Raw genomic sequence first — 72,089 nt, forward strand, 5'->3', positions numbered from 1 at the left:
ATAGAACACATCTTAATTTTTTGACAACTACTTGATGAGACATCAGTATCTTCAGATGATGATAATTTATACCAGGAAGTAAATTTAAAAGGAGACATGTTATCTAATTCTATCGGGCGATCTAAAATAATCTTTTATATTTGAGCAAAAAATATCGTGGTAATAAAACTTTATAACGTTCATCACTAATACGTGTATTAACACAGTAAAATTGCATTGAGACAACAAAAAAAATGTTGTTCACGAAGACCAAAGTAACTGTAAATGACCAACTCTAGCCGCTGCCTCCTGTGCAGACAACCGTTTAGTTTTTAATACACAATTGCCAATGATGTGTATTTGTTTTTTAATTGTATATTGCTGCACATTATCATGTATATCTTTGTACACTTTATTCAGAGCATATTTCAAATCACTAGGTTCAGCTTTTGTCGTGTACCTACAAACATGATACGCTAACCCATGAACGCCACTTACCATTTGAATACATATGTTAGCATGCCACCTTTTTTAACAATTTATGATTGTACACATTTAGATAAACATCATCAACTGTTCTAGCCGTCTGATAAAAATGTCCTCTACTTGCCTGGTTTGTAATATTAACATTTGATAGTATCTTTTTTTAGTACAAGGTGTCTTAGGAAACCAAAGGCAGACATAACGTCTTTTGCACGAGCTTGTATGATGACGGATTTGTAAACGTTTCACTAAAAATACAAGTCTGTGTCTTCTTTTTTTCAGAAGGTAATGATGTGCAAATTACCTTTTCAATGTAACGCGCAATATATGATGATGTACTTGAAATCAAAGTAGGGACATTTGTTACCCACAAAAAAATATGTAAATGAGGACTTCCACTATTTTGATATTCAACACGTGAAAACAAATCCTCAATATTCCCTAAAGATTTGTTTTCCATTTAAAGCTTACTTAAAGAAAGCTTTCAGTCTCCTTTCAAAGTCAAGAGAAGTAAATAATGGATCTTTCCTCATATTTTCATGACAGGATTTAAAGTTTTTGGCTTCCTCGTATGATATTTCATTCAATATCATGTTTACTTCTGACCAATTATTATCATCTGCAGATAATGTAATATATAATGTTGGAGGTCCTAATTTTTTTACAGTCGCTAACAAATTTTGCAATATATCCGCCCAATTAGCTACGGTACCTCTATTTTTTCATGAACATAAATGAGTTCTGTTTTATTGTAGACAAATGAGAAGTATCTGAAAAAGACCCAGCTGTCAGTGTACCATCAGATGTGCACAGGCGCATTTGAATTTCATTGTTCCTTCCATATGCTTGACATAATACATTGAATATGTAATATTTTTTCTCCAAAGACCATCTTTATGATATAGGCGATATTGATAATATTCAAGTTGAGTTATTTTTTTAGATCTTTCATCATACAATCCTGCCTTGCCATATAGGAAAATCCCATGAAACGCCAATTCCTCTCCATAAGACATTTGAGACAACCATGTAGGATTATTAAATTGAACAGGATTTAAGTTTTCATTACGACTTAACAACAGATCAATATCAAAATTTGGAACAGAATAATAAACTGGAATCGTTGCAGATTTACTGCACCCTTGAATATTTTTTTACATCCTGATACACATTTTCGTAGCTACTTACATGTATGTCTGTATTAACAATGTCATCCTGATGTCTTCTACACACGTTCATATCAGGGAAATCAGAATAAAGTTTGTTATGCAATTTCAACCAAGATGTACATACCTCTTCAAATTGACTATTTTTTTAGCAGGGATGCTTTGCAGCTGTGGTTTACCTTTTGCATGTGAAGCAACAATTATACTTTCAATTTGAAGACTTTCAAAAGTTCTAAAATAAAGTTCCAATTCAAGATAATTGACCTCCAGGTAAAATTATAATTGTCATATAACTTTGTATTTGACTTACTAATCTGCGTTGAATTCTATCAAGATTTTGTAAACAATCAGGAATGCAACCAGCATCTAAATTGCTATCAAGGTATTTCAAAGGTGTTTTATTTTGTATTGGCTTGTTCGAACATGAGCTGCACAAAGGAGAATTGCAATTTATTTTAATTCCATTTGCATGACATAACTTTATCGATTGTGGCAGCCTTTTGACCTGATCTTCAACCATTTTTTTTTTCGCAACAGTACCAACAAAATGTGGCAACTAATCTTGTTTGTTGTTCATATTCTTTATCATTACCTTTCATATGTGTATCTGGGAGCATGGACCGGTGCACCTGGTCCATGCTCCCAGTTTTTAGTGGAGTGCGAGTTGCTCATTTGCTTTTGTTACTTTGCATGCATGATTTTGTGTTCTTTGTTGTTTATGTCTGTTTTCCATGTTTGGTCTTTGTCCCTGGATTATATTCTTTTGATTACCGCTATAACCTTGGTTCCCTTGATTATTCTTTCAGACCATCAATATTAATGTCCATGTTTTTGTTGTTCCCTGCTGGTTCATCTACTACATGATGTATGTTTTTGTGGTCATTTTCATACATATTTTCATGTTCAGTTTTGTTATCAATGCCTCTAATTCCCATGCAATCGTTAGAACATGCTGTTGAACTTAATAGTTTATTGTCAGATGTTTTATCTTCATCTGATGCATGTATGTCTGATGAAGGTCTACCATGTTTCTCAAAAATGACAGGGGATATTTCAGTCCACTGAGGTTTTATAAGTAAGAAGTTCAGACACTGCTCGTAATCTTCAAATTCTATCAACGTTGCTGTTCCAATTGATTTGTCATCCCCAAACTATCTTGTGAATTAGAATAAAAAATGTACCATTGATTACAATCCGGAAAACGAAATATTGCAATTGTGCTTGATCCAACAGTAGCAACAAAGTGATTGGAAATAGTGAAATGTGAAAGAACAGTATACATCAGCCCAAACAACTCCATGAAGTATATTCTCATACCTATGCGTATTGATATATTTATTGTCGTACTGCACAAGACTAGGCTATTCCCAATGCCCGAAAAACCTTGATGTTGGGTTATTTGAGTGATATAACTGTTCTTCGTACATTTGATGGCCATTTGATACGATTTGGTCTATATTTTCTTGGGTAAATATGTTCATCATAATCAAACAATTTAAGCTTTGTGAACGGGCACTTAACCTTTCCATCAATCCTAAACCGTACAAAATATATTTTTTCTTCTTTATTGACAAACACCAAAAGCGCGCGAAAATCCAGCGTGTGTAGAATATCCTGGTGCGCCTGGAAAGTGTAAAAATCATCCGAGATACATCAAGATTTTTTATATTCCCCGCATGCTTTCTTAACTCATCGAGCGCTATTTCTTCCACGAACGCCTCACGGAGGTTTTTAGCGTGCGTTTTAAACACGTTGTAATTAAATAGATTTTTTTCATTCTATATCATAATAATAATGATGGAATTTGACAAGATTTTGTTTGAAATGATAGTCAGGAATAAAAAGTAGTTTTATTTAAAAATTTACAGTACATTTTGATTCGAACTAACAAATGTAAAACGGAAATAGTACCGCGTCAGAATTTTCCGAACGCACGTTCAATGCTGGCTATTGACCAATCAAGGCAAAGTATTACAACCACATGGTTTATGTTGCCATGGGAGAGCTTACTTTCAGGTCAAAGAGTAAAAATCGAAACTATACCGATTGCGTCGGGAAAAGATTTGTTTTACTAGAATGGAAGCAAAATGTTTCATAGACGAATATGACCTCATGATCTACTTTACGACTCTGGTATCCGAGACAACGTTGCATACTTATTTTGGCAAACTGTCGTAATAAAGTAATCATGGGAACCACGATTCTAGAAGAAGTCAAAAAAATATAATCCAAGGACAAATATCAGACATTAAAAACAGATGGCCATATTTTCAATGCATGATCAGATGTTCTCTTATAATTTATATGATCTATCCATATAACTACAATGAGGGTTTATGCATTTGTGTTTCTCTCTATTGTTAGATTTTCATTTCAGTCCAAATGACTCATATAAAGCAGCAAGAGAGACAAATATGAAGTGAATGAAATATGACTGCAGCTAAAAACAAAAACTAAATGACACTACAAAAGTGGACTCTCTCAGAGTAGGAGAATATTTTTTTTCAGTTTTGACCCAAAGCTTAATCAATTAAAAGGATTTGGGATCAAAACGAAAATGCTTCATTAAGAGCAAATAGAATGTCTGATATCGGAAAGTATAAATTGAGAATACACATTGTGCAAGAAAATGCAAACAGTTGAATTTTAAGACACTTATAACTTAACTATTCTTAATATGATACATTGATGATCTTTAGTGTTTCTTAACTAAATGGTTTCTAATAAGGGGTACCATCAAATCTGCTTTACTAACAGTGTATCTACATACAGACATTATAGAAAAACTATGAGCAAAATTCACTTTTGGGGCTTATTTGTATGGTTTCTATCTACCCCTTCAAGGAAACGATGTAGAAAATCCCAGCAGTCTTTCTAGTGGACAAACAAAATAAAAGGTACAAAATGACATCATGTGATAAAGAATGTGTGGAAGTTTCATTGAATTACATTCAGCAGTTTTAGAGTACATGCGCATTAGAAGATATCCCCCTTTTTTGGTCGACCAATGACAAAGTCGATGTTTTGCACCGTGAAACAACAGAGGTCATTCAGACAGGAAACACAAAATAGAAGGTGTACAATTGAATAAAGTGATGAAGAATCTGTTGAAATTTCATCAAATTCCATTCATCAGTTTAAGAAGAGTTGCGGATCAGCACTGTGGACCGACGGTCGGACGGACGAACAGATGGACGTACGGAAACGCAAGATGATCACTATTACTAGTGAGATTATGGATTGTGCTTATTATCCCGTTGATATAAAGTAAACATTGTTGATTATTGAATATGAAAGTATCGGGTGGTTTACCTATTCCCTTTTGAATGAGTAATTAGAAAAAAAATATTTCAAAATCTTCAAATAAAATTTATTTCCTTAGGTAGCCATGAATAAGTCTACACAACCGCTGTATATTCTTCAGGCCTTACGACAAGCGGGAACTGCTGAGTTGATAATGTTCATGTATATGTCTCCCTTTTAGCTCTTTTATTTTATGGTGTGTGTTAGAAAATATATGTGTTTGTATTTTTTTAAAACCGAAGTAAAAAGTCAACTACGCAGATTCAAAAATTATATTATATTATTATGTCATTTTTGTTCTGTATGATTGGTACGTAGAATTAAATTGTTCAATACTTTTATCTGCGTTAATATTACCACAAACTAAAAATAGAACTTACCACTGTGAAATTTAAAAAAGGTGATATACTTCCTCATTGTCAGTTAAAAGAACATATTTGAATTTGTAGCAATGCTTCTATAAATGGCGGAAATCGCCGAAATTGAAGCTAAAGAAGTACGGACAGATGCGGCTGCTCAGTGTATCCAACCGTCAGAAGGTAAAATATAAACGAACTGACGAAGTATGAAACTCAATTATAATTATTCTCTCTCTCTCTCTCTCTCTCTCTCTCTCTCTCTCTCTCTCTCTCCCCACCCCCCTCTCTCTCTCTCTCTCTGCTTTAACATAAGCAAACCATATACGCTACATTTCTTTGCAATTGGCTATTATGTAACAAAGACTGAAAAGGTAACACGTTTTAATGTTTGGTTATTGTTATTAGCCAGCATAAAACGTGCATTAGCGGCTTGAAATAAAACACCAAAGTATCATGCAGTTCCGGGTAATATTTACCGAAGATGACAACAAAGCCGTCGTTGGTTTTAGGATCAAAAATCACTTTGCCTCCAAGGACAGTGAGGAAGAAAGTGAGAGTGATGCACAAAATGAAATTCCAATTCATCTTTATATAAAACATTTATAATTCAGACAAAAACATTCTGAGGTAGAAGCGAAATGAGCGCACATATAAAACTTTTAAAAAATGAGCCGCATACTCTACACAAAAACAAGACATAATTAGTATAAGGTAAGTGTCCTATAAAAAAAACATTAACAATGTTGGCTATGTCATATCGAGTATAACCACGGAACAATGAGGAATCAATTTGAACCATTTGATGACTTAAATTGAGGTAGCAATACCCGTTCTATATTTCCTATATCAAAAATCATTTATGGATTATTACGATGAAAACAAGTTTTACATTTATGACACAGTTGATTTACATAAAAATAGTTATCGTGATTTTGTCAATACTTACAAAAGAGAATACAACTTGATGATCTATAGAAGTATAAAAGAAATTAAATATTTTTTTTATCTTCGAATCACGTATCAGCTTCAACAAAGTTTAAATGTATGTCCATAGAAGACCAAGACAGCGGGTGGCACATGCCAAATTTTATTTTCCAAACAATTTCATCTAAAAAAAAGCACTGGTGTTTTCAAAAGAATGAAAAATGTTAAGTAACGTACTGAATTGATTAGAATTGAATTAATTCCATAGAAGGCATTAAAAACTTGAAGATAAATGATATCACTCTATGATAAATTCAAAATTTAACTGATTTGTTAAAAAAAATTAAAAATATATTTATATACAACAACTTTTGATACAGAAAAATCCCTGTTATCTCTAACACCATAATGAGTTTCTTTCTAAACTATAATAAATAAAATTTACTTTGTGCCACCACTGTCATAGGTTCTGCCTAGTTTTGACATGAACAGTATCTTAATCCGTTTTACCTTCATATAAATATGCCTATGTTTTTTTTTTTATATTACCATAGATCAGACAAAGTTGACTCTTCAGGAGAGACTTTTAAACAGTTTTAGAAAGTTGTGCTGTCCCAAACCAGAGATTAGTTCAGAGCTAAAGACTACAATCAGAGATGCAGATCAGATTCAACTACAATTGATAAAAGGTTGGAGACACGATTTCTTATTCTATAAAAGTTTTCATCGAGAATAAATTTGGACAGGGCAACTTCTTTGAAGCTATTGTTAAATATTGAAGAGTTATAAATATCAGAGAATTCTGTTTCGTGTCCCTTGTGATTTTACTGTCCGTTTTTACAGAACAGGAGTGTGTCATGGCTAGACTTCTAAAATGTGAATTGTTGCTTGAATATTATGTAAAAACAACCGCATTTGTTTGACAACTTACATGAGTTTTGGCTTTTTTTTTCAAATACAACAAAACAATATTTAATACATAATTGGTGTTCAATTCAAAATTGTAAGACGGCAGAATAACCCCGCAACATACCACAATATCGATTAAGGTTGTAAAATTCGAACTGTTATTTCGATGTTAGTAAAACGGATCAATTGAAACAAAATCAGTCTACGTATCAGATTCTATTTTTTTCCAATACCATTTTTCCTAACATTAAATTAACGCCAAACTTCAGGCATAATGAGCCTTAAAAGAACAAATACTGAATTATGTGATTTTCTCTGGATGAGAGGATGTGAGATCAAAACTTATAACTTCTAATAATGAGACAGTAAAAAAGTACTTGTAAGATTTAAGGAAACTAACATTAGACCTTACTTATGATTTTTTTCTGGTACTATATTTTTACTTTCTATTTTTTTCTATTAAATATTTGATCAACGTTATCATACTGGACAGTGCGAGGATCAATTTGCATCAATTGCGAAAACACCTTTGAATAAGCATTGATCTTTCTACGTCTTAACGACTTACTTTACTAATCATTCTTAAAGGTTTCTGTAATCAATAACGCTGAAAGTGAACAAGTCTTTATTGTATTTTGTTTAGAGACATGGTGTAAAAAATCCGTTAGAATACATATTACACATATATATATATTTGTTTCGCCTTTATACATGCCCGATGGTTCTTCATTATTAGGTATACATCAATTCTACATTCATATTATTATCTTAAGCAGTTGATCTGCAACAGCACAATTAAAGTTATGCATACTTATTGTAATCATTTAATGTTTATGTGATATATATCAGTTTCTAGTTTCCTATAAGCGAACTGAAACTAACTACCTTAATCACCTAAAACTCACTTGTTTTTACTTTCAAACTTTATAATTTGTCTAGATAAGAGAAACAACAAAGTTACACAAACAGTTGACATTCCTCGGTGTAATCAGTTCGAGCGAACAAGTAATAAAGATGAAGAATGTGTTTTAGATATTTACAATCGTGCTCATTCTCTAAGGACTCAATTTCCGTCAGGTAATTTGCTGTTATATCTGACCGACCTAATTCCTATTTCATAAACAGAACTTATCTCTTATATCTGACGACTATTTTTGTTTCAGCTTTTACAAGAACCATGTGTTTTTGTGAAGCTGCTTTTGGAATTTATTCCCCTTTTTTTAATATCAACAGATATTTGATAGCACGTGATTAATTATTATCAACACATTATTATTTAGTAACCAATATTTTTATGTTTTAATATTTTTTTCTACATTATGCACACAATTCAATTATTGATATCAATAAATGGAGGAATTAATAAAGTATGGGTAAATATTAATTAATTTTATGAACATGTTATAAACATGTCGATAGTTCAATTATTAATATCAATAATGAATAAATAAGATTTGGGTAAATATTAACAATGTATTAAAATGTTGATCAATCATTTATTAATATCAATAAATTGAATTAATCATTAACATGCTTATAAATTTTGATTAACACGTTATTAAAGCTTGTTCCGGAAGACTTGAATGCTGAGTAATGGTCTCAGTCTTGTGTTCTTTGTCGCATAGGCTTTTATAGTAGGCCTTAAATTTTCATGATTTAAAAAATAGACAAGGAATTTCAATCTAACTTTTGACCATGCTTTTCCATTAAAGAAATGTTAAAAATAATTTTTAGGTCTATTTTAGAAAAAGAAGGCACGAACTTTGGTACACCAGAACAGGAACTAAAAATAGTTTATGAAATAGACCACTTTTCTGAAGCATTATTCATAAAATACTGTTTTTTCCTCCGAAACAATTGTTTTGTCATAGCTTGATATTTACCCAGAACTGTTGAGGAAAAATGATAATCATTTCCGAAAAAAAAACAGAAAAAGACAAAAAGAAAGCGCACTATATTTTTTAGCCTCCATTTTTTGACGAAGACCCGCTCAGGAATATGTTATATAGTACTGATGTTTAATACACAAACGTAACAATTACATGATTAAACCGTCTACAGTGACGCCATCTTTAGCAACACGTTAACAATTCGCCGATTCATATTTTATCACACGTAAATACCCATTAATTACCATGTAATGAATTATATTTATTTATGATATGATTAAGGATATCAATGATATTTTTTTAATCAGTAATTAATGTATTGATATCAATAAAGTCGATCAATTGATCAATAATTCAATTATTATCCTGTAGTTGAATATAAAATTTGTTTCCTTAGGTCCCAGTCTTTCGTTTTTTGCGATAAACTTCTAAAGTAAATTGCATATTTTTCTTGGGGGGGATTTTTTGAAAAATATAAAAAAAAAATTGTTTCACTAAAACTTTCACTCGTGTAGCATTACTAAGGACATTAAAAAAAATTAGGCATTATCTTTACTTTCACTTTCGTTTTGCACACATCAAACCTACATGTTCAGAGCAATATTTGTATGTCATAATGTTGAATTTTCTTAGTAAAAAGTTTGTCATTTCATAATGTTATGTTTTCTCCTTTTAATAAGACATGGTTCATATTTTTGATAAAACATTAGTTTGTATAGACACAAATAACGCACTATTTGAATACCTTCCATGTTTTGACGTACACCTGCTCAGGGATATGAAATGCAATAATGGTACCTTAAGTCGACGAGTAAAGTATGTATTTTACCAAGTAAGAACAGCAAAGACTGAAGGCCACATATTACAACCTTAAAGCACTTATAATACAATACCCAGATTTTTAAAAGCTAAGAATTAAGTGTACAGTGTTTGTGACTCATACTACATTTATGAATAAAATACTATGTAATAATAGTCAAAAATAATATGCTAAATGGTGAATTAGATCAGAAAAAAAGTGCACAACATTAAAATTGCCCTGTATGGCAAACGGAATATCTATTCAGAACATTTGAAACAACTGCTTTGTTGTTATTGAATTTGGGCATGCTTTAGGAATATTCTTTAAAATCTTTTCAATCTTTGTTACTATATGATATTGAAATCAATGAAACCAGACCAGAAACGGTTACAAAGAGAACATGATCCAGAGATAACGACTAGACAAAGACACACACAACAAAAAAGAACATTGAATTACCAGATTAACACATACATATAAAATAAAGTTAATGAGCAATCGGACTCTACTAAAATCTGGGATTGCGGACCAGGTGCACCGATATGGTAAGAGTACTCTGTTATTTAGAAACTATTGTGTACGTTGTAAGCAAATGGGAAAATTTTTGCCGTTTAGTCATGAGTTTTTCCTTTCAATCGATTTCAAAGAGTAGGTCAAAAAATGAGGCTGATTTTGTTGAGCCCGTGGTATCTTTTATCTCACGCTCGCTTTTTGCGGTAAATTCCCTATATAAAATCCCGGAATCTGGGGTTGTTTTAAGACAACACGTCATCTATATATCGGAAATTGAGATCAAACAATCTGGCTAAACGATGTTCTTTCTTTTGGATAAAAATCAGCTAAAATAAGTCTCATAAAAGTGAAGGATAGAGTCAGCGAGTAGCGGAACATATTTAGTGTCCATTGGAATGTCGACCGTCATTTGAAAAGACGTGCACCACGCTAAACATGCTGTTGATAAAATGGACATTCTACAACATCTTCTTCGGCATATTTAGAAGATGATTTAGAATTGTGGAACATTTGATAATCAAAATTTAGATTGTACTGTAAATCTATGAGGAGTATTTCGTATAAAATAGAAATTGCACTTTAGTTTGAAGCAACGTTACCTAAATCCATCAATTTCTTAAATGTCACAGATACTGAAAATAGATACAGTTATAGAAAGGACAGACAGAATCGTGAGTACTTTTTTTTATATATAAATTTAACCGTTTTGATGTCAATACCCAGTCCATTGACCTTGTGATCTCGAAATTATTTTCTGCAAAAAGAATTGCAAAAAGGAATTTTAGGATTAAAATACATGCATATCTGAGTTGCATATTCGTTTATATCGACATCCACTTATCTTAAGCAATTATCAAAATATTGGTGTCTTTTTCGCGTAAACGACATTTGCGCAGATTTGAATTTGACCTTTGTTTCAATTGAGTGTACATAAAGTCCTACACTTGCGTGCATTAACCTGTATTTTACCGAAGAATTTTCCTAAGATGATTGACTTATCTCAGCAATATCATTTGTGCTACGCACAATTTGTCGTGTGGAATGCACACATGTACGATTCTAACATACTTTACTTAATTTAGGGGAAAGAGCAACTATCACAAGAAATCTTATGATGGATCCGTACATGCATTTAGATGATACCAGATCTACTGCAAGTAAGTATTTTTCAAAGAACGATTTGCAATTAATAATATCGAAATATCAAATTGCTACCCACGAGCTTTCTAGGAAATATTTATAAAGCTATACATTTTCTGTACATTCTGTGTCAAAACGAAGTGCATGCCCCAAAAAGAACTTATTTGTACTACAAGCATAAATATTTTTGTTACGTTTGTGAATATGATATATTATGGGGGTGAGCTTTGTAATACATGGAAAATATGATAATATCTACCTTATGAATAAGGATTTTATATTCGGATCATGGTCAAATTTAATGCATAGATAATTTTCCGTTTTCGTCGAACTTTTAAAAAAGGAAGATAACTCTTGCCTATATAACATTATTAAAACTCATTGTTTGTTATTTCGAAATTGTTGACAGTTCATTTCCGAAATGTTGTATTTGAGACAATATTTTTGGCATCAACTTATATCAAAAAGAATAGGAAAGTATGGAATTATAATAATTAATTTAGTGGTAAAATCTTGTCGCGTGCCTGACATGGAGGAATAGACCAGTAACTTTTAAAATTGGAATTCCAGGCAGTGTTCAGCAAATTTTTGTGTTATATATTTTTTGTCATCGACATTTTTGGAGAAAAACTTTTAAAGCGTGAAGACCAATTCTCTGTAAGGACCAAACTTTTTACACAGGGGGTCAGACATGCATAGTCTCAGAATTGGATAATTCTTGTAGACATTAACAATTATCACCATTTAACAACTTAGAAGACTTCATATATAAAAAAAATCATGACAGTTGCCATGACAACAAACCTTGGTGATTTTGGGCCAAAATACAGCAAAAAGACACTATTTTTTTGCCATTTTCTATCATTTGTCATGAATTATACATTAATGATATAATAGTCAGAATACATACATAATTAAAGCAATATTTTATCATTACAAATTGATATATAGAAATAAATTTTGACATTTCATATATTTGTATCATGACGGTAATGTAACCCCCTTATTTTACATTTTCAAATAGTCCTATTTTTAGTGTTTCTTAAAGGCTTAAAGCAAACAATGCACCGATAAATTCTCCATGTAAATTGTTTTATTTCAAAATTCGTAAGACAAAAGAAATGCAATTATATTTCAAGTATCCAAGTCATACACCTACGTTGACACCTGTGTCACGAGGCGCCAAACCATGTAAAAGAAGCCGCCCACGCTTTCCCCCTTGCCATAATTAAGTCTACCGGGCTTGTTACTTGATACAACACAGCGGCAACGAAAGGACGAGTGTCACTATTTTAGTTGCACCCTCCCGTTCAAGTCCCAAGAATTGTGTGCAAAGTAATTGAGTAGGGATGTATGCCTAACGAAAATGAAAAGCTGGCAGAAAACGAGAAGAACTTTAGTGCTCTTACTTTCGTGGATCGTTATGATGTATCCATCATCACCATGAAAACTGATTTATTCAACGAGTCATAGTTTGCCTTTCTTCGTTTGTCTACCCCGGACTTGAATTTTTATGAGCAACTCGGCGGGTGTTTCTAGAAAAGCAGAGGACGCTTACCCTACCGGTGCACCTGGTCCATGCTCCCAGTCTTTAGTGGAGTCCGAGTTGCTCATTTACTTTTGTTACTTTGTATGTATGATTTTACTTACTTTATGTTCTTTGTTGTGTGTGTATGTTTTCCATGTCTTGTCTTTGTCCCTGGATTACATTCTTTTGATTACGCTATAACCTTGGTTCCCTTGATTACTCTTTCTAAACACGAATAACGAACTTATACACAGGTCATTGGACCACTTTGCATCATATATGCAAGCTAATTTTGAAGATTTATTACCTTTTTCGGTTACGTGAATGCACCCAAATGGAGATTGATAACCAACGACGTAGCATTTCCATATATGGTAAGTGGATATTACTTCCGGCTTTCATTTATGCATATTAATTAGGTCGTCGCGATAAAACAAATACCTCATTCTAACTTTATTTAGCGCTAATCGGATGAGAAAAGTTTTGTTATACTCGTATCTAAACATACTATAATTTTCTTACATATAAACGTATAAAACCATGATATGTACATACACGATGTATGGTAGTACGGGACAGTTCATCTATGTGTTATTATGTAGGATAGAGGATCAAATTATTGATGCATGTCACAACAAATCAATATTATACAAACGTCTCAGAACGTGACGACTATTCGCTATACTGTTCCATCGGATCAAATTGATACAAGGAAGATAACGTAAGCTTATAGAAGGGTCTGAAAAATTCCAAACGATGTTAGAACTGTCAAATTTACGAAACAATGTTTTTGTCGTTCCCTCCGCGGGACTCGAACTCGTCCCGCTGTGACATCTATGGCAACACCGTCTGCACTAATCCAGCGCCCTAGAACTGTCCCGTACTACCATACATCGTGTACTACGTTACAGCCCAAGATTAATCCTACGAGGAGGAATGACCCGGCCAGCGAAAGCTATATTTTTATATAACCTAGCTGGCTGAGTGGTCTAAGGCGCTGGACCTAATGACAATCTTAGGAAAATTTTTCTACCCATTTTCGAGACATTCAAGAGATCGGGGAGCTTTCCCGAGCCTGTCAGGGGTAAGACTACTGCGGAAAATGTGTATATGTAGGCAGTAAAAGATATCCCCGCTGTATGTCTATCTTTGGGTAATTACATGGTATCTTTATGAAAATAACTCTTTATAATCATGTGCTATGGTTTTAAAGATAACAAACATATGCAGAATATTTCACTTTTAAAACATGTACGCGTAAAGTATTCCAAAGTGGCTTTATCCATGCAAATTCTTTGCTACATTTACGATATGATCATAAACGAAAACGCACATCTAAGTTATCTTAGGTCTTGGGTAGTGGTGGCCACCTTCCCTCTCTACCCAGAAAGAAGGTGGAAGCATGTTAGTTACGTGTACAAGTAAATTTATGCTGTTATTATTCTAAGGCAAAAACAAAACGTGTGTTTCCAGTATTACACCTTTAAAAAATAGGGTAGGTAGGTAGGGATTTATTTTTACATTGGGTCTATCGGAGATATATTCAGACTTGAATATTGCTTATTGAAATGTTAAGCTACATTATATTCAGCTGCAAAAAATTGGTGAGTAGGATTATTGAAAACACATATTTTTTTTTTATTTAGGCATAATAAACAATATATCGGAAGGTATAAGAATGAAGAAGTTGTAGTGACTCAGGGTCAAATTATGGGAGTGGGATGTCAGATCCAAAAGAAAAAAATGTAAAAGGGGGGTCCAGGCTACCATTTGCTCATTTCTGCCAAATAACAAGTAATATTAATTTATTAGAAATTTTTATAGCTGTAGCTGCAGTACATTGTTTAAAGTCATAAGCTCAATGTTTAATAATAATGAGCAATAAAATTAAGGTGGTGGATTCCTGTCCCAAAGTTCAGGATTCACTATACCTCACATTTCTCTAACATACACTGTACCAAAGCCCATGTAACCCTGTAAATTATGGTCTAATTTGAAATACAATTGGTGTTTTGAATTATATAATATCATATCATCTCGAAATTTAGAGATAAATACTTGATTAAGCTAGAACTGCCTTCTTTTAATTTATTGAATCTGACTTTACCAAGATGTGCATATCTTCGTACATTTTCTTCACTAATTAGTGACACTGAAACTAGTAGCAAGAGTCACTGTCTAACAATAAAATTCCTGACCCTTTCTACCTATGGAAATAAGAAATCACATATGTTTTAAGCCTCAGGAACCCACTTTTTTCACTCATTATAACAAAATAAGGACCATGCATTCTGGCATGTCCTGGTTCATTAAAAATATCTAAGAATGCCTGTGTCAACTTACCAGTGCAAATAGCTGAAATAACATCAGTCTGGAGTTTGAACACGACTTCACTTGATAGATGCATCTCTGCCTTTGACTTTGTTGTGTCTTCTTATTCCTTGACAATTATTTGTGGAATTGTTCCACATCATACAGATTTTCTTCTTGATCTATTTTGTGGTCAGGATATGTTCAGAGTAGATACGTAACATATTGTATATTTTTTTTGTCCTTTGATCCTGGCTGAATATCAGACCCACTTCTGACAGAGTACAGAACTTACAGAAACACTGCATGTCTCTGTTTACATTAGAAAGCCTTTGGAAAGAATCACCAACACACAGATTTGCTCACAAAATCAAAACTACAGCTCATTATTGCCAAATTTGAGTCTTTTCCAAAGTAACACATGAGAAACAAAATTGAGGAAGGTCGTCTGACAACATTGTTGTTTATATGTTATGAATGGAAGTGTTGAAAAGGGAGATAACTCTTATGCAATTTGGGGGCTTATAGGAAAGATTTTTATGCTCTTTTTAAGAAAAGTACTGAATATCCCACTAATGTTTTGTTCTTAAATGATAGATATTGATGTATATTTTTATAATATCTACTCTTCAAGAAATAAGTTTTGGTGCATTTGGTGCAATATGAGTGTGAAATACACCAAGAATGGCTCAAAACTTGACTTAGTTGACCCCAATTAATGACCTATTAAACAAACAAAATCCGTATGTTTGGTAAGAATATTTGTTGAAAATGTTATATAGGGTCATGTAGTACAAATGTATTTCTTTGCTATAACTTGTTCAGATGCCATTTTCAGTATCTCCCGCTATATTTTAGTCCGGGACTTTGTCCGTGCAACTGAAGTCGTTCATGAGTTTCTTGTTTTGCCCAAGGATTTTGCTTGTAGGCAATCTTTATTCCTATTATTTAAGGCTGTATATCATTCTTTGACAACCCCTAATTACGCCCTAATCTGTGCTTTTGGCAATATTCGTCTGAAACCATCATATTTGTTGTTGTTCGTATGCCGGAAACAGAACTATGTTAACGCGGAAAGATAACTCTTGTATTTACCGTAAATGTTGTAGTAATTCGAAATCTGAAGATCATCGAGCCAGCAGTAATTTTTCATAGTCCAGGTGTTTTCACATTTTACTTGTCCTAGTAATGTCATTGCATTGTAATTGAATTATGACATAACTATATATATTTTAATCATATTCAAAGCTGATAATAAAAGCTTTTTCATATTTTTAATAGTTTTCATATGGTTATTTTCGAGTCAAAGAATCACAGCCAGAAAACACCACAGGTCACTTTTATGAAATGAGTAAAGATTTGTGAACGTTAAGTCATTTTCTTATCAATTAATTACATTTTATTATCCAATATCTCTGAAAAGGCAGTCAAATGAAATTCCCTAAAATAAAACACTTTTTTCCATAGGAACCATAAGACTTACATTAGATTACTGCAAATAGCTGAAATAACATCAGTTATATTTAGTAGATTACTAAAGTTCAGATGACATATGTAGCATGTTCACCATATATCGTCAAAATCTGTTACTATGCATGTCCGACCCAGTTTCATCGTTACGGATAATCAGTGTTTAAAAATTGTAGTTGAAATTACAAAAAAATACATTCTTACGTTTTTTGGGTCAGCAAGACTGACGTAAAGGTCGAGGTTACTTTAGTTAGATATTTTATCATATATAAAACGAACATTTATTATTTGACACACTTTTTCTTGATGAATTTGAATGAAAGTTACATAGGTTGACGCTTGAGAGGCCATAGATAGCTTTATTTTATTTAATGTTATTAGTAAATGCATAGTGTAAATAACTTGTGTTAAAGGATACTACAGACACTATGAAGTCAGTCTCATTTCTTGACCTACACTCAGAGATAGATGTAAAGGAAAACTATTAACCAAACTATACGACAAACGTGATGATTGTTATTCAGTATTGTCAACTTTCCTTTCATCTGTAGCAACATACCTTCAGCACCTGAGTATGGAGTTTTCATATCACAGCTTATACGTTATGCCAGAGCTTGTCGTAACTGGTCAGACTTATTGCAGCGCGCTAGACTTCTTGAAATTGGGCTTTTGGATAGGGTTATGTTGCTACAAGATTGAAGTCATCACTACAGAAGTTTTATGGTCGTCATCATGAACTCATGGATCGTTCCGTTGTATCAATATGCACCATAAAAAATGATTTGTTCAACGTGTCATAGTTTTCCTTTCCTCTCTCGTCTACCCCGGACTTGACTTTTTATGAGCAACTCTGCGAATGTTTCTAGAAAGTCAGAGTCCGAGTTGCTCATTTACTTTTGTTACTTTTGTTGTGTTTTTCATATCTTGTCTTTGTCCCTGGATTACATTCTTTTGATTTACGCTAGAAGCATGGTTCCTTTTATTATTCATTTAAATGTTGATCAAGACACTTTACTTACAGGTATGATCCCACTAACAGACGACAGTCAGGTAAAATGAGTATCTAAGTATGAATTTAAACAAAACGCAGTTTAATTGTAATTATTCTATTGTTCATCTTTTGATAAACACGGTTTCTTCATAATTCACTGTTAAATAAGAAAGTAACTTATAAATTACAATATTAAATTCAACAAGAACGAATGCTGGTCGACGTCATGTGTATTCAATATATGATGTATGCTGGAAATGAGACTATAACGAGTTCCTTCGGAAACTGCACATTGTTGTCATTTGAATTATAACAAAAAAAAACTACTTATATATGCTTCTTTGTCATCAATGAATAGGATAACTTTACCTTAAGAAAGAACAAAAACGATGTTAGACGAGGACCGTTTCATGAGGTTCGATTCATTTTTCGGAATCAGCAGAATTTATTTTAATATTTTATTCAGATATATGATGACTCACTGTTTCTCGGGGATACGATCGACTTACATGGTACATCATTTATAAATGGAATGCCTTGTGAATATTATGTTTCAGTAAGGAGGAGATCGACACCAGCGGAACGAAATTTTGAAGAACAATTAATTCAAATTGATGACAAAATGTATTCTTTTAACGCTGCTAAACAAGTTTTAGGGAATAGAATAAAGACAAAATTACAGTATAACTTTGTAAAATTAACGCAAAATCGGTTCGAAGACCGAGTTGATGTCATAAAACCACATCCTCGATACGATGAAAATTACATTTTGGATACAATTGAATTATTACAGCAACGAGAAACATCCCATTCTAAATCTTCAAAATGTTCAATTCAAGAGGCATACAGCGATGATAAGAGTGTTCTGTTTCATTTTGATAAACTATACTCTAAAGTAGCACCCTCGGAAATTAATACCCAAGTGCATACGTCAGATACTGTAACTATTGGTGAAAAGAGTCATGTGTATCATTTTGATAAAAATATATCGTCAAAACATCAAAACCCACTGGTTAAAGAACATATTGATAGTTCTGGTGTATCAACCGAAAATGTCAATCAACCATCAACAGATAAAGGTAAAAAGCATTTAGATTGTGACTCCAAAGAGCATAAAAGGGTGCTTCGTGAAACGCTTACAGGTGTATTCGACGTCCTTGGTTGGAAGGATATTAAATTACAAATTGATGAAGAAAGCCGTTCTCCTACAAAACCTAAAAGAAAAAGTCTTGGCAATAACTCACTTTGTCGTATCCATATACCACTTGTTAGACAAAAAATGAAGGGATCTAAACAAAAAACTAGATCTTCATTTAATTCAAAGTTAGATGTATACACACTTTTACGAGAAACAGAAACGCGTGAGAATATTTCGGGATTTTTCAAGGATGAGTTAGTAGCACAATCAGTCCACGATTTTTTCCAAAACGAAGACAAAATGCATTTCCATCGGCCCGCAGTGTATTGGCCATCAATGCATCCTATTTTGCCTTATAAAGAACGAGTTTTAGATACTACAAGAACAGAGATGGTACAAATAGAAACAACATCATCGCCACCATCTTCAGCATCTTCTGATGAGAATGTAAACATATGAGTGTTTCCTCAACATAATCTCTAGAAGCACAGAATAAACGTGTCAATCATAATGCAAAAGTTACCTACTCCAAAAATAAAGAAACACTAACATCACTCGTCATCTTCACTCAGAAACTGTACCCATTCAAGCGAGAGAAATGTTCATATGAAGATTATAAACAAAAATCTGTTCATTTCTGACACTTGTAAAAATACAGAGGTGTTTTTCTTATCCAACTTTCCTACTTATCATGATTTCATGTTGAATTCTGACAAAATATGTACTTGTCCAAATTATGCAAATATACCCAATTTCAGTCTTTGGACTGTATCACTGCATAAAAAAGGTTTTCCTCGGTTGTGCTTTTTTATAGTTCTTAGTCTTCTTTGGTTTTTGTTGATGTATTTAATTCTTTTGTTTGATTTTTTAATTAAATAATTTAAGCATTTCTTTAAAATATATTAAACTTCGTACCAAGTTTTATCAAGTCAGAAAATACTAATGAATACTTTTTGTTATATTGTTTATTCTACAAAGCAGTTATATGACCATTTTTTTCTCTAAAACGACATTCACACGAATGGTACTGAAAATACATTTCAAGGGTTTTAGGCACAAGTGTACCTCCCAATAAACATGCAGAGGATAATAATTTTATGTATTTTACAATTCACGAAAGAATTATATTCTAGCAATTATGTCCATTATTTTATAGCTAATCAAAGTCGAAAAAAGATATTAAAAGAGAAAGTTAGTAATAAGATTGCCGTCATAAACTAATGAAAAACAAGCCTTTAAATCAAGAAAAAAATTACGTCCAATATGTCGCTTTGAAAAGTATCATTCTATACGTCAGTATTTAAATGAGAAATGTTTCCGTTCCCTGTAAAATAATTTAGAGGAATAGATACATTTAACAGCAATTGTTTTACTATTTTGGCTAATGATTTCAATAATTGGCATTTCAAGATAAAATCGTTCTCTAACGAGACTCCGACAAGATCGAGAACTTATGTATAATTGATGTTTTACAAAGAGGAATGAATGAAAAATTGTTTCGAATGTCCCCCAGTCTAAAAAGGTCCGAACCTGACAACAGACCGGACACACTGTTGTTTTGTAAGACTGTGGTGTGCCCAGATGGGAATTCTAGCACGCTGACTATTTCAAAGTATAAAATGTATTTTCATGTTCTATCACTTTCAATGATATATTTGACTACAACAACGAGGAGCCACATTGTACTATATTAAAATGTGGAATTAAAAATTGTATAACATGCATAACACACATAAAAACTGTCGTAGGGAAAGCGAGGAATACTGGATACGCAGACTGTGTACTGCAATACCTTACAGGTTCAATGAAAACAAACATGAAAAGTATAGGAATACCTTCCAAGCCAATATAACAATAACATAAATGTGATGAATTTACTACACTCCCTTTACAAAACAAGTTTTGACACTCTTGTTTCTGAACCTACCTCATCATTATACAGAATTGTTGCCATCATATTGGATACTGGTTTCCACAGACTATTTAAATCAGTTTGCGTTAAAGGTGAAGATGAAGAAAAACGATTATTTCTTCCGCTACTGCATGTCAATAAAGGTATAGATGCAATTAATTTGGCTAATATTCTCCATCACAAAACCGTAACCAACAAAATTACCCCATTTTTCAATACCTATTGCTTCATATTCCTATACTTCACCTACTGCATTAAAAATTTTCAATTATAACAGGCTATTGTAGGATCTAGAGATTGAGGACTTAAAGGCTTAACTACCTGACTGTTCTTCCAAAAACCATGCCTATAAACCTATACTGCTACCCCTTTCTCCAAAGAAGAGATAGTGGAAAATAAAAAAAAAATCTGTACTATTTGGTCTCTCTCCCAAAGACAATGATTGGGATCTACCGTTTATGTACTGGACTCCTGAACCCCACAAGAATCCATACAAACATTGCTTGATAGCTTGATTTGTGAATTGTACCACCAAACCGCTTCTATAATTTAAACGTCTATACTCTCAGCTGTAAAAGATTGTCTCCAGCCCTACCACGACATTTGTTACTCTCTTAGTGGTATTAATTCAACGTGGTCCCTGTAGTACAAGATTCTTTGTACTGTGTAAAAACACCATTCAAAATCATCTTCAAAATATACCGAAAAAAATGTTTTAAAAATGCAGGAATTTTTTTATCTACAATATATTTATCCAGTGTGGTGGACGCGTTTTTCAACAAACGGTCAGGATTCCAATGGGAACATTTTGTGCTCGTCTACTCGCTGACTATTTTTCAGTCTTTTTATAGCCGATCTAGTACCAAGGAATGAATATCGTTTAGCCAAATCCTTTGATATAAGTTTCCGCTATATAGATGACGTATTATCGTTAAACAATCCTAGTAATCCTAGTTTTCTGCTTTTTATATATCGATTCTATCCTAAATAACTTGAGATAAAGAATACTACAGATGCTGTGAATTCTGCCTCATATATTGACCAACGCTTAAAAACCGGCATTAAAGGCAAAATATTGACAAAAACTATTCGAAAAATGCGATGACTTCTTATTTCTCAACATCCCTTTCATCTATGGCAACATCCCTTCAGCACCTGCGTATGGAGTTTTCATAGACTTCCGGAAGAGGGTTATGTTGCTACAATATTGAAGTCATCACTACAGAAGTTTTATGGTCATCATCATGAACTCGAGAATCGTTACGGTGATTACATCTACACCATGAAAACTGATGTGTTCAAGGTGTCATAGTTTTCCTTTCATCTTTTATCTACCCCGAACTTGAATTTTTCTTAGCAACTAGGCTGGTGTTTCTAGAAAAGCAGAGGACGTTTCCCCTACCAGTGCACATGGTCCATGCACCCAGTTTTTCGTGAAGACAAATAATTGTTTTATTGCGTAATTATTATAGTGTGTTTGTTTGTTGTTTCAGTTCTATTTTCATCGTACATTATAAGGGAACAGTTAAGGGGCTATAAAATTAGTTTTTAACGCACCGCAGAATGCATGCGTCTGTCCAGAGTCCTTATAGGCATTGTGTCTGTGTTATTTTGTGATTTTTAGTGTAACTTTAAAGAATTACCATCGTTCTGTTTTCGGTGGATTATTTTCCTTTTGTTGTCGGGGCTTTTCAGCGCTTACTCAAAGGTACGTGTTTGCACTTGTTTTAAACAATTTGGTGCTCTCTGAAAGTATTTACTATTTCAAAGCTATTTTGATGATGGTGCATTTGTTGCGTTTCAACATATGGAGGATTCTTTCGATTTAATGGCTTTAAAAATCTTATACTTACGATTTATATAAGTATAGCAAGTATACTGTTAAATTTACTTCGAAGAGAATATTCAGCCTTTCTTGCTATCATCATTCGATAGTTTGTATGGTCGTCATAATCAATTGGTCGGCAAATTGTTTTAATCTTTCAACGGCTAAAGCATATTTAGTTTGGAGTCAGAAGATAGTGCGGGTTTAGCCTCTATATGTACCCAATCATTCAAATTAATGCTTTTGAAATTTATGACTGAGTTACATTATAAAGTTAAACCAAAAATCTATGGGTTAAATTCCTACGTCATTTGTAATGATATTTAAAGGCAAGAGGAGTTGTAAACTCTATAGATACACCTGTAGGCTATCGGAAAAATAAAAATCAACAAAGAACTAAGCATGACAAAACACCGGCCTGTTTATGTTGTGACTCTTTATATTTAAATGACTGTGGGATATAAGTGGAAAGTCAATATGTGTCCATTAATAGGGCTGAATCTGTAAAAATGAAGTAATATGTTCTGAAAATGATTTCAGTTGAACTTTGGCAGTTTTTTTTAAACCATAAATATATGTCTTATATTTATTTTAATAACATTCCTTTTTATATATGATACCTCACCTCATTGAACATGACGGTTTCACCTTCAAGGTCATAATTTAGTGCCAGATTAAATAAAATATGCAGAGAGAATAATAATTTACCTGAATTCTATTATCCCATGCACTGTTGATTCAACTTATCAGCAGATGGGATGCATGTTTGTCTTAAGAGGAGGGTGGGTACGGGTTATGGTTTTCAGACTGTGAAATAAAAATTGCGTTTATTTTTCATCATTATGTATAATGTATATGGTCTTCAGGTTGATATATAACCAGGGGGCAGTCCCATGGATACTTGAAGTTCAGAACATGCAAGTGCCTAGATAAATAAACAATGAACTAATCCCTATAATTATCAAGATGACCTTTTATATAAGTCATTTCATTGTTGAGAATTATCCCCTACCCCAACTCCCGACATGTCTGTTTCACGTTTATTGTTTATTTTTGCACATGACTTCATTGTTTTCTGGAATAACCGTCATACATTGAACAATTTTCTTTTTGACTTTGTTTCTTCGAATGAAATATGATTTAAACCGTTGAAAAAAAAAATTATTTCAAGCCATCAGGATAGAGCCTTAGGGAGTTATCCAGTGAGATCACTTTTCCCTTTCTAGCAATGGGCGAATTTCTTATCTTAATCACAAGTTAAAACAGATCACATAAAAGACCACAACAAGTTAAAAAAAAAAACTATAATATCTTATCGTGGGTTTCTGAAATATATATAAAGTGTACCAGAGTAGGTGGTGATTGTTTCTTTTATTCATTATATTAGTAGCTGTATGTTTGTTGGGGTTTAACGTCCAAGCAGCAATATGTCAGCTATGTTCAGACAAGAATATTAGTAGAGAGAATTTCAGGCACTATATTTTATGATGGAAATTGTGGAAATTTTGTTAGTGATTTGAAATATTAATTGTTTTAAAATCTGTTTCCCTAAATTTATCATCAAACAGGCTTAGCCCAGTTCTTTACTTTAATATTACGACTTAATTTCTTTTAAAAAAAAGTCTGTGAAAACTGAGATATCATATAGCTAGCCATTATTTTTCTGTGTAAAAGTTTGACTTCTATAACATGTACACTAAGGTCTTAGTTACGCTCAGACAGTAATGTGCCTTCAGTCTTCGGAAAAGCTTAATTGAACCTCAGTCAACATTTACAATCAGTCATGACTTATTATTAGTCACATTGATGCATTATAATCAGGTATATGATGTAGGTTAAATCATTTAAAATAAGTAAATCGGAAAAAACTCAGACAAATAGATTCAAACACCAGATATCTTCGTAAAAACTTGGGATATATCAGCCACACCTGGGTAAAAGAGTAATCGATATTCTAGCGGATATACACAGAATGAAATCCAGGGACAAAGATCAGACATAGAAAAAAACACACAACAAAGAATATAAAATAACTAAAATAATACATTCAAAGTAACATTAGTAAATGAGCAACTCGGACTCCACTGAAACCTGGGAACATAGACCATGTGCACTGGTAGGGTAAGCGTCCTCTAATTTTCTAGAAACACCCGCCGAGTTGCTCATAAAAAGTCAAGTTTGGGGTTGACGAAGGAGGAAAGGAAAACTATGACATGTTAAACAAATCATTTTTCATTGTGTAAATTGGTACACCATAACGATCCATGAGTAGTTAATGCATACGACCATAAAACTTCTGTAGTGATGACATCAATCTTGTTGCAACTTTACCTTTTTCCAGATGCCTAATTGTAAGAAGTCTAGTGCGATACAAAAAAATCTGCGTTGTTCGGGCAAGCTCTTGCATAACGTATGAGTTGTGATATGAAAACTCCATAGGCTGATGCTGAAGGGATGCCAAAGATGATAGGAAAGTTGATAATTCTGAATGAAAAGACATCACTTTTGTCGTAAAGTTTGGTCAGTTGTTTTCCTTTACCATCGCTCTCTAAATGTAGGTCAAGATATGAGGCTGACTTCACAGTGTCTGTTGTATCCTTTATCTCAAGTTCTTTGGTGTAGATGCGATGTATCAAATCCCCGAAAATAGGATTGTTTAACGAGAATACGTCATCTATATAGCGGAAATTGAGATTAAATGATCTAGCTAGATGTTTTTTTTCTTTTGGATCAGTCAACCTCATAAAAGTGAAGAATATGTCAGCAAGTAGAGGAGCGCAATTTGTTCCCTTTGGAATATTGGCCGTTTGTTGAAAAACGCGTCCAACACACTGGACAAATATGCTGTCGATCAAAAATTCCAGCGTTTTGAAAACATCTTCTTCTGTATATTTGGAAGATGATTTGAAATTATTTTTTACGAAGTACAAGTCATCTCTACCAAGAACTATATATTTGTACCTAGGTGTACCATCTGTTTTGGAGAAACAACGATGTATAATGTTTTTGAGTCAGGATTTTAACTGAGTGGGGAATAGAAGAACAAAGTCTTGAAAAATCATAGGTTTTAATGTGTTATATTCTGATAATAATCTTGAATTGAGGGTCTCTAGAAGATCTTTCGAATTATTCAGAATCAACATTGAATTAATACCACTACGGGAGTAACAAGTGTTGTGGTAGCACTAGAGACCCTCTTTGACAGCTGTGTCAAAAACACTTCAAAGTTTTGAAATACTTGCTTGTATAGGGAGTGAAGTAAAGTGAGATGTATAAAGTAAGAAGTGTGATATACAAAAAAATCCATACGCCGGTCCTGAAGGGATGTTGCCAGAGATGAAAGGAAAGTTGACACATGAAAAGTCATCGCGTTTGTGGTATAATTTGACATTGACAAAAGTTTTTCTTTACCATAGATCTCTACATGTAGGTCAAGTTATGAGACTGACTTCACTGTAGAACGACAATACTATCAAAACCACCAGTATTGGAAGTGACTGGACACTACATTCAGTGGACTGAATTTGGAATAGTAATGACAAGTACGAAATGGGCATGATTCAATGTAGTGCAACTCCAAAAAGACCTAGTTTATACGTAAGAATGCAGTTAGTGGTCAGAAATCTCTATTTTCTATTTAAAACATTAAATCAATAACGGTAACAATACAATTATTGATCACTGAACCGATCCACCATTATCAAGTCAAGTCCAAAACAAATCTGGCAAAATAGATATAACACCACCAGAGTAAGGACGCATTCCATGCAACATAAAAACTGAAACTAATGATTTCTAAATAATCTAAATATATTCCAAGGCAGGCGTTTACAGCACTATTTTAAATGCATAGAATGTTAACCTTTAATTTAAGTCTTCAATTTTTGCTGATGCTTTAACATACACCATGACTCATCTATCCAAAAAACTTGGTATCAAAGACTATATAGAATCAAAGACGTATGCTTCGAATGTCTTAAGTTTCTTTCAATAAGACTCACCGGCTTGCTCAATAACTTCTCAGAAAAGCTCATGCTGCTGACAGAGTAATTATTCTGTCGACACGATAGCCTACATTAATTAAGAGTGTCTTTTATTACAATCTCCGTTTGTCAAAGATGTTCTTCCCTTGACTTTCATCTTGAAACAGACGAAAAGCAGTATTACCTTAACTTAATTACAACCGTAACTATTTCCTCTTGTTCAACTTAGCGATCTTATATATTAGTTTTATCTCTCAACTTATACGTTTTGCTAGGACATTGACAACTAAAGTTGGTTTCTTGATAGGACTTAGTTATTTATGTTAATGCTGATGGAACCTGGCACTGTGCCTATAGTTTGATCTCGTCACTCTTATTATCATATGATCTTCACGTTGACCTGAATCCGATATGAAGCATCCGTTTCCAATATTAAAATGTTGCTCCCGTTTATTATTTAAAGTGTCTTCCTCTCTTACTGATATTGGCCACCATTCAGAAGCTTAGCCACGGCTTTAGTGAAGTCCGTTCAGTGTGTTTTCTTCGTGTAATTATCCAGCTCTTTGGCGACGATCGTTTTTTTTAATTTTATTTTGCCTTTTGGTGTTCCTGGAATTGACTTTGTCGTGGATTTTCTGTCATCGACTTCTTTGCTCTAATATAACTCATAGAAAAAAGTGGATTATCTCGACAAAAACACAAACGATAAGTATAGCCCGTAAAGATTTGTCTTTAAGAGAACAGGTCTATCATAGAATCGCAATAAAATTACTGTCTAGTTTAGAATCATTCTTATCTGTATGTGAAACAAATTTGACGCAATGTTAAATCCATTGAATTAGGAAACAGCTCATGGACTAATCGCCATGTCTTTAGTTTGAGTGTCTATATAGCTAATTGCACGATTTATGTAACACTTCCTTAAATATACCAACCTTTTGTTAATATTCTGTATTATATATTATATATTACTAGTATCTTAAACTATTTTATTAAAAATGTTTCATATACTACATCATATATAATATTTTTGTTCATGTTTTAAACGCATTTTACCTGTTGTGCTTTGAGAAAGGATTTTGTATTACAAAAAGTCACATAACAGCGATTATCTTTTCCATTTCAACATTTGTTATGTAAATGAATACAAACAGTTTGAGAAGCTTTATAGACCGATTTTCCTCCCATTTTGATCTTTTAGTAATTTTTGCCTTATTTTTCAAGTTCAACAACTCCAATGATATGTCAACTGAACAGCTCAGAAAACTAATAACAATAGAACCTGTAATACTGTGGAGAAACGAATCAAAGTAATCACCTTACCAGCTTCGGGATTTATAAGTGTACAGCAGGTTTAACCTTAATGAAAATAGTAACATTACGTAAATTATTACTTAAGTAAATATATTTGAATTCTTATTTCATTTATGCAGTTTCACCACTGCGGACACTAGAACAGAGCAAAATGAACAGAAAGGTAATGATCCTCTTTTAGTTTGCCTCATACCATGATTTGATGTCATAAGGAAAATATACTCTCCTTTCTTGTGAAAAGCTACTCTGCACATAAGTTATGAGAAAAATAAAAAAGATTTATGCTAATTTGAATTATTTTGTTTTTAGATCACAAGCATATTTGTTAGTTACAATAATGTCTAATAGATATTAATTACAAAATGCATTTAATACATCTTCAGGATTTTTTCCTTTTATTCACAGATTAAGATAATTGTGTTGTTGGTGATGTCAATGACTATGATCCAATGTGATGTGAAGACAACACAACTCCCACCAAGTCTACAAAACTGTTTGACCAAAGAGACAGTTGTACCGTTTTCTGATGAACAAATAAGCTCAAGTTGTTTATTGCAGTTTTTGTGGGAAAATAGGAAACTCTGTGGCAGAGTTTCGAATGAAACATTGACCTGGCTAGAATCGCTAGTAAATATGGCACAATCGCGGAATCTGAGATCCGGAAATTCACGCAAAAGAAGACAAGCAGTACTTCGTCGGAGAATGGAGTATAGAATGCTCTCAAACCAAGAAAGAAATGATTACCATAGAGCAATTAACTTGATGAAAAGTGATACCGTATGCACACTAATTATCTAAAATTTTATGAATTTTGTAATGGTAGAAGTAATTAAGTTATTTTTCCTTTTCTTCTCTCTTCCCTTGGACATGTCTGACTCCAGTCTCGGAAATGCCTTTGATCTATAAAGGCAATTTGGTGTATATGTAAAGGACTACCCATAGATACGCAATCAACTTCAATTTTTATTTTGAAGGGGCTGCAATCTTGAAATGGTCGAAAAAAGGGCCACGAAACAATGTTATACGCTTTACATTAAACTTTACACTTAATGAGTTTTAGAGGTGACGTTGCATTGGCAAATTTATTACTTTGGTAGTCGGTCCCATTTTCCAAAAAAGCCATCAAAGGGAATAACAATTTACACTTAAGTATTTTAAACGGTAATGAATACAAATTGCTTATTAAGATTATTATTTGATTTTCGGTCCCATTTTTGTTCAAGGTGTTTGGAAAGGGTAAAATATTTAGCACATCTAAATGAAAGTTTACCCCGAAGGTTTTGAATGGAAGTGAGTACAATGGCGTTTTTAGCTGTTTACTATCATTATTATTGTATTAGTATTATTATTATTATTTTCGACTTAATTTTCAATGCTGGCAGAAGACGCCAGCTTGATTGTATTGTGCGTTTTGTATTCAAATTCAAATTCATAACTTGGGGAATTGTGTGGTTCTAATCCGGGTTGTAGATCAATTACTGTCAAATATTGTTTCCAAATGGTTGCTAAAATCTGTCTGACGTAAAGTAACGGCTAAGATCAAATACATTTTTTAACTTAAGGAAAGAACGTGTTTTTCGTTTTGGGGTCTTAAATATCGGTTCCGCTTATACCTGATACAGGATTTCTTGTTAAAAAAAAATTCTTAACATGTTGAATCGTTTAGAAGCGTCGTGTTGAAAAACAGAGGACGCTTACCCTACCGATGCACCTGGTCCATGCTCCCAGTTTTTAGATGAGTCCGAGTTGCTCATTTGCTTTTGTTGCTTTGTATGTATGATTTTAGTTACTTTATGTTCTTTGTTGTGTATGTCTGTTTTTCATGTCTGGTCTTTGTCCCTGGATTGCGTTCTTTTTTTGATTACCGCTATAACCTTGGTTCCCTTGATTACTCCTTAGCAAAGATTCGGGAATAAGGCAGCTCCATTAGTAACACTGATGCGCCCAAAACCTAATCAATAATTCAAACTTCTAAGAAATAATAACTGTTTTATGGAATTTCTAAAAATGGAGAAAGATTATACCTGTTTATAATTCTTTGAAAAATAATTCTACTCTCTGTTATTTTATACAAAATGTAACCAGTCAACGCTATTTCTTTCACTGAATACTATTTTGTTTTTACTAAGATGATTTCTAGTTTAAGGAGTGTTAAAAGCATTTTGCTTCATATCAGAGAAGAATAAACTTTTCTTAATGCTTAAAACATGGTCATGTTGTATTCATTAGTATGCGTGTAATGCCCGGGACATTATTAAAGGACAATGCCATATTTAGTTTCTTCAGTTAAATAAACAAAATAACTGCTAATGTAGAGGGCATTAAAGATAAATTGACCGCCCTTGGAAAGTGACATTGCCCTCAACATTGATAATACCCTCTCCCGTGGCTCAGGGCGTTATTGTCCCTAAATATCACTGTCCCGTGAGCATTCAATTTATCACGATAACACCCTTACAGAAGTAGATATTGTATAATTACCATTTAATTTTACTGATAAAAGTTTCGCTATCCATTTTAGGTTCTTTTTTTATACGTAATTAACCTGAGTATAATTTTAGAATCTGTTTTTTTTTTTTTTTTTTTCCTTTTTTTTTTGTTTTTTTTTAATTATGAAATCATCAATGATAAAAGCTTTACATAAAACTTTTAACAGATACAATTTAAAAACTTAATATCGTCTTCCAAAGATCTCCGAATTTTTTTAGAGTGTGTTCCCTAACAAGTATGATGGATTCGTAAATTATCACTCTGAGACCCGTGATAGTGCGCATAAAGGTGTTGCATTTGCGGGATGGCATCGATTTTTTCTGGTTTTGTAAGTAAAATTAGGGCCTTTTAAAAGATCAAAAGCACGCACTTTGTTTTTCATGTTATATTAGTAATGCTTTGTAGTAGCAAACCACAAACAGGAAAATAAGAAATAAAAGAAACCAGTTCTCTCGAGAAGACGTTCGATGTAATGAGGATCAACAGGATCAAAATGAAGATTGTTAAATTGAATGATTTGAAATAAGAACAAAACGAATTGTATCATTTGTACAATTAATAAAACCTTGTAATTATCAATTATAAGGAAGTTTCATTTGCACCATGAATAAGTCTTTTGTATTATGCATGACAGATAAGCATAAACCGAATACATACAAGTTTAATTTTCTGACCTTATTATCATTCATTCCTTTAACGAAAATCTTTGCTTATTCGCCGCAGGTATGAGCTTGCATTACAAGAGAAGGTCGCTAGTGTAATGTTGCCTTACTGGGATTTCACTTTAGATAGGGAAATGAAGAACCCTGTGGATTCCGTTATATTTACTGATTTATTCCTTGGAAAATCAGACAATGAAAACGGAGAAGTTATCAGTGGACCTTTTGGTCATTGGAGAAGGAAAATAATCAGGTCTGTAGGAAAACGTGAAATCGCTAAAAGATCGTATATTGAACAGATGATAGAGAGGAGCCCAAATCAGCGACGTTTTGTTGCAGATTTAGAGTCTGTTCATGACCATGTTCATAGTTGGGTTGGAGGAGATATGGCATTTGTAGGTAATGCTCCAAGAGATCCCATATTTTATATGCACCATGCATTTATTGATTGCGTGTGGGAAATGTATAGAGATCGCGAAAAACGTCTAGGACGCAATCCTGAAATTTATCCACAAACTAATGACACATTACACGACCCAAATGTAATCATGCTTAACCTTACGATAAACGGTGTTTTTCAAAGGAATGCTGACGGCTACAAGAACTTTTGGACGGAAATCTACTACACTTGCGCTCCTTTCCCGTCCTGTAGTTTCGTTTCTCCAGACTGTGGGTCAGAGTGGCTTCAATGTAATGTTTTTGGCGATACCGCACGGTGCGAATCAAAGGGCTTCGAAGCTGCTTTACCACAGGTTACCGATTCTATAATACTTGAAGTACGCAATGCTCTTGGGGTTCCAAGTTTGTCACCCTTACCACCACCATCCTTAATTACTAGTTCCACGACGAGTCGTAAAACACCATTGTCTAGCAACTCGCCTAGACCGGATGTTGGAACTTCTTTAACACAATTGGGTAATGTACCAAACATAGGGTTCAGTGAAGGAATACAGACAAGTGGAAGAAGGAAGGTTACTGGGAAAGATTTCTTTAAAACATTGAAACAAATCAAAACAAGTGGTAATCTACCACTACCAGCAAGCGTCGCTTCTGGTGTTCAACACGACGCTACTAATTTACTTCCGGCTTCCACAAGCATATTTACGGGTGATACCTTGAGCGGAAAGCTAAAAATACCAGAGTTTGAGCGAAGTTGTGTAGGGGAACCAACTCAAAATAAATTTAATGTTGATTGTGATATCGGAACACCTCTTTGGTCTTTTCTTCCATTTAAAATCATACATCTACGCCATGGTGAAATAAAATATCCGTCATATTCCGTTGATATAAATGGTAATATAATAAATGCAGCTGACGTTTACTCTATTGGACAGCAGTTGACTTTTGCTACAAATACACAAGCATACATCCGCGCGAACAAGAGGGATTGTAAGTTCGACAAATCGGGTTTAACAAGCATATTAGTTTCATCTTACGGCCTGAACTACGAAGGTATTTATCAAGACAATGTATTTGTTGATAACAGACGTACACTATCATCTGAAATTTCATATATTGGTATAAAAACCCCGAGGAATGGCACTACGAAAGTTTTTCTTACAGCAACAGACGAATGTGGCATAGCGTGCCAACCAATGGTTCAAAGGCGTCGTAAACCTCTTAGATACGATCCTTTTCCTGGTGCAGTTGAGATATCTACAAATGGCCATTCTTATCATAGTCAGACAACTAGGGGAGCGGAAGCACTCGTATGGATTAAAAGAGGAAAAAGTGTTCCCACCTTAAAAGAAAAGAATATTCCTATTGTGTTTTATTGTGATTATAGAGAAAATAACCCATGGTCCTAAATAATGTAAAATAAATATGTCATTATCGATTGTAATTTTAGCCTTTATCAGCTAAATAGCACACTTTTTCTTTTATTAGCTCACGAGTGAGTTATTGCTATTATTTGGCGTCCGTCGTCGTCGTTATCCATTCTCCAAACATCTTCACTTATGAAAATACTGAATGGATTTAGATGAAATAATTGGTCCTTAGAGTATCCTGCACAAAATGACCGTTTGAATTCTTGATATATTTAAATACATGGCCACCGTTAATACAAATAGAACATAGGGGTCAGACAGCAGTTTTTTGTATATCTCCAAAACCGTTAGGTTTAATCAAACTTTGACTTAAGGGAAAAGTTTAGTACGATTAGGTCTTTCTCTGATGTAATTTTATTGAAAATCTGTTGACCCATGTTGGAGTTATTACCTTTTTGTACGTTGTGCTGTTTTTGATGTCATTACTTTCAAAAACCTTTCCATCAGAAACTATTCTACAGAATTAAATGAAACTATTACTTTTTTAGGTATTCTGAACAAAATGACAGTTTGGATTTTTGATTGGGGAAAACATGGCCGCTGTTACTAAATTAGAACATGGGGTCATACAGCAGATCAAGTTTAATCAAATTGTGACATCGGTAAAAGTGTTAGGTAAGATGCGGTCTATCTGTGATCAAATTATGGTGAAAATCAGGAGTTATTGCCCTTTTTATGTTTTCTGCTATTTTTGATGTTATTACTTTCAGAAATCTTCTCCTCTGGAATCTACTGTACACAATCTGAAGTTAAGATTGCTTTGTTATAGGGTATCCTGCAAACAAATGTTCGTTTGGACATTTGATTAGGGTGCACTATGCAGTTTCATTGAGGCACACTGTTTCACACCCCGCCCCGTCAAATTTTGTAAAACTTAAAATTAAAAGTTGAAATTTGGTGGATATATTGTTTAAATGTAGTTAAGTATTTATACATAGACAGATATAATGTGTTGTAGTATATAGGTGTAATTTAAATGATGAATGGTATCCGGAACGCTTTCGTTCCCTGTCGTATTGGGTTCTCTCCTAAGCATCAAATGGCTGATTTTCAAAATACCTTATTTCGCACGAACCTTTGGAACTAAAATTGTGAGAATCGAAAAGAGTCTTATTATTTTTACCGTTTTTCCAGCTACTCCATGCATGATTTCATCTTGTGGCAGTGTCTAAGTGCCTGATATTTTATGAAACATAGTATTTGTCTGTTTGTTTTGGAAAGGCACCCCTGTTTTGTGCTAAAACTCAGTAATATTTTTTTCCAGTATGTTATCATGGCTACTGATTTTAGAACAATAATCACTAAATTACTTATAAATGACTTGAACCTCCACACACCAAGGACTTTATTGTTTGTAAATGACTTATAAACCGTTGAATTTGGTAAAATTCTGATGGAGAGAAATATTGTTCACCATCAGAAGACGAACTTTTGCCGGAATTTTCAAAATGATTTGTTGTCTGTTGTTGATTTTATGGCCCATGAAACAGATTGTTTTGAAGTTTAAGTGTGTACAATTCCCTGAAATAAATCGCAACAGTATTTACTAATAGTTGACATATTTTTTTTAGGATTTCCTCCGCAAATTGACCATTAAAATGTTTTCGTCAGTCAAAACACATGACCGTCTTACTGAAATTTGGTCTAAAAGCAATTTTTGCTATTTTTTCCTCAACTTTAGAAGAATAATGAAAATTAAAGCTACCCATAAACATGATATTCTAAGTTGACTGGCAGTATTGAAATTACTTTTTAGATGGCCATTTTACAACATTTTCACACGTTGTTCAGATTCCATTTTTAGGAAACTAAGTATTTAAAGTTGAATGGTGATGACAAAAGATTGTTCTGGATGGTAATTTTCCCGCTATTTTTTTATACTCTCTTTTATTTCAATGTAAATTGGTCTATATAGTAAACATGCGTTCCTGATATGAATGGTGATAATGAAAATCTTGGATAGGCATACTTCATTTTTTTTTTCAGCAAATATATATTAGGCTAAAATGTAATGCCCCTTCAGTTCTTGTGGAGTAACAGGGCAGAGGGAACCTCTGTCCAAATTTTCTCAACAGGTTCTAAAAACACTTTGAAGACATTTCCAACATTTTACAGTGGCTTAGGTACTCATTTGAACTTACAACATTCATCAATATATGCTCTTTTTCAAACAACGTTTCATAGCTGGATCTGCAAAATGTACCACCAAACTTCTTTCAAAACTTTTAACTTCTATATTCACAACTGTCAAAGAGGGTCTGCAGTCTTACCACAACACTTGTTACTCCCGTAGTGGTATTACTTCAATGTGGATCCTGAAAAATTCGAAAGATCTTTTGGAGACAATCAGTTCATGACTATTATCTGAATATAATAGCATTAAAACCTATAATTTATCAACACTGTATACTTCTATTCTCCATACTCAGTTAAAATCCCGACTTAAAAACATTATACATCGTTGTTTTTCGAAAAAGATGGTACACCTAGATACAAATATATAGTTCTTGGTAGAGATTCCTTATACTTTGTAAGAAATAATTCTAAATCATCTTCCAAATATACAGAGGAAGATGTTTACAAAATGCTGAAATTTTTAATCGACAACATATTTGTCCAGTGTGGTGGACGTGTTTTTCAACAAACGGTTGGCATTCCAATGGAAACAAATTGTGCTCCTTTACTTGCTGACCTATTCCTTCACTTTTAAGAGGCTGACTTTATAGCTGATCTGATCAGAAAGAAAGAATATCGTTTGGTTAGATCCTTCAATCTATATAGTGTCCGCTATATAGATGACGTATTATCTTTAAACAATCCTAATTTCGGGGATTTGATACATCGCATCTACCCAAAAGAACTTGAGATAAAGGATACTACAGACACTGTGAAGTCAGCCTCATATCTTGACCTACACTTAGAAATCGATAGTAAAGGAAAACTATTGACCAAACTGTACGACAAACGTGATGACTTTTCATTCAGAATTGTCAACTTTCCTTTCATCTGTGGAAACATCCCTTCGGCACCTGCTTATGGAGTGTTCATATCACAACGCATACGTTATACCAGAGCTTTCCGAAACTATGCAGCCTTTTTGTATCGCGCTAGAATTCTAACAAATATTCTTCTGGAACAGGGTTATGTTGCTACAAGATTGAAGTCATCACTACAGAAGTTTTATGGTCGTCATCATGAACTCGTGGATCGTTATGGTGTATCCATCTGCACCATGAAAACTGATTCATTTAACGGGTCATAGTTTTCCTTTCCTCCTTTGTCTACCCAGGACTTAACTTTTTATGAGCAACTCGGCGGGTGTTTCTAGAAAAGCAGAGGACGCTTCCCCTACCGGTGCACCTGGTCCATGCTCCCAGTTTTTAATGGAGTCCGAGTTGCTCATTTGCTTTTGTTACTTTGTATGTATGATTTTAGTTACTTTATAATCTTTGTTGTGTATGTCTGTTTTCCATGTCTTCTTTGTCCCTGGATTACATTCCTTTGATTACCGCTATAACCTTGGTTCCCTTGATTACGCTTTCAGCATTTTTTGTCAAGCAAGGTAACAAAGCATGATCCTTCACATACTTAGTTAATAGGGTATGGTTTGTCAGGTGAGCGATTTAGGCTCTTCGAAAGTCCCTTGGTTATTTCATTATTAATAAAACAAAATACACGTTTAAACTAGTTCTTCAGCTAAGAATCATGCAAAATGTGATTCATCGTTGGAAAGCCTACATATTTTTATTTTTGATTTTTTGTTTAAAATGTTGTAGGAAACAGATATTAACAGATGGCTTTTCATATAATTCTTGTTCTTAAAGTATAAAAAGTATACAGAATGTACTGTAGGATTCAAAATTAAGGCAGATAACTTTGTAAATGACACTAATATACAATAGGAATTGTTGGATTTTCAATGTGGTTTAACTCGTAAGAGCATGCAGTTTGGAATGAATATTCATATATTTCATCATATAGACTTTTTATAATAAAAATGAAAACGTGTAGCGTTTTAGGGGGTGAATAACATATCAAAGGAATTCAATGCATGATTCTTACAAAGACTACTACTTAAGAGTCGAAAAAGGAAAAATCTGTAAACAAAACACAGCCGAATGCAACAATCAGTCAATAAACGATGAGCAAGTCACACACAACTTAAAGAAAGTGAAAAAAATACACAAAGATTAATCAAGGGAACCAAGGTTCCAGTGGTAATAAAAAAAATGTAATCCAGGGACAAAGACCAGACATGGAAAAAAGATATACACAGCAAAGAACAAAAAGTAACTAAAATAATACATACAAAGTAATAGAAACAAATGAGCAACTCGGACTTCACTCAGAACTGGGAGCATGGACCAGGTGCACCGGTAGGGTAAGAGTCCTCTACTTTTCTAGAAACATCTCCTGGTTGCTCATAAAATGTCAAGTCCTGGTTAGACGAAAGAGGAAAGGGAAACTATGACATGTTGAAAAAACCAGTTCTCATGGCGCAGATGAATACACCGTAACGACCCATGAGTTCATGATGACGACCATAAAACGTCTGTAGTGATGACTTCAATCTTGTAGCAATATTACTCTGTTCCAGAAGAATAATTGTAAGAGTAAGAAGTCTAGTGCGATACAAAAAGTTTGCTGATTTACGGCAAGCTCTGGCATAAGTTGTGATATGATAACTCCATACGCATGTGCTGAAGGGATATAACTACAGATGAAAAGAAAGTTGACAATTCTGAATGAAAAGTCATCACGTTTGTCGTAAAGTTTGGTCAATTGCTTTCCCTTACTATCGATTTCTAAGTGTAGGACCAGGTATGAGGCTAACTTCACAGTGTCTGTAGTATCTTAACGTGTCAAAGTTTCCTCTCCTCCTTCGTCTACCCTTGACCTGACTTTTTATAGGCAACTCGGCCGAAGTTTTTAGAAAAACAGAGGGCGCTTACCCTACCGATTCTCCCAGTTTTTAGTGGAATTGCTCATTTTGCTTTTGTTACTTTGTATGTATTATTTTGGTTATTTTATGTTCTTTGTTTTGTATGTCTGTTTTTCATGTTTGGTCTTTGTCCTAAGATTACATTCTTTTGATTTTGGCTAGATTCTTGGTTCCCTTGATAACTCTTTCAATACTGATTTATTTACTGGTTACACGGTGTTATTTTACAACATATTGTAAGACAACAAAATGGCCAAGTTTAACATGCTAAAACAATTAGCCAAAACATGAGTTCAAAAACTGAAAAAAAAAATATTATGCAGGTTAGGGCGGATTCAGGCGATGGATTGGCGGGATGCGCCTCCCCTAAAATTTGCACAGCATGGGTTGTCAGGGGTAGATTTAGGCGGTTTTAGGTTGAAACTTTGATTTTTCGCTAATTTTACCACAAAAGTTATCTACATTGCACCCACTCTGGAAGAATATTTTATAAAAAATTCAACCTAAAAAATTCAACCATGCGCCCCCTACTAAAATCCAGGATCCGCCCCGGTAGCTAATCCTTTAGCAAATGCTTGTAATGAATAGTTATGATTTTTTTTTCATAATTCTAAAATATACCACATATTTTGACTTGTGTTTCCCATTATTTCGAAGTTCGTTTTCTTTGTAAGTTACATATTTTATTATGTTAGAATATTTCAAAATACGTTTAACAAGGAAATGAATAAGACAGGCTTTGTGATTTAGATCAGAAGCCATTTAATATCTTTACAGGATTCATGTGTAAATTCAAGCCTTTTGTTCTTTTGTTACAAGAGTTTTTATTATCTATCATGACAAAAGCATCGCCAACAGTGAAACAGCTATTAGCGCAATATGAATTGCAAATTCCAGAGGAAAATATAACAATCTGAAGATATCCTGAAGTTCTCTTCAGTACGAAAGGTAGGGTAAAAAACACGCAAAATTTGTCTGGCAGTTGATGTTTATTAATACGTTGAAACAAAACAAAACTAAAGTTAATTGTTTGGTGTATGACACGAACTATTAACAATGGGTGCCTTTTAAAAACGTGCGGTACTGTAATCAGACTGTCAACGTTGCAAAACTTCGCGAATTAATTTGATTGTAGATGTTATATTGATGGGAAAGTATAGCATATTGCTAAACGTTGTAAAAAGCGTAAGAAGGAAAGTGAAGTACAAAAAAATACAAAAGAGGAGGTAGAGTACATGGTGAATGTAAAAGTATAGGAACTTTTATTCGAACGAGGGTCAGGATGTCTATGATTCCGGGACAAAGCCAAGCCAACAGACAAAACACCACAATTAACACAAAAATCCCGGTATTATCAAAAGAAAAACAGTCAAGAAAAGAGTAATCAAGGGAACCAAGGTTATAGCGGTAATCAAAATAATGTAATCCAGGGACAAAGACCAGACATGGAAAACTGACATACGCAACAAAGAACATAAAGTAACTAAAATCATACATACAAAGTAACAAAAGCCAATGAGCAACTCGGAATCCACAAAAAACTAACAATGCAATTTAAATGTTCAGACAAAAACCTGAACAATAGATAAATATGAACAATAGAATAGAACCCGCTTTTAGCAAGTTCGACATAATGAGAAGCATTTTAACGAGCCAACAGACGAAAGCAATAGCTGCCAGGTAGGTATGTCATCATGAGATAAGCAACTGTCTTTCTTCATTTTATTCCCCCAATTTTGTGGAGGACCAATTTAAGACTGTATGAGGTAAATACCCAACACTCCTCCACCCGAAACAATTAAACACAAGAAATGTTTATACAAAGTATTAATGCGTCTTTGATAAACACAGCATATCATATAATGCCCAATTGAAACATAATGTTTCACTTACAAAACAAAACTTTAAATGGAACTAAATATTTGTTTGTGTTAGTTTTTTTTAACTTAGCTTTGAATTCAACTCGTTGAGAATGTTCTCTCCCATTTGTGATATCGAAAGAAACTAAGAACAATATTTAATTACTGAATATATATATTTAGATACACCTACACCGTTTTTATTGTTCTTATTGTTTTCATCTCTATTTAAGATTATTTCAGTTTTTGCAAGCATCGTTTATAATTTTACTTTTATGGATATTTGGTAGTCCATAAAAATTGCTTAATTTATTTTAAATGATGTTTATGTTCTATATCTGTCAACTGAATAAGTTGATTAATACCACAAGTTTCTGAATTACCTTTATTCGGTACTCTTTCATAAAACACTTTGTCATTTAACATATATAGAGAACGACCAAAAATTTGCTTCGCAAATTTGTCTGTTCTAACTTCGTTGAGAATTTACTTTATCTTCCCTGTATCAATTTGATCCGATGGAGCAATGTAGTGTGACAGGTGTCGTCAATTTGATCCGATGGAGCAATGTAGTGTGACAGGTGTCGTCAATTTGATCCTCTATCCTACATAACAACAACTAAATGAGCTGTCCCGTACTACCATACATCGTGTACTAAGATGACACAGCAGTACGAGTCGTTTAAACAGATTATCGGGTATTCTCACATTAATAAATGGTCTAATATACTCCTGTTAGCAGCTAATCACAGAACGACAACTAATTTATCATAATAATGAGGAGAATTGGACAATTAAAGGCAATTTATCTTTTTTTTATTTAGCTTTAACTGCTCATCATAATGGACACCTGATCATCTCTGTTTATCTTGGAATTGTACTGTTCGTTCTCATTCGTACTAACTGTTAGTTCTTTGGTTTGTGTGTGACTTGATCTTCGTCTTTGTACGTTTGCACGTTTACGGCATGTACTTGTCCTCTTATTTGTTTACGCTTTTTTTATTTTTGTTGTTTGTTTTTGTTTTGTATTTAGATTTAAACAAATTGGAATTGTTCGTTTTTGTTTCTTAATTTCTAGTTGTTTACGACTTACTTCTCTTCTTCTTTTTTTTTCTTTTTCTTTTTTTTTTTTTTTGTTTTTTGTTTTTTGTTTTGTTTTTTTGTTTTTTTGTTTTGTTTTTTTGTTTTGTTTTTTTGTTTTGTTTTTTGTTATATCTGGTGTGGTTTCTCCACGTTCTATCGCGCTTGATGGTTTAATATTTTTACTTTGAGTCTAACATCGTCGTTGTGTGAATATGTTTAACTAAGAACAAAATTATTTGAATATTCTTTAATTAACATTCACCTTAGGGTGTAGACAGTTGCATCTGTCTGTAAATACAAGTAATTTTACTTTTGACGTAATTTCTTGAATTGTGTATTTATTTCAGACCAGAAAGCAATATTCCTAAATAGCATTGTATTTTTTTTTCAAATATTATCACTGGGTTGCATTGTGGTACTCGACTATAAATCTTCTCTGTATGGTTTTATCAGTATGTCGATTTGATCTTTCGAAATGTACAAAGTATAATTTTTAATAGATAAAATCTCAAACAGCTAAATCAATTTAAATAATCTTTTGAACATTTCTTTGTTTTTAATTCTGAAGTCTCAATCAATTGCATCGCGCATATGTTTCAGCTGAATGTAAAAATGTATACGAACTCCAATTGATAAGTGCAAGTTTCAGTTCTCTGCTCATCTACTGATTTTTTTCTGCACTTTCTCGTATCATTAACAGGCATACATATTGGTGAGCTACCCTGAAATAGACAGGTAAATCAAGTAAACAATTGTCTTTAATTTGCAATGTATTCATTTTAATTTTTAAAACATAAAAAAATCTTGATGTGCTGAATTGATTTAAATAATAAAAAAGGCATGATAAATCATATTATCGTCAAAACAAAGGACTCATAAAACTCCCTTTTCAAGCATCTCCCTTATGTTTGTTCCCTATTGAAGTTACCAATTGTTAAGTGCAAATACAGAATTAACCTAGAATATCAAACTGATTACTACAATTGGTTTCGGAAAAACGATTATGTCGTTAGTCGTAAAAGTGTTAAAATAGAGGTCGTAATATCAATATTTAATGTTAGTAATTTATGGTTTCTTACGAGACTTGTTTAGAGAACAATATTCAAAGAAAATGGTTTATGGTTGATACATTGATGTCATAATCCATAGTTAGTTAGGTTAGGAAAACGACAGCTGCACACGTAGTCGTGATGTAACACTGATGATTAAAACGAATTTTGAAGAGCAAGTTATCGTACGTAAAGCTTTGTTTACCAATGAATAAAATGACTTAAATAATGATCTATTATTTCATAACAAAGTTCAATTCATTTCTATTTTCTATCTGAAATCTTGGTTCTTCTTTCGTACTTCGTGTCAATGTCTTGTTGCAAAAGAAAACGTACCCAAGGAGAATTTTTGTTTAAATAGAAAAACTTAACACTATGATATCTTTATCAGTCTTCGATCAGTCGATCGGTAAATATAAAATATTGTAGAGAACATCAATAGTCATAGTATACATTTATTTTAGTAAAGCACACTTGAGTCGTTTATCAGGTTATTATCTCATGATTAAATAACCATAGGCCATATAGACGTGTTGTTTTTTTTACCATGTGTATTTGAATATTCAATGGGTTGAAGAAATGAATGCTAATATTTTATGAATATGCGTGTTTATTTATGTATGTAACCTATGTGTATGTACACAAATGATATATCCAATCATAATTTACTTAAGTGATATGCAACTGTTTCAGTAAATGGACAGATCTAAAACCTTTACTTCATTATATTTGTACATGACATGTTTTATCATTTTAATCATATTTGCCATATCAATATTTTTCAAGATTTGCTAGGTAGAAATTATTATAAAATATAATTATCATAAGTCACAAATGTTGTAGTAGATACCACTTGTGTCCACTTTATAATCTGCTGCAAACCACGTGGTCACCATGTGTTTAGTCTTTTAACAGTTGAATGATCCATTGTTGAACGATTTTTACGCATATTTGTTGTAGTTTTGTAAACATCAAATTCTGTAGTTTTTGTTGCTTTCTTTGAATAAGTTGTCATACGATTCTCAATATGTTTTCCCATTAAATCATGATTTGTACATTGTAAATACTAGCATCTTCTTGTCTTATGAATGAACCGGGTGACATGCGCACTGCGCCACATGTAGAATCTCGCAATCTCAGAAAAGTCAATTTTTCAATAAAAACTTATTCGAGAGCTGTCAAGTATTTTTAAAGTAATAACGTTCGTACACAAAGTATTTAGGAACAAAACATGATGTATTTCGCTGATTTTACTCACATTAATTGGTGATGTTTGTCATTTTTGTTCACCGGTTGTGAACACTTGTTGTACTTTCGTTTTCAAGTTACACTACTGGTTGCGCAATGTATGTTACGCATAGTAGACTTGTACTTTAAGATTAAAATATAAAACAAATATATTTTGTACTATAGAATGTTTTATTGTAACAATAATGTACAATTATAATATTATTGTATTTTTATAAATTCTTATTAAAATATTTGTGAATTTGTTGGAAGTGAACGTTTTTCCAACCACGCACGTTTTCCAACAAGTGACGTAATTACGCTAAAAGAAATAGTCTTGCTGAAACTTTTGGCTGTAAACGCTGGTATTTTTAGAGAGATATCTTTTTAAAGAATGAGTAAATTTTTACTTCAAATGTATTTTTTGGTTACTCTTTTAAGAGAAAAGTCAAGGATAATGGAAAATTAGAAATTTTGGTTTATCATAATTATAGTTAATTTCTGAACTTTCGCAGGCAAAGCTTAAATTAATTAAATATCAATTGCATTTAACTTTGCCAATCATCAGTATATTTTTAAATAGGAATAAATAGGATATATTTGGATGTAAGGGAGTTTTCTTAAGGCAAGAAACTATTTTAAAAATGTACTTATATTGGAGGACAATATTTGTACAAATGAACTTTTCATTGTACAACCTCAACGAGGAGTTGAGAAGTACTATTGGTTAAATGAATTGGTGATACACCATTCATCTAAATGTTATTATATTCAGAATAAGGTTTTTTGACAACTCTTACCAAATCAAAATTATTTTTCTAAATTAATATTTTTTTTAGCAGGACTCAACTCAAATATTTTCCCATGCATATTTGTATTGTAATTTCATGGGTAAGGAACCTATGATTTTTCATTGTCCTATTTTTAAGTATTGAAGATATATTTTGGTACTATAGTGGATTCTTGCCACATGTACTAAATATAATATGATGAAAGTGAATGAGTGAATACTCTTGATGTTGTTAGTATAGATTTGTTAACCTATACAAAACGTTGGTACAAAATAAAGTTATGAATTTCACTAGATCTCAGTTACTGTAAATCCAAGGCCAATAAGGTCTCAGTATCGTATTAATTTTCCCATAGACTTCTATAGTGAAGTGCATATTTTTAGGATTTTTTAAAAAATATGTAAATTGATTCAATAAAACTTTCACTTATGTAGCATTTCTAAGGACATGTGAAAAAATAATTTCCCGCAAAGAAAATAGGGTGAGTCCACGAAGATCGGACAGAAAAGTAGTCTCGAACTATAAATAGCCATTTTCCCTACTTTCACTTTCGTTTTGCACTCACCAAACCAACCTTTTCAGTGGAACATTTTCATGATATTATGTTAGATTTTCTTTTAAAAAAGTTCTTCATCTTACAGTGTGATGTTTGCTCTATTTTATAAGTCATTGTTCATATCTTTTGACAAAATATTAGTTTGTAGAGAGGCAAAAAGAAAATGCACTATATTTTTATAGCATCCATGTTTTGACGTACACCTGCTCAGGGATATGCAATACGATACTGGTACCTATTACTAATAAACATTTCAATATAATCATAAAATTTGTTGTTTTTCTGCTAGAGTATTCATTTTCATACTGAAAATTCAGAACATCATTGCCCTGCTATAAACATGAGTTTTCTATTAATTTTTTTATATAGGTACCCTATTCCAGGCATGAGACTAATATCTCAGTGTTAGCCAGAAAATATTACTTTTGATAAAAAGCTGCTGCATTAGTCAAGCTAAGCAAATTTGGGGTTTATTCTGACATGGTAGATACATGAGCTGTACTATGAGTTCCAAATCATTATTTAATCCCCACTTGTGAGTTCCATATATGGAAATATTAATATCCGAACCTCCTTTTTTGTCTTTAACTCAAGGGAGCCTCTTGTTTAAAGTAAAGTATAATGACCGGTACAACCAACTGTTTTAAACTATAGATATGGTCATTTCAATTATAATAAATCCAGAAAAAATTATACCAATATCATAGTTTTAAAAAAATACAGCTTTTCATATGCAGAAAATACAGATTTTAAGCCATTTAGGTACCCCAGGCAGATACAAATGGACCTCAATGTGACAGGAAAAGGACTTTTTCTTTAAAACAGATAGCTATGATGCAAGAAATATAGTTTACTGGTATAAATATTATAATAACAATTGTCTGCTTTAGATACTTTTTGAAAAAATTCAGTTTTTATATGAAAAAACACCATTATTTTTCTTGCCGCAATAGAATCTGTCCATTTGAACCACTAAAAAAAGTCCACTACAAAATTGGCTGTTGACTTTTGTGACATTTCTGTGTTTAAATCAACCACACAGTTATATGGCAACTCATTTTAGCTATTTATTTGAAAGAAAAACAAAAAATAAAAAAAAATATTCATTTTTTCATATATAAGAGGCAATGTATGGAAAATGACTATTTTCAAGTCCTAACCACATACTTAAAATGTGTTGTAACTTGAAAACTATCCTTTATGCAGGAGTATTACTTGCTTTAGGTTACATGAATATAGATATGCTCATCATAAACAGTCAAGATAATAATTTTATTGAACTGATATTATACAAATTCATGAAAACAAAATGCATTTCCAAATTTGGTAAAGATTAACCATAAATGCAAAAAACCAGAGCTACCATAAAAAATCAGGTTCAAAAGTTGGCTAATTCATCTTAAAAGTGTTACCTGCATTGGGGTACTACTTTTTCAGCTGGTAAAGACCACTTGCTGAATATCCAACTTTACTTGAAAAACTGGCTTACTAGGTCTCAGTATCGTATTAATTTTCCCATAGACTTCTATAGTGAAGTGCATATTTTTAGGATTTTTTAAAAAATATGTAAATTGATTCAATAAAACTTTCACTTATGTAGCATTTCTAAGGACATGTGAAAAAATAATTTCCCGCAAAGAAAATAGGGTGAGTCCACGAAGATCGGACAGAAAAGTAGTCTCGAACTATAAATAGCCATTTTCCCTACTTTCACTTTCGTTTTGCACTCACCAAACCAACCTTTTCAGTGGAACATTTTTATGATATTATGTTAGATTTTCTTTTAAAAAAGTTCTTCATCTTACAGTGTGATGTTTGCTCTATTTTATAAGTCATTGTTCATATCTTTTGACAAAATATTAGTTTGTAGAGAGGCAAAAAGAAAATGCACTATATTTTTATAGCATCCATGTTTTGACGTACACCTGCTCAGGGATATGCAATACGATACTGGTACCATAACCCCAATATAGTGAGTGTCTGCATTTCAGTCTCATACATATATTAAAAAAAATAACTAGTAGCACCCCTAGCCGCTACAATATGTTTATTTTAAATATTTTTACTTTGAAAAACTTCAATCGTACCAGTCCATGTACATATTATACACTGCCTATGGTAAATCACCTCATATCTGTTGTTGAAAATTTGCTGCTTAAGTTGTAATAGAACGTTTAAAAGATATACATGCCATTTAGATGATAGTCATGGTAGTCATGATTCATGTTATGTAATAAATCTTAACTAATTTGTCACGTTAGTACACTAAGTTCTTGAACATAATTTGATTTGTTTTCCGATTTACAGTCCTAAAGTTCCCTAACATAGTGGAACATTTTCATGATATTATGTTAGATTTTCTTTTAAAAAAGTTCTTCATCTTACAGTGTGATGTTTGCTCTATTTTATAAGTCATTGTTCATATCTTTTGACAAAATATTAGTTTGTAGAGAGGCAAAAAGAAAATGCACTATATTTTTATAGCATCCATGTTTTGACGTACACCTGCTCAGGGATATGCAATACGATACTGGTACCTATTACTAATAAACATTTCAATATAATCATAAAATTTGTTGTTTTTCTGCTAGAGTATTCATTTTCATACTGAAAATTCAGAACATCATTGCCCTGCTATAAACATGAGTTTTCTATTAAATTTTTTATATAGGTACCCTATTCCAGGCATGAGACTAATATCTCAGTGTTAGCCAGAAAATATTACTTTTGATAAAAAGCTGCTGCATTAGTCAAGCTAAGCAAATTTGGGGTTTATTCTGACATGGTAGATACATGAGCTGTACTATGAGTTCCAAATCATTATTTAATCCCCACTTGTGAGTTCCATATATGGAAATATTAATATCCGAACCTCCTTTTTTGTCTTTAACTCAAGGGAGCCTCTTGTTTAAAGTAAAGTATAATGACCGGTACAACCAACTGTTTTAAACTATAGATATGGTCATTTCAATTATAATAAATCCAGAAAAAATTATACCAATATCATAGTTTTAAAAAAATACAGCTTTTCATATGCAGAAAATACAGATTTTAAGCCATTTAGGTACCCCAGGCAGATACAAATGGACCTCAATGTGACAGGAAAAGGACTTTTTCTTTAAAACAGATAGCTATGATGCAAGAAATATAGTTTACTGGTATAAATATTATAATAACAATTGTCTGCTTTAGATACTTTTTGAAAAAATTCAGTTTTTATATGAAAAAACACCATTATTTTTCTTGCCGCAATAGAATCTGTCCATTTGAACCACTAAAAAAAGTCCACTACAAAATTGGCTGTTGACTTTTGTGACATTTCTGTGTTTAAATCAACCACACAGTTATATGGCAACTCATTTTAGCTATTTATTTGAAAGAAAAACAAAAAATAAAAAAAAATATTCATTTTTTCATATATAAGAGGCAATGTATGGAAAATGACTATTTTCAAGTCCTAACCACATACTTAAAATGTGTTGTAACTTGAAAACTATCCTTTATGCAGGAGTATTACTTGCTTTAGGTTACATGAATATAGATATGCTCATCATAAACAGTCAAGATAATAATTTTATTGAACTGATATTATACAAATTCATGAAAACAAAATGCATTTCCAAATTTGGTAAAGATTAACCATAAATGCAAAAAACCAGAGCTACCATAAAAAATCAGGTTCAAAAGTTGGCTAATTCATCTTAAAAGTGTTACCTGCATTGGGGTACTACTTTTTCAGCTGGTAAAGACCACTTGCTGAATATCCAACTTTACTTGAAAAACTGGCTTACTAGGTCTCAGTATCGTATTAATTTTCCCATAGACTTCTATAGTGAAGTGCATATTTTTAGGATTTTTTAAAAAATATGTAAATTGATTCAATAAAACTTTCACTTATGTAGCATTTCTAAGGACATGTGAAAAAATAATTTCCCGCAAAGAAAATAGGGTGAGTCCACGAAGATCGGACAGAAAAGTAGCCTCGAACTATAAATAGCCATTTTCCCTACTTTCACTTTCGTTTTGCACTCACCAAACCAACCTTTTCAGTGGAACATTTTTATGATATTATGTTAGATTTTCTTTTAAAAAAGTTCTTCATCTTACAGTGTGATGTTTGCTCTATTTTATAAGTCATTGTTCATATCTTTTGACAAAATATTAGTTTGTAGAGAGGCAAAAAGAAAATGCACTATATTTTTATAGCATCCATGTTTTGACGTACACCTGCTCAGGGATATGCAATACGATACTGGTACCATAACCCCAATATAGTGAGTGTCTGCATTTCAGTCTCATACATATATTAAAAAAAATAACTAGTAGCACCCCTAGCCGCTACAATATGTTTATTTTAAATATTTTTACTTTGAAAAACTTCAATCGTACCAGTCCATGTACATATTATACACTGCCTATGGTAAATCACCTCATATCTGTTGTTGAAAATTTGCTGCTTAAGTTGTAATAGAACGTTTAAAAGATATACATGCCATTTAGATGATAGTCATGGTAGTCATGATTCATGTTATGTAATAAATCTTAACTAATTTGTCACGTTAGTACACTAAGTTCTTGAACATAATTTGATTTGTTTTCCGATTTACAGTCCTAAAGTTCCCTAACATATTTCTTAGCTTGTGTTTTTGTAAAGGAGGATGAAAATAAAATTTTTCTTAGAAAATAGTAATAGTGAGAATTGCCCGAAGTTGCGATTATTCATACCCATGTCATTTTCATTGCAATTCATATTGAGTTTATATAATGACAAAAGAAAAAAAATTCTTTTGAGACATATATATATTAGGACATGTTCAACCTAGTTCTCAAAGACAGACTCAACACAGATCAAGTATACCACACAAGCTTTAACATGAAGTTCGGTACATCTATGGATATGAAATTTTAGAAAGCAGTCAATATTTACCAAGATTTGGCATATTTTAAAACTTTTTACGGGATGGGAGGGGGATTTAACAAGCTTTAATGAAAAAAACATACACATGTTACCAAAAACAAATAACATTTAATGCAAAATGCTCTTTGGTAAAATACACAAGGCTATGCAAAATTCGATTTTTTAGATGTATGTGAATAGCCATCTTGCAAAACTCTTCTATCTGAAGAAATCAAAAGTATTGATCGTATGCAAACTTGATTGATTTTTACCGATAGCCTCCAATTAGCTCGTGACTTCACTAAGTTGGTTTAGTACTGCATATTAACACGTAAATAAAGGATATTTCTACGATCTTGTTTTTTTAAATACCAAAACATTCTGTCTCGTCAAGCTTATGGTTGCACTAAAGATAAACGAGAAATATTCAAACAGTTCGTCAATGTTTTCTGATATTTGCTTACATGTTGTTTCTCAATCTCTTCTTCTGTGTATTTTGGATTTAAATTATAGAAGAAAAGTCCCAAAATTGCGCTTTCTTTGGACATCGTAATCAATTACTTATTAACTTTATTTACCTTCACTTAACAATCCGACTTTGTGAGTAACAACTCAACCGATCATGATGGTGCTCATAGATGCGGAAAATAAACTTTCCTTATTATGAATCGCGATAATTTTTTCTTTCAATTTAATTTTAATGAAAATTAAACAGATCCGTTTGAATATTCAAAACTTGCATAATTTCATTGTCTTCTCTGTTAATAACCGATGTATCCCCCACCACCAAAAATTATACGCTGAGCCATCATTTGGTTTTCCTATGCTATTGTTTCAGACATGAAAGTTACAAATAAAGTGTTATGTCTGGTGCAACAGAACAGACTAGGTAATGTTCTTACAGCCGACACCAGCTCGTTAACAAAAGTAAATTACTATACAGGAACGTGATAAAAGCCGGATAATATTACAAAAGGAGGAATAGAATATCAATCAGCTGTCAAACAAGGATTGTATATATCATTATAAGAGTTGTTTATCATTGCTTTATAAAAAGACTTTAAATTAGAAACACAATATTTTTCTCAGCATGAGGAAAAACTTTAACGCTATACGATCATGTCTTGCTCTTAATAACGATATAATATCTTGATAACGATATAGAAATTAGTGTTAGATATATTTGCATATCGAGACTAGTGGTACTTATTTTCTTTAAGGTTACCTACCTGGGATCAATGTTTTTGTCCTTGATTCAACAGAAGATGACTAAAATCGAACCCAGACATGTGTTAATGTAAAATGAGAAATTTAGATATGTGCGAAAAGAAGGGAAAGGTTCTAAAACTAATTACGACAAATCGTTAATAAAGTTTGGAAAAATAATAACTTTTAAAGTAGTCTTTACAAAATTGTAAACGTGGTAAAGGTTTTCATCGTATCAGAACAGGGCAACAGTTCTAACCGAACGTATAGGTTGTACTGACTGATGTTTGATGTTCATTGCTAACTATTTAGATTGTTGTTGCAACGATATTAAGTTATATTTTCTTCCGTTGACATGAATATCTGTATTTGTTCCTTTGAATATTTGTCCTTTATCTGTTTGTATTTGTTAAGAGTGAATTCTAACACAATGATTTACTCTACTGTTCAACAACCAATTTGTATTGTTAGTGATTCTTGTTACAAACACTGGCTATGCCAATACGGTTGTCAGAGTTTTGATTGATTAATTATTTGCATTTACTCGAAATCATACCGCAATTTTGAAGAAATGTAATCTTCCAGTTACCGTGGATTTTATTACTTTGTTGTCGAGGCCTTCGAGAGCTTACTTAACGGTGTCTTTTACACTTATTGAAGACATTTTGGTGATCTCTTAAGGTAATAACTATTTTGTATTTTAGGTTATACGCTAGTTTGTTACGTTACACCATAAGAGATAAAAGCATAATGGTACTTCAATTGAAGACTTCGAAGTATTTATAATTTTAAATTTCGGAAATTCGAACCAATAGTTTCTGACCACTGCCCAACTGCTTTAAATGTTAGTATGATGTCCCAAGTCACCAACTCAGATCAATTTGAAAGACTCTTAAAAGTATAAAATATATAGCGAAAAGCGTGAAAACTTATCTATTCATAACTTTGAAAAAGTCGTTATTTCCAGCAAATCGTACGTGATTTAGACACCTTATAAAAGACTCCAGTTAGTAAGAAGCCTGACTCATATGAACAAAAGATAAATGAAGTTGCATCTTAGCTGTCATCCACTTTAGGTTAGACCATGTAAAGTGCCCAAATATTAATTTTCATGAAAATTGAAGAAAAAATTATCATAACCAAGAATGTGAATTAAAGTATAGACGTTTAAAGCAACTACTATTATAAATCTGTATGATCAACCATAGGACATTCAATTGTGTCAAAACAATTATTTTATTCAGTAATAAAGAGTCTAAATTGCTCATTAGAGAAAAATACGAACATAGAATTAAATATCAACAGCTGTGATGAGTTTGGGGGGAAAAACAAATCACTGAGGAAGTAAAGGATACAAAATTACAAAACTGATCTAGAAAAATAGAAAAATCTTGTTATATTCTTGATTCTCTTGATTACTTATCCAGCACAAGAATGATTTGAATATATTTAAAATTCTTTTGATAGTAATTGTAATATTTGATACGTGAACAGTGACTTTATTAAGTGCTTCAATGCACTACTGAGCAGTTATATAAAGCAAGAAGAGGTATTGATTGCACTGAAATCTTGAAAAAAAAAAGTCTATTGGTTCTGATGGGATATATAAATATGAAATGTTGAAAATAAAGAAAATATAATGTACCATGTATAATTATAGATTGTTTTGTGAAGATCTCTAAATTGATTTTCAATTTTCTTAAAATCTATCCTTGAGGGTGGCTATTTTAATGATCCATTCAATTATAGGGATATTGCATTAGTTGTTTTTGGTTCATTTTTCTCTAAGGTATTATAAAATATGCTAGAATATATTTACATAATGATAAAAAGCATCTGTCTTGAAGAATGCAGGATCATGTATGTGATTTTCATCGTTTTTTACCTGTTTTGTTGAAATTTACAAAAGCGTTTGATACTACAAACAGAAAAGCAATGTTATATAAATTGTTTCAATACAACTACAAATGGACCATTCTAACATATATATATAAACGTCTCAGAATGTGACGACTCTATTCGCTACACTGCTCCATCGGATCATATTGATACAGGGAATATATGTAAACGTATAGAAAGGTCTGAAAAATTCCCAACGATGTTAGAACTGTCAAATTTGCGATGCAAATGTTTGGTCGTTCCCTCCGCGGGACTCGAACTCGTACCGCTGTGGCATCTATGGCAACACCGCCTGCACAAAGTCCAGCGCCCTACACCACTCTACACATACAATAAGGTATAATTTGCAGTAAAAAATCAGATTGGTTCACTGATTTTTCCCATCGAAAATTTTATGCCCTATACTTTTTGCAGCATATTTAAGTTATTTTTCGATTCGGTAATTAATAAAGCTGGGTAAAACACTTTAAAACTTCATTTACAGGGGCACTGTCACTAAACAATGTAAAGAATATTGAATATTCAGGTATAACTTCAATCAATCAAGAATATTATTGGAAACTATAAACCTACTTTACGAAAGAGTAATCTGGGGAACCAAAGTTATAGCGGTAATCTAAAGAATGCAATCCAGGGACAAAGACCATACATGAAAAACAGACATACACAACAAAGAATACAAAGTAAATAAAATCATACACACAAAGCAGCAAAACCAAATAAACATGAAAAAAGCATCTGAATCAGTATGCTTTACTGAGATACAGTTAATGGTAAAACTTGATTAAAATTATTTGAATCATGTTTGTCTCCAATATTATTTTGAAGTAAAAATAACCCGATGATTATTATAAAAGCCAATACTAGCTAAGAGTCAAAATATGTTTCGTTGGCACCATGCAAAATCAAATTAAAGCTTGCATAAAAGAAGTTTTTGTTAATTGCCAGCTGTTTGATCCGCGTTTGTACACAACCTTTAAAATCTGAAATTTAAATCTAAACTTTTTACTCAAAAGAGAAGACTGTTTCCGAATCATATCAATCTAAAATTCATTTATCTTTTTGATTTCCTTCTACACATAGACCTACACTTAGAAATCGACGGTGAAGGAAAACTATTGACCACTTTATGACAAACGTGATGACTTTTCATTCAGAATTGTCAAATTTTCTTTCATCTGTAGCAACATCCCTTCAGGACCTGCGTTTGGAGTGTTCACATTACAACTCATACGTTATGCCAGAGCTTGCCGAAACTACGCAGACTTTTTTGCATCGCACTAGAATTCTAACATATAGGCTTCTGGAACAGGGTAATGTTGCTACAAGATTGAAGTCATCACTACAGAAGTTTTATGGTCGTCATCATGAACTCGTGTATCGTTACGGTTTATGCATCTGCGCTTTGAAAACTGATTTGTTCAACGTCATAGCTTTCCTTTCCTCTTTCGACTACCCCGAACTTGACCATTTTATGAGCAACTCGGTGGGCGTTTTTACTCAAAAATTTTTTGAAACTGAATTTTATTCATTTATTGAGAAACAGAATACTTTCTTAAAAATAAAATTGTCAGAAGCAATCGAATTGGATCTGACCGACAATTTTTGATATTATTTTTTTTAATAAATCTACATATCTATTTGAATACATGACAAAGTTGTCTCATTCGGAAGTTAATCCCCTTTGTGGTAAAAAGGAACTCTGGTTAGTTTATTGCATATATCGATAATTTAAGATTTATATAGCAGAGACGAACCAGAGGAAACGATTAGTTATTTCTTTTGTTGTTTATCCAGTAATCCATTGCAATCAGGATGACTTATTTCACGATATCATGCACTCAATAGGCCAAGTAGCATTATTATACGAATAACTTGCGTATTGGTAGTAAATTGATAAGTTACAAAATTACATGATTGTATTTAATATTAAAACCAAAGATCCCCATTGAGTATCATCTTTATAACATATTACTTATACGGGAAGTATTCACGGAGACGGGAACATGTCAAAGAGTAATCAAGGGAGCCAAGATTCTAGCGAAAATCTAAAGAATAAAAATCAGAGGCAAAGACTGGATATGGGAAACAGACACACACACCAAAGAACACAAAATGAATCAAATTTATACGTACAAAGCAACAAAAGCAAATAAGAAACTTGGACTCCACTTTAAACTGGGACCATGGACCAGGTGCACCGGTAGGGTAAGCGTCCTCTACTTTTCTAGAAACACCCACCGAGCTACTCATAAGAAGTCAAGTCCGGGGTAGACGAAAGAGGAAAGGAAAACTATGACACGTTGAACAAATCGGTTTTCATGGTGCAGATAGATACACCAATACGATCCACTAGTTCATGACCATAAAACTTCTCTAGTGATGATTTCAATCTTATGGCAACATAACCCTGTTTCAAACGTCTAATCAAAGTGTTACTTATTAAGTTATCCTAATCATATGAAAAGCAATATGTCATTCAATTGACTAAGTTTAAAGAAAAATTCAATAGCATTTAGAGATGGACAAATGTCAATATAATTCTTTATTTCAATCGTTAAAAATAAAAATGTCCTTGAAAGTTTTGATACTAGACATACTTTATGATGCGTTTTTATATTTCCTTTAAAAAAGGTGCTTGAAAGTGTAAATTTCATGCACATATTTTTTGGTATTTTTTTACGTTTTAAATTTTTAAATTAATTTCAACTGAAATAAATGGGTTATTTGTGCAAGAAGTATATGTTCTCGACCCAGAAAAACATTTAAAAAAACACAAAATACTTCTACTTATGAAATGTGTTTATCAATCACGCATTTTGAGAACCTCAACACGGTGTACATATATGACGCCATGAATATGCATTTGCCTTACTTGTGCATTTTTGGAGTAAACATCAGATCACCTAAAACGTACCCAAAACCTATCAGTTCATATATTTTCCGAAGAAAAGAAAATACATATATTGAGAAGTATGTATGAAAAGTAATAACAAATTTACCGAAATTATGATATATAGGCAATAGTCGGAAGGAATAGTAAAATAGAAAGTCGGTATAACAAATGGCCAAATCAGGGAAAAAAAATGAAAAGTTGGAAACCACTGCTATGGTCCTGACTTGGTACGGGCATTTCCGATAGGAAAGGTGAGATAAACCTGGTTTTATAGCGCTAAACCTATCGTTTTAATTACGGTTCATTATATGTATTTCAACACAAACGGGCAGCATAAATTTGCCACCCGTCAAAATCGCATTATCAGTAATCTAAATAGTACTGAAGATATGCCCAATAAATAGGTAAAAAAATAAAGGAACTGAATACATATCTAAAACACGAGCTTCAAAATAAGTCTTGAACTTTGTGGGGAAGACGCGTCAGGGTCAAGATGAAAATAATAATACACAAGTAAAAACTCAGAAATTTAATTTGTTGACGTTAAGAAAAATAAATCATCTATAATTTGTTTTTGTCCGAAACAGAATATATTTCAATCAGATCTGGACAGCGGAAAAGCACAAACGTTTTGGTTAGCGTATGAGACGTTTTCTCTTGTAACCTTTGTCCTCAAACCTGTCATTTTAGTAATGATGGCGGATAAAGAAGGTACCAAACGTCGCTACTAGCTCCGATATACATTGACAACTGAGAAATATAAACACCATATGCAGGGGAAGCTAATGTATTACTGTACAAGAAAGGGAAATCTATGATTCTTAAATTAAAATTGTCTCGTTTGTCAAATATATTTTGTCCTGAGATGCCTCCTGTCGTCAAATTTGAGGTGAAGATCTAAAAGTGACTAAGACGAAACTGTGTCAGTAGTCCTTTTAATTTTTAAGTCTGGTGGATAAAGATACGGAAGTCATTCTCCAATTTTAGCATTAAATAAGCATCGTCAATATATTGATATACATGTATTTAATTAAAGAATCATTTAGCCTCTTTAACATACTTGTCTTTCACAAGATGTTGAAGGAACGCAGATTCATATGGATTAAGAAACATATCGGCTAGAAAAGGGCACAAGTGCACATGGGAATGCCGATATTTTGTTTAAAAAGTGTCCTTACAAAAGTGAAAAATATAATGTTAAGTAGAAACTCTAGCATACTGATCACCTGTTGATTTGTAAAGCCATTTTTTTGTCTTTTTGTTCTGTAGTAGTCAAAAATGTAGACTTGCAGCTTAACACAAGTGTAAGTTAGCAATCTTTCAGTTTAATGCATTGTTGATGATTTCTTCCAGACATTCTTTTCAATTTATAGTGGGGTTAAAGTACGATGTATTGTTGGAAAGTAAAACGTTTCAATAGAGTTAATTCAGCGAAGAAGCGAGATTTAAGATGATCTAAAAGATCTTGATAGTTTTTTAAAGAAAACATATAGGATTGGTACTACTACGACAGTAAACAGTTCCATACTATTTCCGTTGTTTCTTTGCTTGTATAATTTTTTCTCTAGTTTTTGCATTTATGTGTGCGTATGAGAGTTTAACTTGGGGTGAACATTAACAAAGACAATACAAAACATATGCAATATACATTAATGATTGTCTAGTGTAGGAGGGTATTGTTTGCCAAAATAAGGACGACATAGCGCCTAGAATTCATCTCAGTTAATAAAAATAGCAGTGATACACATATGCTCCATATGCTCCTTGTTAAACATAACATGTCCAGGGTCGTCTATGAATTTGTTTGATCAAATGGTTTTTATATACATGTAACGGAAATAAATTTGAACCTCGATGACACGTAGACATCAGGTAAATTATGCTACTGAACTTAAAAAATCAACACAATTCTAGCCAATATCATCATATCTATACAAAGCATGCTTAATGAGGATGCAGTATTGATTTAAGATTTAAACTGGAATCATTTGATTAATTGGAACAATAAACTGCTAGGTCTCTTTTGTTACAGTTGGCGTTGATTTCATTCATAGTGATGGTTTCACTCTAAAATTGTAGGTTCCTTTTTTAAAACATCATATATTGTCAAAACAAAACATTGACAAAACGTTACGTGGGCATGTATTTCTTCGATCTACCATTTCAGTAATTACTCGCATTTCAAAGCAATTTACAAGTTCAAATAAATAAAATACCCTAGAATAGCAAATTGAAAGCTAAATTTAATCATGACACAAATAATGAAATCGTAAAGATGTTGAAATAAGGGGTCATAATATCCGCAATCAACCTTTACATTTTACTAGTCTATTAAATACTTAAAGGCTTCTTCTATTGGAATACAAATATTTGATGAACAACCTAGCAATATGATTAGCATACAGTGCCTTTGTGATATATATATATCGTCCGCAAAACATAACAGCGTGCTTTTTCAAAGAAAACAAAAAAAAATGGAAATACATTTTGATCATACAAACAGCAACAAGACGTCTAGACTACAAAATCGACTGCTGGTAGCCATAAGTCCAGTTATCGATACATAGTCTCTCTACAAAGGACAATAATTGTAATATCTAACTTTTAAGAACAGGTTTTTATTACTCCATACAATACGATATGTGCAACATTATATAGCTAGATCAGCCGTCGAACCCTAGGAAAACAAAGAGTAATCAAGGGAACCAAGGTTATAGCGGTAATCAAAAGAATGTAATCCAGGGACAAAGACCAGACCATAAAACTTCTGTAGTGATTACTACAACCTTGTGGCAACGCGACATAAAAAGTCTGCGTAGTTACGGCAAGCTCTGGAATAACGTATGAGTTGTGTTATGAAAACTCCATTCGCAGGTGCTGAAGGGATGTTGCCACAAATGAAAGGAAAGTTGACAATTCAGAATGAAAAGTCATCACGTTTGTCGTAAAGTTTGGTCAATAGTTTTCCTTTACCATCGATCTCTAAGTGTAGGTCAAGATATGATGCTGACTTCACCGTGTCTGTAGTATCCTTTATCTCAATTTCTTTGGGGTATATGCGATGTATCAAATTCCCGAAATTAGGATTGTTTAACGATAATACGTCATCGATATAGTGGAAACTGAGATTAAAAGATCTAGCTATCAGATCAGCTATAAAATCAGCCTCATAAGAGTAAAGCAATAGGTCAGCAAGTAGAGGAGCACCATTTGTTACCATTGGAATGTCGACCGTTTGTTGAAAGAGTAATCAAGGGAACCAAGGTTATAGCGGTAATCAAAAGAATGTAATCCAGGGACAAAGACCAGACATGGAAAACAGACATACACAACAAAGAACATAAAGTAAGTAAAATCATACATACAAAGTAACAAAAGCAAATGAGCAACTCGGACTTCACTAAAAACTGGGAGCATGGACGAGGTGCACCGGTAGGGTAAGCGTCCTCTACTTTTCAGAGAAACTACACCTTCTTATTCCAGAAATAATGTTTATTCTATTTTGAATTTGTAATAAAATTTAAAACTGTTAACTGTAAACAATTACATGATATCATGTCCAAGATATTGATATTTTTTTTATCACAAACATGATATTTGATATGATGGTAATAGTTTTAAAAATGATGGGGACAAACTCTTTCACTCGCCGATTAGTTCTCAAATATTTATGCATCGATTTCATTAAAGATTCGAAATGTTTTTGGTCCTTTGACTTCATGGTGTACCTTTATTAAACAATTCCTGATTTTTGTTATATGTACCATGACATTTTTCCCTAACGGCAATTCAGATTAAGAACAATAGATACCTTACACAATATAACTCGTTTCATTGATCCACTCTTTTAAATCAACGAAGAATGAAAACTAAATTGAAAAAAGATTCTACTAAACTAGATGACGTATACATATTTTTCGTATTGTAAATTGTCTGATATTCATTGGAAAGAGTAATCAAGTGAACCAAGGTTATAGCGGTAATCAAAAGAATGAATCCAGAGACAAAGACCAGACATGCAAAACAGACATACACAACAAAGAACATAAAGTAACTAAAATCGTACATACAAAGTTACAAAAGCAAATGAGCACAAAACATTCTTTTCTATAAGAACTTTCTATATTTAAATCGTTTAATACATAATTTCAAGACTGTTCTCCGAACTCAGTATGTTGTATGCAACATGTATACAGATATGTAATGATAAAGTACGGCTCGTAGCTATCTGTATCGTATTCGCTGTAACCAAGGTTATATATTAATTAATGTTAAACTAAGATAATATCAATTCTTTTTTATACTTTTATAGTTTATACAATTTTAGTCAGTTCAGTTTGATTTTAATCAAAATGTAGGCGTGATGTTAATGTGTCTATTAGCGTAATATGTTGATTACAGTACATGTATATGACAGTAAATCAAAAGGAAGAAAAACATTGTGATCTACAGATCAACAAAAGGTGTCGATGTCTAAAATAGTTGACACGGACATACATGCAAAATGTATTTGATCAGTTTCAGCTAGTGTTTATACTTTAATCTAGTTTAAGTTCCTTAATACTAAATTTGTCATTGTTAGCTATAATTTGAATTTTATTTGAATTCGATCACTCAGTATTTGATTTTAGAAGCATACATAATCGTTCAGTAGTATCGTAGGTAGTATTCATCTTAAAGCTTCATTTACGTCATATAAAGGATATTATCTACCGAACAACTTTAAAGTAATAATTTGAAACACCAATGACGGTTTGCTTAACGTTATTGATATTCCGTTCAACGCATAAATCATGTTATGGTAAAGGAAAATATCCTAGCTAGTACGATTCTATTTTGCAAACCATATGAGTGTTAATATTAAGAAAAACCTACAGACGACTAATCCTATGTATAATGTATGCACTAAGTATTTACATTTATTTGTACTTTAGATTTTATCATACGGTCAACGTTTTCACCAAATAGTTACAAAGCTATTTCATATATACTGTGAACAGTTACATATCTTTGTATTTAGCAGAACATACCTTTCGGAAAACAAGTTATTCGATGAAAACAAATTAATTCTTATCAAATTGTGATAGAAATACCGAAAATCCATTTTTTTTTTTGGGGGGGGGGGGTGAGAGGGTTTACACCAGTTACACAAAAGTTAATATCTTTTTGCAAAATGACAAATTATTATGCCCAGTTATGAACCAATATCGTAAAGTGTTGCAACCAATGGTCAGTTACTACTGATATTTTAGGCCAAAAGTATCCAGTTGCCATTTTGCCTTTACAACAGTAGGGAAAATATCTATTACTGTTCTAAGCATTACAATATTCCTTTCCTTTCTTATTTGAGGATAACAATAAAATTACAAAGATAGAAATGAAGTACCTAGTTTTTTTTTTTAAATGCAATCTATGAAAAGTACAAAATGAACAACTCCTTAGTAAAAGGTGGTCCACCTGAATGCGAAGCTTTTTTGAATACCCAATAATCAACCTTGCCAATTGATTTGTTCAAAACCAATGATATAGCCAAAGCTATATTTTATATTTAAAATACGAAATATGTATAATTTATTATATGTATCATGTTTAATAAAGCATTGTTATTGTAGAACTCTATGTTTACAGCTTTATTATTAACACTGAACATTTGTAACAAACTATTTTCCTGAAATACGGTAAATTCTTAAGTGCGAAACAGCATTATTCAATATTTAAAAGCAGTTTATCATTAGAGATATGACTAAAATATTATGATTAGAAACGTCCTGGACTTGACAGTCGGAAGGAACTCTATATCTATGTGGCGAAACATGAAAAAATATTGTGGATAAACCGACACGTGTTTATTAAGAAAAAATCAGTATTGAATGTATTTAAAACAGTACAAACGCCCTTCTGGTCTTAGGTTTCAGTGTCGAGTTTTATTCATTTTGATAGCACAGTTTGTAAAGTAAACATGTATTTTCATGGAATATTACCAGATGTATTCAATATAACCTAAGGCATGTCAAAATGTACTCATAAATGAGTTGTTTGATAATGATTGTTCAAACCAATTAATCTCAAAACATTGTAATTCTGATCTATTATTTGCATACAAATAAAACTTGAGAAGAAAGCAAATATGCTGTTTGTTTATTCTCTACGTATGTATGGCATTCACTTGTGTGCTCATTAGAACCTGTAATGAGAATAATTATTGAGTCTTGAAATTCAGAAGTCTTACTATCTTTATCATTAAAATATAATAACATATGAATAATAGATATTTCAGAATTTTAGGAAGGATTTGTTAACTTTAATTATTTTGTTTATGATTGATTGTCGTTGGATAAGAACGCGTGTATAAGAAACTGTTCTGTGCTTTTCATTTTGTATTTGTGTGTAGTGCTTAGACAATTATCATGCAGATTGTTTCATCATTGTTTCAATTGGCAAACCAAGGCCTCCCTTACGCTTATTCTCAACAAGTTTGGTTGATTACATAGTGAAAATTAAGAATCGCTAAAGTGTCTTTTCTTAAGTCAGTCAAAGGGACCTTTTCGGAATTATGGATCCGCCACTTGTTCTACAGATCTTTGAGCACAAACTCGTTCAGATTTTTAAAATGTCTTTTTAATTCATTTCAATTTATGCACTAAAATATTTCTTATTTTAAAGGTTCATATGTTTTTAAAGTTTTTAATATGGTTTTAACCTATTACTAGCAATGATGTGCATTTAGCAATGAATTGGGAATTTAACGATTGAAATACAGAACAATATTTAAATAGTTATTTTTAACTTATCGTTATTTCAACGTCACTGATACTGGTTCGGAATACCTTAGGGTTCAAATGATGCAAAATTGAATCACTGGGGATTTTTACTTGCATGATTATTACTTCAAAATATCTGTTCAGGTATGAATGATTCATTGTTGATAAGTTTGTGTCTGCGAAAACAAATGTTGATGACGTAAAACATTTTTCTTCATTTACTGACAAAACAATCCTCATAATAAAAGACAAAATACCTTATATCTATTCCATTAAATTTAACTTAGAAAAAAACTTGTCAACGTCTTTGTTCATTTGCAACATACTTCATAGAACATATGATCAGTTTGTTTTAAGCGCTTAGAGCCGTTGATCAAATCATCATAATCAATAGATTAAATCATTATTAGTTTGATTATGTGCCCAAAATCATTATTGCAACTTTTTACATACTTTGCATAGCCACAGAATGTTGAAACAATCTTGGCACAAAACAAATATTGAAAACAAATCTGAAATATCCAACAATTCAAATATTGTTAATATCAATTGATGCATGAGTAAAGCAGAGCTTGTTATATATTTATCATAAAAAATATGTACAGCAAAATATAACTGTCATGAAAATACGTTATATATATAAAGGTCTGAATAATTCCCAACGATGTTAGAACTGTCAAATTTGCGATGCATATTTTTGGTCGTTCCCTTCGCGGGACTCAAACTCGTACCGCTGTGACATCTATGGCAACACCGCCTGCACAAAGTCCAGCGCCCTAGACCACTCGGCCAGCTAGGCTGTATAAAAATATAGCTTTCGCTGGCCGGATCATTCCTCCTCGTAGGATTAATCTAGGGCTGTAACTTAGTACACGATGTATGGTAGTACGGGACAGTTCATTTAGATGTTATTATGTAGGATAGAGGATCAAATTAATGATGCATGTCACAACAAATCAATATTATACAACGTCTCAGAATGTGACGACTCTATTCGCTACACTGCTCCATCGGATCAAATTGATACAGGGAAGATATGTAAACGTATAGAAAGGTCTGAAAAATTCCCAACGATGTTAGAACTGTCAAATTTGCGATGCAAATTTTTGGTCGTTCCCTCCGCGGGACTCGAATTCGTACCGCTGTGACATCTATGGCAACACCGCCTGCACAAAGTCCAGCGCCCTAGACCACTCGGCCAGCTAGGCTATATAAAAATATAGCTTTCGCTATATATATATATACCTTTAGGGTAGCCAGAAATTATTTTTTATTTTAGTACATTTTTATAAGTCCAAGCTACCAAAGCGTTAGGATTATTTGTCATCTTTGTGGAACCTACCTTTCCCCGTGGAATTAGGAAAAGATTTGTATTATTTTATTAGCATCCGTTCTATCTTTGTCAGCCCCTTTTTAGCTCACCTGGTCATAGGCTATGTGTACAATTGCCATTACTTGGCGTCCGTCGTCGTCGTTAGCAATATTTAAAAATTCTTCTCGTCCTTCCCTACAACTACAAGATCAATCAGAACCAAATTTGGTATGACTCTTCCTTAGTGTGTTCTTGGATAGAATTGCATAAAATTGTGGAAGGGATTTTTAATCAGTCGAACAACACGACCGCTGTTACTAAAAATTGATCATAGAAGTCAGACAGACGTTTCCGCATATATATCCAAATTAGGTTTAGCCAAAATCTGATATAGTGTAAAAGTGTTTTAATCTGTTAAGCTATGTTAGAGTTAGTGCTCCTTATCGACTTTTTTCTCCTTGTATTAATGTTATTTCTTTCGAAAATCTTCTCCTTTGACCAACCAGTACCAAACCTTGTAAGAATGTTCCTAAGAGTGTTTTTTATACAACTGAAGTAAAGGGTTTTTTTATGTCGAAAAACATTGCCGTCGTTACTAAAAATAGAACATAGAGGTCAGACAGACGTTTTTCGCATATACATCTAAAACCATTAGGTTTTGCCAAATTCTGACGAAATCTATCTCCTGTCAAATTTTTGTTTTAATCCGTTAAGACATGTTGGATTTATTGCCCTTTTTCGACATTTTGTCCCTACTTTAAATTAATGTTATTTCTTTCAATAATCCGCTGCAAGTACTAGATCAATCAGAACCAGACTTGGTATGAATGTTCCATAGTGTGTTCTGCATAGAACTGATGTAGAATTTTTTTTTTTTTTTTTGATCCGCCGAAAAATATGGCCGTCGTTACTAAAATAGAACACAAGGGCTAGACAGACGTTTTTGCATAATTCTCCAATACCGTAAGGTTTAGTCGAATTCTATTAATTGCCTAAATGATTCTTATTATAAGGCCTACAAAAGTCTGCAACGGGCAAAGTTGTCAGATTTCTTCTTGTTAGAGTTCTTGTCCTTGGAAGGTGGAAAATGGGGTTTGTTTTTTTTTTTTTTACAGTTTTCAGCCAATATCTTGAAAACTATGATTGATGGAAAGAAACTTTTAATTGCTGAAATTACCTTATGATAAGGCCTACAACATTATGCGAGGGCGACTCCTTGCTAGAGTTATTGCCCTTGAAAGGCGAAAAATTATGTTTTTAGCAGTTTTCAGCCAATATCTTGAAAACTATAATAGATAAAAAGAAACTTTCAAGAAAATTTAAGAAATGATCATTATGATAAGTCCTACCACAGTTTTCTTTGAATCAAAATTGTTGTTAAAGTTATCGCGATTGAAAAGCATAAAATTAAGGAGAGGAGCGCTTCAGGCTTCTAGAAGCCTCTTGTTGTAAACATGGAAACGCCGGAAATTGCATTATATCTAAACTTAGACAGATTTTGGGTACAAAAGAATATTATCGAGTCTTCCTTAGATAGTTGTCCTTCAGGATATATTTAGGTGTTTATTTCATCCATAATTAAGCGCGTTATTAACTTCACATACAATTCAAACACTGACAATGGTAAAATGATTCATGGTGAAGAAAAATCCACCTAACAAACGATGATTTTTTAGTCTACATATGCTACACTTTCGCATAACTATAATCATTTATACATTTTGATCTGCTCTTTTTAGAAAATCATACATTCATCTCCCATAAAAATCAGCCAAATGAAATCAAATCAAGAACGGTAACTCTTGCAATGTGCTAATTTCATGTACAATCTATATTTTTTTTCTCAAAAGCGCAACAACCAAATAAAAAACTAAGACTAAAACACCTTCTGTCTGATTTTAGAGCGACTGCAACTTAAGAGATTACTTGCATTATTTACAGAAATTTTATTAATATCTTAAGCACCTGAAATGCATCTGATAAAACTGAAGAAGATGGGAATTTGAATGGTTGTTCTGAGTTATACAACTGAGAGAAAATATGACTTGGTACAAACCGTTTACTGTTAAAAACTGGAGATTTTAAAGAAACTGTTTCATACAAATTATTTTACAAAAACATTATTCATTATTGCATTCCCCTTTGATTGAACCCAGTTGAAGAAGACCAGGTCCACTCACCCGTCAATTATTATATGAAACATATTCACAATAACGCAGTCATGAAGACCCTCACAAATACTTTTCATACAAAAAGCAAGAAAATAGAGTAGATAGTGTTAAGTATGGGATAATTGAATAGTTAATGCTTCATTTGAGCGAAGTCAGAAAACAGTCATTTTCGAACATTGTATATTTTGTTTTTGATCATTGTTATCCAACTGTTTAATACATCTGTATAAATGACAATTAGAAATCATGTAAATAATGACTGCGCGTGCATTAAAATGCGATTTATCGATTAATGCTTGGCTTGAGTTTCATGTCGTTATCCAAATTCAGCGTCGTAGCGGATGCTGCATAGGAATTTTACATCAGAATACAATTGTTTTACTCACTGATTGCAAAGAAACATAATAACCTATCAGTATACGAAGACAGAGATAAGTCTTTAAAACTAGTAATACCAATATTTGTTTGCCAATGACACATATAATGACCTTTTTTGGCATGTCCTGTCCAAACCCGCAAATGATGTTTATTAAAATCAATGTAACAAATGATTATAAATGGCAATACAACGTGAACGTCAACCCATGCAAAGTGTGTGGGCTAGACCGTTTTAAATCAGATTTGAAAGTTCAAACTTTTCGCTGTATATTAGCAAAATATGCCGAAGCCTCAGTGATATGACAATTCGGATACACTACAATTTAAGTACAGTGACCTAAATGCAGAAAGAAGAAACGGAGACGATTTACATACGCAACGTTGCTATGAGAATAAGATATTATTACATATCAAAATAAGAATAGAAAAACAAGACATGCTGTAAGAGACTAATAACAATAATGTAGCTCACCATCACACTCTGTCAAGGCAGAGGTTCAATCAATAACATTGGAACAACTCCAAAGAAAAAGAAACCGATGTGGTGAAACGCAACAAATGCACCATCGCAAAACCTTTATATTAAATACCAACTGAGATCACCAAAAGGTCTTCAATAAGTGTAAACACACCATCACGTAGACTATGAAAGTACTAACACGATAGCACGACGTTTCTACATTATGGAAAAAAAATAGAAGAACATCGAACATTCGTATGGATATTCGTGTACCTTCAATATATGGCATATTGTAATAACAATTTATTAAATTAAGTATAGATTAAAACTCAAAATAAAATACGTTTTGAAAACATCAAGCCACATCATAGAAACAAGAGCAAAGTAACATTCTGAAGTCTGCTATAATTAGAAAACAATCATCATCAAACACATCCTCTTCCAGTAGAGGATAAAATAAATCTTACATATACAGGAATGGGCATCTAAGCTTTAATAACAAAAAAGAGTAAATTAAATACACTCTCAGGAGAGCGAAGTGTTTAAATATTGTAATAGAGAATCTCAGTGAATCATTGACTAGTGTAAAAAGAGTTACTTTATTGTGGCTGGAGGGTGTTATGTTCTGTAGGTAATCAATCCGAATCTAAAAGGTGGAGTATACTAAAAAGTCAAATAACGCAACGAAGACTAATTAATGACCAACATCTTATGACTGTGGATAGGTGCATGTGTGTGATTCGGTCCATGCGCGATTCACACCGCCAGAAAAACTTGGTACGCGCTACTCATCTTTTTTGTTATTTTTCAGTGATATGAAAACTATCACGACACAGATTATGATTGCTCTAAGTCGACCTTTGTAAATATATCATTTATAAAAATGTTAGGAAGTTAAGCTTGTTATGAATGGCAACATGTTGTATTCAAAAAAGACATCCAAATGATCAAATTACTTTTTGCATCAGAAAACAAACCTATATTATGTATTGAAAGCTTATTCTATATTCATCCTTCAAGGCAAGTCTTTTTTATTCATAATTTGGATCAAAATAATTAAAAATTTATTAACTTAAAAGAAAACAAATATGCTCACATTATAAAATGTATAAACTATTCACATAATGACTACAATTAACTACAATACATTGTTGTCCTAAAGGACAAAGCATTATTAAACACAATAGAAATATGAAATATTGTAACCACGGACTACATCGTACAGTATCATGCTATATACCATAATCAAAAGTAGCACTAGAATCTCAAATGGAAAATTTGGGGTTTTTTTTAAATAATATTTAAGTACCACTCCACATACAATTCAAACACTGACAATGGTAAAATGATTCATGGTGAAGAAAAATCCACCTAACAAACGATGATTTTTTAGTCTACATATGCTACACTTTCGCATAACTATAATCATTTATACATTTTGATCTGCTCTTTTTAGAAAATCATACATTCATCTCCCATAAAAATCAGCCAAATGAAATCAAATCAAGAACGGTAACTCTTGCAATGTGCTAATTTCATGTACAATCTATATTTTTTTTTCTCAAAAGCGCAACAACCAAATAAAAAACTAAGACTAAAACACCTTCTGTCTGATTTTAGAGCGACTGCAACTTAAGAGATTACTTGCATTATTTACAGACATTTTATTAATATCTTAAGCACCTGAAATGCCTCTGATAAAACTGAAGAAGATGGGAATTTGAATGGTTGTTCTGAGTTATACAACTGAGAGAAAATTTGACTTGGTACAAACCGTTTACTGTTAAAAATTGACTCAGTATTGAATGTAGATTAATCATTGCAAAAGAGATGAAATTCTGCAACCTACAAGCCATCGATTCTTAACTGAAAAAAAATCTTATTAATCGTGAAAACCCACTGACAATATTTTTATAATTCAGTTTATTCAGTTTATTCATTTTATATATGAATCTAAGATTTCCATTGGGAATTCTTTATATAGTGTTCGTACTAGTTCAGATTGACTCAAATACGGTCTTTTGTTTGTTTGAGATGACTTCATTAATGAATACCTATTGACCCATGGATAATTCTATTGCACATACATATTAATATATACATATACATGTGAAAGGTCGATACCTCGTTCTGGTGCTAAATTGAAAAAATTATTTCCCTGATTCATCCGCGAGTTATAAAGTATGTGAGGGAGCTTTGACATAATTTTTGTTTATTCCTTATTGTATTAAGGATACACACTTCGAATCATGATAAAAATACTTTATTTTACATAATATAGAATAGAGAAAAAATATCTTTTCATACGAAATTCAATTTTACTTATTTTTTTTAATAAATTATCTTTATAACTCAAAATTGAAGAAAAGACTCCCTATCATATTGTTTTTGTAGGTTTTTATTTTTTCTTGATATAATTTGTTCCTTTGTTGATGTTGTGGCATCTAACAACCTTTTATGAGGTTAGAATGAAATCCAGGGACAAAGATCAGACATGGAAAATATAAATAGCTCACTGATGAGTTTCACAACTAATGATGATTAAAAAGCTTATCTAAATTGCATGATAATAGGAAATAAATACGTCACAATTTTATTAAGTGTACCCTACCCGTACACCTGGTCCATGCTCCCAGTTTGTAGTGGAGTCCGAGTTGCTCATTTATTTTTATTACTTTGTACGTATTATTTTGATTAATTAATGGTTTTTGTTGTGTTTGTCTGTTTTCCATGTCTGGTATTTGACCCTTGATAGCATTCTTTTGATTTCTGCTAGAATCTTGGTTCCCTTGATAACGACCATAAAACTTCTGTAGTGATGACTTCGAGTTTGACTATGGAAAATAGCCTATCTTGCTCAAAAGAGAAACAATCAAATTAAATTATTTGTTGAAAAACGACCCTTTCATATTACAAATCCTATAGGATTTTTTATGTGAACGGCGTTTTGTATTATGTGATAATAATTGCCATTTAGCAGTTGTGAATCTTTTTTATTTCAATAATGCAATAATATTATGCTAAACTTTGTATGAATAGTTCGTACCATCGTTCGTGTAAGTTAACGACTTCACTTGACGGTGTTATTATGGCTTAGAGTTTATATGGTCAATTTTTTGTAAAGAAATGATTAAATTTGGTCAATAATGGGCAATCCTATAGTCAAAAGGAAATGACAATATCAGGGTAAACATCGGAAAGGTTGACACCACTGCAATGGTCCTGACTTAGTACAGGCATTTTAAATAGAAAGGTAGATTAAACTGGGTTTTAACAAAAAGTTTCTCTTTCTTTTCTAAATTTTATTTTTCAAACAAAAGCGAAAATGAAGGACGTCAAAGAAAATAAAAGCAATAGAGTTAATTTATCGGAAAATAAAAACAAATTATAAAAATTATATCCTTAAATTGTCATCTTCAAAGACCAGGTTTAAACATGAAGAAAACTTAACTAAGTCTATGATGTGTTGTTACCCGTAAGGAAGAGTAATATAGGGAACCACGATTTAAGCGGTTTTAAAATATTATATGCCATGGCTGTACTATATAGGGATAATCGACACTCACAACAAAGAACATGAAATAACCAAATTACCACATATAGAAAACAAAGCTAAATGAGCAATCCTGACTTCACAAAAAAACTGGGAGAATGGACCAAGTGCACCGGTAGGATAAGCGCCCGCTGCTGTTCTACAATAACCAAATTTATGATAGATAATTGTTTAACTCTCTAATTATTTAATATTAGCAATAACAACATCGTCAGAAAGGTCAGCGATAGTTAAAGTTATTTGATCGAATGACGCTTTTTCTTTTATACAAGGTCTTTGAACAGCACCAAAAAAGCTAAACCTACCAGGTCAATATGAAGATTTCAATTTTGCATCGTCAGAAGCTTATCAGGCTTTTTTTCCTAGATTCCGTTTAGATATCGTTTAGCAAAATCTTTTAATCTCAGTTTCCGCTATATCTTTAAACAATCCTAATTTCGGGGATTTGATACATAGCATCTACTTCAAAGAACTTGAGAAAAAGGAGCACTGTGAAGTCAGCCTCATATCTTGACCTACACTTAGAAATCGATGGTAAGAAATATTGACCAAACTTTACGACAAACGTGATGACTTTTCATTCAAAATTGTCAACTTTCCTTTCATCTGTGGCAGCATCCCTTCAGCACCTGTGTATGGAGTGTTTATATCACAACTCATACGTTATGCCAGAGCTTGCCGAAATTACGCAGACTTTTTGTATCGCGCTAGAACTCTAACAAATAGGCTTCTGGAACAGGGTTATGTTGCTACAAGATTGAAGTCATCATTACAGAAGTTTTATGGTCGTCATCGTGGATAGTTATGGTGTATCCATCTGCACCATGAAAACTGATTAATTCAACGGGTCAGTTTTCCTTTCCTCGTTTGTCTACCCCAGACTTGACTTTTTATGAGCAACTCGGCGGGTGTTTCTACAAAGCAGAGGACACTTACACTACCGGTGCACCTGGTCCATGTTCCCAGTTTTTGGTGGAGTCCAAGTTGCTCATTTGCTTTTGTTACTTTGTATGTATGATTTTAGTTACTTTATGTTCTTTGTTGTGTATGTCTGTTTTCCATGTCTGGCCTTTGTCCCTGGATTGCGTTCTTTTGATTGCCGTCCTTGATTACTCTTTGATTACCGCTATAACAGTGGTTCCCTTAATTATTCTTCCAAACTGCTCAAAACTTCTCTTCGGGTTTTTCTTTCAAAATTTACTTTTTTTTTTATTTTGGAAGATTTCAAATCATTTACCAAATTTACCGAAGAAAATGTTTTTAAAATGCTAGAATTTTTGAACGACTACATATTTGTCGTGTGGTGGGTGCGTTATTTAACACACGGTCAGCATTCTAATGTGAATGATATGCGCTCCGCTACTCGATGATTCATTCCATCACTCTTTTGAGGCTGGCTTTAACTACGCAGACATTTTTGTAATGCACCATACTTCTTACAATTAGGCTTCTGAAACAGGGTTATGTTGCTACTAGTACAGAAGTTTTACAGTTGTCATCATAAACTCGTGTATGGTAACGGTGTACGCATCTGTACCATGAGAAGCGATTTGTTGACCGTGTCATAGTTGTATCCAGGACTGGAATTTAATGAGCAATTTGTTGGGTGTTTCTAGAAAATCAGATGATGCTTACACTACCGGTGCACCTAATCCATGTTCCCCTTTTTAGTGGAGTCTGAGTTCTGACTTCTGTTTCTATATACGTGTTGTTTTTGGTTATTTTATGTATTTACAGAGTTGGTCTGTTTTCCCTGCCTTTATCCTTTGGTTGCATGCTTTGATTTCCTCTTGAATCTTGATTCCTGTAATTACCCCTTCCTTTTTATCCGTTTCAAAGAGTGGGGCTACAACATCTATATAAACAGGACCTAAGACTGTTCAGAGGATTTATGTGTTACAAGTTTAGATTGACCAGTTCTACTCAAGTAATTATAAGTATTCCAATGTTATATTTTGTCTTCTTTAAACCTTTTTTTACTCATAACCGATATCTGAAAATTTACCAAACAATGCAGTCAAAGATAAAAGAATCTATTATCTTTTAATTTCAAAATCGGATTAATTTTTTTTTTTTTTTTTATGTTTTTTTTTTTTTTTTTTTTTTTTGGAATTTTGCCATATTATAACACAA

The 72,089-nt window shown here is 32.6% G+C and overlaps 2 protein-coding genes and 1 pseudogene across 6 annotated transcripts; 2 read left to right on the top strand and 1 right to left on the bottom strand.

Annotated features, from left to right (window-relative positions):
- Positions 1–443: 443 nt before the first annotated feature.
- On the bottom strand, positions 444–3,895 carry LOC148627411 (uncharacterized; annotated as a pseudogene).
- A 1,405-nt stretch (positions 3,896–5,300) lies between these two features.
- LOC148627412 (uncharacterized) lies at positions 5,301–19,794 on the top strand. Of its 5 annotated transcripts, XM_088572617.1 has the most exons (8): positions 5,301–5,470; positions 6,769–6,903; positions 8,063–8,200; positions 10,957–10,998; positions 11,410–11,484; positions 13,250–13,369; positions 17,797–17,825; positions 18,233–19,794. In XM_088572617.1, the coding sequence occupies exons 1-8, from the start codon at positions 5,395–5,397 to the stop codon at positions 19,361–19,363; spliced, it is 1,746 nt and encodes a 581-aa protein (XP_088428743.1). In that variant the 5' UTR covers positions 5,301–5,394; the 3' UTR covers positions 19,364–19,794. The 5 variants fall into 5 exon arrangements, with proteins under 5 accessions (XP_088428743.1, XP_088428753.1, XP_088428762.1 ...); XM_088572627.1 differs by lacking the exon at positions 13,250–13,369; XM_088572636.1 differs by lacking the exon at positions 8,063–8,200.
- An 8,220-nt stretch (positions 19,795–28,014) lies between these two features.
- Positions 28,015–32,925, top strand: LOC148627413 (uncharacterized). Its single transcript, XM_088572673.1, has 4 exons — positions 28,015–28,101; positions 28,344–28,715; positions 30,647–30,756; positions 31,152–32,925. Exons 1-4 carry the CDS (start codon positions 28,090–28,092, stop codon positions 32,893–32,895), a joined length of 2,238 nt encoding a protein of 745 aa, XP_088428799.1. The 5' UTR covers positions 28,015–28,089; the 3' UTR covers positions 32,896–32,925.
- The last annotated feature ends 39,164 nt before the right edge of the window (positions 32,926–72,089 follow it).

The sequence above is a fragment of the Perna viridis genome, chromosome 1, assembly GCF_037379345.1.
Source record: "Perna viridis isolate PV_CMFRI_1.1 ecotype Kerala chromosome 1, ASM3737934v1, whole genome shotgun sequence".
NCBI classification, from domain to species: Eukaryota; Metazoa; Mollusca; class Bivalvia; order Mytilida; family Mytilidae; genus Perna; species Perna viridis.

Bases quoted from the DNA above. Each gene is read 5' to 3' on its own strand.
- LOC148627412 (XM_088572617.1), top strand. From the start codon at position 5,395: ATGGCGGAAATCGCCGAAATTGAAGCTAAAGAAGTACGGACAGATGCG. The intron at 8,201-10,956 runs GTAATTTGCTGT...TAAATGTCACAG, and splicing joins AAGGACTCAATTTCCGTCAG to ATACTGAAAATAGATACAGT. The intron at 11,485-13,249 runs GTAAGTATTTTT...ACTTATACACAG, and splicing joins TGATACCAGATCTACTGCAA to GTCATTGGACCACTTTGCAT.
- LOC148627413 (XM_088572673.1), top strand. The intron at 28,716-30,646 runs GTATGCACACTA...GAATTTTTTTAG, and splicing joins ACTTGATGAAAAGTGATACC to AGTGTGTTCCCTAACAAGTA. The intron at 30,757-31,151 runs GTAAGTAAAATT...TATTCGCCGCAG, and splicing joins CATCGATTTTTTCTGGTTTT to GTATGAGCTTGCATTACAAG.